At 55.8% G+C, this 70,301-nt stretch overlaps 2 protein-coding genes across 2 annotated transcripts; both read right to left on the bottom strand.

Moving 5' to 3' along the window:
- Positions 1-5,869: 5,869 nt before the first annotated feature.
- On the bottom strand, positions 5,870-19,739 carry IFITM10 (interferon induced transmembrane protein 10). The gene is made up of 2 exons (XM_073005540.1): positions 19,381-19,739; positions 5,870-6,499 (listed from the first exon to the last, which is right to left on the bottom strand). Exons 1-2 carry the CDS (start codon positions 19,621-19,623, stop codon positions 6,350-6,352), a joined length of 393 nt encoding a protein of 130 aa, XP_072861641.1. The 5' UTR covers positions 19,624-19,739; the 3' UTR covers positions 5,870-6,349.
- A 4,750-nt stretch (positions 19,740-24,489) lies between these two features.
- CTSD (cathepsin D) lies at positions 24,490-37,251 on the bottom strand. Its single transcript, XM_073005511.1, has 9 exons — positions 37,049-37,251; positions 34,513-34,672; positions 32,742-32,865; positions 32,200-32,318; positions 30,569-30,801; positions 28,205-28,327; positions 25,790-25,934; positions 25,599-25,697; positions 24,490-25,440 (listed from the first exon to the last, which is right to left on the bottom strand). Exons 1-9 carry the CDS (start codon positions 37,114-37,116, stop codon positions 25,273-25,275), a joined length of 1,239 nt encoding a protein of 412 aa, XP_072861612.1. The 5' UTR covers positions 37,117-37,251; the 3' UTR covers positions 24,490-25,272.
- Between the last annotated feature and the right edge of the window lie 33,050 nt (positions 37,252-70,301).

The following is a 70,301-nucleotide window of genomic DNA, read 5'->3' on the forward strand; positions in this document are numbered from 1 at the left end:
AATTATTTATGAATAAATATAAGGATAGTTTCTCTCACAGATATTACTTGAACCCAAAGATGTGCATAGTTATTTATTTTATTTTCATATGCATATGAAAATATGTCAGTAGACATTTGAGTTATTTCCCATTGGTGGCATTTATGCATAATACTGCAATATATAAAGGACATAAATATTATACAGAAAACTACATCAAGCATAAATGTACAACTTAGTGACTTTTATAAAGCAAATACTCATGCAACCACCACCAGCATCAGCAAACGGAACCTTCCCAGCAACCCAGAAGTTGCCCCACCTGTGCCCAGATTTGTCAAATGCATCGTTTTTCATGATGATCACTCTATTTGTGTCTTGCAGAGAAAATCAGTAACCAAATGGAAGATGTTGGTAATTGTGACTATATTAAAATTGGAAACTTCTGTTTATAAAAAGATGTCATCAAGAGAGTTAGGAGGAAAGCCTCTAAGCGGAAGAAATTATCTGTACTGCGTAGAACCATCAGAGGACGTGGACACGCTGTCCTGAGAGAACCCCTAGAATCACGGAGAAACTGACAGCCTGGTAGGAAAGAAATGGTCAAGACACTGAAACAGGCATTTCACAAAGAGGAAAACCAAATGGCCAGTCAGCCTACAGAAAAGACGTTCAACTTCCTCACCCCTCTGGGAAGCACAAACCAAAACCGCTGTGAGATACTACCACGTGTTCCCTTGAGTGGATTAAAAAAAAAAAAAAAAAAAAAAAAAAAAAGACTGACAGCAGGTGCACTGGGGAGGAAATGAAACGGTGGGAACACACACTGCTGGCGAGGCACAGACACATTGCAGGGCGGGCGTTGCCTGCTGGGGTGGAGGATTGGCAAACCTCATAATTCAGCGATCCCACCACGAAGGATCTGCCCAAGAGACACGGGGACCGGGGGACCCTGGCAGCGTGCACAGGGATGCTCGTAGCAGTGTTGCCCCTAAATGCCAAGATGGAAACCGCCCAAGAGTTTGTTGGTGGTCAAATGGATATGTACGCTGTGGTACATGATGCAATGGATGTCAGGGTGCAACGAAAATTCATAAGCACCCCAGTGAATCCCTGGGGGGTGACTCCGCGCAAAACAACAAGCACAAAAGAGTGCATGGCCCGGTTCCATTCCTAAAAAGCTCCAAAAATCCGGAGCCTGTTTAACAGGTGACAGCGCTGAGGGATGCACTCGTAGGTCGTCAAAATGTACGCAGGAACTTGGGATTGATTGCTGGGTGTGGATCAGTCAGGGTGGGGGTCCCAGCTGGGAAAGAAGGGGGTCGGGTCAGAAGGAGCCCCTGGGGGCTTCTAGGGGTCTGGACAAAGTGCTGTTTCTTGATATTTTATGGCTAAATTGATGGGTGATTGTTTTGTGAAGATTCATCAAGCTGTACATTTAAAAAAAAGTTACTTTTAATTGACTTTGGGCAGTATTCTCTGCATTATATTTCACATTTAAGAAGTTTTTGTTTAAAGAAATCCTTTCTTTCCTATAGGTCACGGACAGCTCACTATTTTTGGCTAAAAGTCATCGTTACTACTTTGAAAAGATTCGATTTTCTCTGGCTGCTTCGAAGGCATTTTCCTCTGTGTCTCTGGTGCTGCACGGTTTGGTTGTGATGTCCTCAGTCAGGGATTTAGTGTTCTATTGTGTGGGCTTCACTGATCTCGAACTAGGGGGTTGATGGAGCTTATCAACTGTGGGCCATTTTCAGATGCTGTTTCCAGTGAGTACGTCTGCCTCTCCCACCATCACAGCCTCTCTGGCCAGTCTCCCAGGAGCACATCTCCCGTCCTGGCTGCCAACCGCCCCTGACCACCCCTGCAAAGCCTCCAGCTCAGCAAGTGGATGTGAAGGGGGGATGGGGAGGAGATTCCTGTCCCTTTTCTGTCTCAGAACAGTTCCCCTCTCCGCTCAGTCCCTGTCAAGGGCAGTTCCTCTCATCCTGAGGTCCAGTGCAATGGAGCTCGCCTCAGTGGGCCCTGTGGTTTGGTGGAGTCAGAGACTTCCCCAGCCCCTTGTGCCCCCATCCATCTGAGCTAGTCAGCTGCATGCTATGGGAGCAGGAGGGCCCCAGGGACCATATATTCCTGGTCTCTAAAGCCCCCATGGCACTGCTGAGCACATGCAATTAGGAAAGAATGTTATGCAGCTTTCCCATGTCTGGAGAACAGGCATCAAGCTCTGCCACCTGCTGGAGTGGGCAGTGGCTTGGTAAGGGCAGGGGAGCCTAGAGAGTTCTAGGCCACTGTGGTCACAGGAAGGGAGGCTGGGGGATGACCCTATCAAGCACATCCTCCCCAGTGCACACACATCCTACACATGCACACAGCCACACACATCACACATACACAATATACACATGCACACATACATGCACACACGTACACACAACACACACATGCACATAGTCACACATGCACATATTCACAATCCACACATGCACACAATCACACACACATGCACACAGTCACATGCAGCACATATACACACATACACAGCCACACACATGTGTACACAACACACACACATGCATAGTCACACACATGCACAGTCACAAACATGCACACACAATACATCCACACACATGCATACACATGTACACACAACACATACACATGCATGCACAGTCACACACATACAATCACACAAAGCACATTTACACACAGGCACACAGGCACATATGCACACACTTGTACACACAACACACACATGCACACAGTCACACACACATGCACACATAGCATGTACATCACATGCAGTCACACACATGCAAACACATGTACAGTCACATACATGCAAACACATATACACATAATATATGCATGCCATTAGTCACACACACATGCAGTCACACACAGCACGTACACACATGCACACAGTCACACATAATCAGTCACACACACATGCACACATACACAGACAAAAGCGCACATGCACACACACTACACACACACATGAACACATGTGCACACAGTCTCACATAAGCACAGTCACACGGACATGCAACACACATGCACAGTCACACACACACACAGATGAACAGTGAGGCTCAGCCTTTACACTCCCCTCAGTCCTGATCCTTTATTTATTCATTTATTTATTTATTTATTTATTGAGACAGGGTCTCGCTCTGTCACCCAGGCTGGAGTGCAGTGGTGCAATCATGGCTCACTGCAGCCTTGAGTTCCTGGGCACAAGCGATCCTCCTGCATCAGCCTCCCAAAGCACTGGGAATATAAGCATGAGTCACTGCGCCCAGCCCCAATCCTTTTAAACGGGGCTGTTGGGCTGGGGTCCCAAGGGTAGTGACCAGGGCAGCATGGGGAGAGGGGAGGGCAGGGAAAGTCACCTGACTCCCAAAAGATACAGAAATACATGGAGGCACGTAGGGAGAAGGACAGAGAGAGAGAGCGAGAGGGAGATTCTTTCTTTCATTCATACAATGTTTATTGAACGTCCAATGTTTGCCAGGCACTGTGCAAAATCCCATAAAAATGAGGCGGGAGGAGTGCAGTGGACAGGGAGCGCCAGCAGGTCAGGCATGAGTACAGACAGGCGGAGACACAGACTTCGAAGCCGGACCCCAGCGCTGGAGCTGACGCCTGCTTGCTTGCCTGCTGAGGGCGAGAATGCACCTGCTATGGGGGCCTGACCTCACCGTGGACACCCACTGCGGGAGCACCAGTCTTCCCCTGGTCCCCAGGGTGTGGAAGCCAGGGGCCTTTGTAGCCCCACATTGCCCGGAGTTGGATACAAACATCCCAAGAGCTAGGGGTGCCTTTACTGGCTGGAAGGTAACTGTTCCATTTCCCCAACATGAACCCAGAAAGCTTCAGCCAGGCACAGGCACATCCCAGGGAAAAGCTGGCTGAGGGCTTCCCTAATGCAGGTGTGTTTCCTCCTGGCCCCTGTCCCAGGCAGCCACCAGCACTGGCATCGAAGGCTTAAGGAAAATAGGGAAAGAAAGCATTTGCCCCTCTACTTTCTTCCCTCCCAGGCATAACATGGACGACACCTGGACACTGGGGTCGGCCTTAGCTGACCTCATGACCCAGGACCCAGGTCTCCCCCAGGTGCCCCAGGAATTAGAAGCTAGGACCCTCTCTCTTCCAAGGCCCAGCAGCCTCTGCCTTCATTTTCCAGCCCAGGCTCATCCAGGAAAGCCTCTGGGTCTAATGGTGAAAGCATCCAAAGTGCCCACAACCGGGCTGCCCACATGCTCGGTGAGGCGTTCAGCCGCCCCTGGCACTTCTGCCACCATCCTCCAAGAGGCCCGATGACAGCTCCATGCAGCTCTGCATCAGCCTCGCAGCCGCCGCCTCCTGCCCGCTCCTCCCACCACTGCCTGGGGTGAAGGGTCAGTGCTCAAGAGTCCCACATGGTCCCCACCCTGTCCCCTCTCTCGACTCAGACCCCCAAGCCCTCCCGTTTTGAGGTCACACACTCCCCTCCCCTCCCCTCTTCCCTGAGCAACCCCTCCACCTCGGCCTGGGCTGCACCCCAGGCCCATAGGCAGGTGTTGGCCACCCTGCCTTCCTTTGCAGGTTTCTGGGTCAAGACTGTGACCTGCCTCTTGCTCACTGCACTCCTGCCACGGTGTGCCCTGTCTCCTGCGTCTGTCCCATCTGCTGCTAACTCAAGGTCCTCCCTTCCGAGGCATCCCACATCCCCGGCCCAGAAGGCTCTTCCCTTCTCTGCTTGGCATCTCAAAGTCAACATCTTCTTCTCCCTGGTTTCCTGCTGTTGGTACACAGCCCTCTCTACCCACTGTGCTGCCCAAGTCAAGGGGCGGGAATCCTCTGGGCTTCTCCCCCAGCTTACCTCCCAAACCAGTCAACCCCACCACCTGCACAGCTGCCAGGCGCCCTGCTGTCCAACCCTCTGCTGCTGGCCCCAGCCCAGGCTCAGCTCCTCCACTTGCATCCACCTCTGTCCACTGGGATCACCTCCAAGCTGGCCTCGCTACCCCGGAGGGCACAATCTTCCCAAAACACGAAGCACACGGCCATGCCCCTTCCCTGGGAAAGTTCGCCTGCCTTCCCATGGAATAACAAGTCCTTCCCACTGCACACCTGAGCTGTGAGATTTCCTGCAGTTTCCCAGACCAGCAGGGTCCCCACAGTGCAAGGCTCTGCACCCATGGCCACTGCCTTGTCTTCTTCATCTTCACCTCCCCGCCTCCTTCGTGTGCCTCGACACCCTGCGCTTTTCCTAGTGCACCCTCATCAGACTTGTCTTCAGGGCTGACCGGCACCCGCATGACTCTGCCTGAGTTCCAAGGGGACAGAGCCCATCCCTGCATCCTGCCTTCCACATTGCAGACTGCACGTGCTGTGGACCGGGATGGCGCGGGTCTCGGCCTTTGAACAGCATCTTCAGTTGATTTTCACAGTGATTGTAGAAGTGAACGGTCATTTTCCTATTTTACAGTTAAGGAGATGGGCACGAGAGAGGTAAAGGGGCCTGCCCGGGTCCCAGAGCCCTCCAGGAGGGACAGGGGTTAGCCAGGGGTCTATCGTCTCTGCCTGCTGCTTCCTTCTGAGTGAATGTGTGGTTTCCTTTGCTCTGATTTGGCCAACGCAGGCAGCTGAGGCTGTGCTCTACCCACTTCTGTCCCCCCAAGAGGCTACCTGACCCTCTAAGCGACTCGAGTTTGGGGTACCTCCACCAAATGCCCACCCCCCCATTCACTGTCTGGCACAGCTGTAATGGAGCAGACTGTCTCCTGCAGTCCGCTGTGACACAGTGCCAGGGGCCCTGACCACCAGGCAGTTCCTGAAGGAGGCTTGCAAAGCTTCCAGACTTTTCCAGGCCCTGCCAGGGACACAAAGTAGAAGGCTGGGCTGGAGCTGCATGGATACTTCATTGAAAGTTCACAGACACCAGGGCTCTGAGCAGGGTCACAGCGTGGAGGAGGCAGGGACAGGGAGCATAGAGTGAGTCGTCCCATCCTAGGACACTTTTGCATAAGCCCTTCCTGCTAGGTGTCAGGTCCAAGGAGCCCCAGGAGCCTGGGAAGGGGCACGTGAAGGCAGGGACACAGACACTGGAAGCCAGGGTGCAGCAGCGAGGGGAGAAGCCCCCAGGCCCCAGACACAGGCAGGGCGGAGGCCAGGAGGCAGAGGGGGTGGGCTGAGGGCCAAGCTCACTGCCCCCTTGCTGTACTCAGCTTCTGATGCCCTTGCTGCCCGGTTCACATTTCAAGGGAGCCCCAGGACAAGAAGCTCTGCCCTGCCCCAACCTCATGGGATCCTGCGTTTCAGGGACCATGAGAATAAACATGTCTCAGTGCTTGTCTCCGCCAGAGGACGTGCCTGGCAGGCCTTAGTAGTCGGTGAGGGGGTACCGCAGGAAGATGAAGACGAGGATGATGCAGGAGGCTGCCAGGGCAGAGCTGGTGATGTTGAACAGCCGGGCCGTCTTTGCATCCTCCACGGCTCCATTCAGGTCATTGAGAAGCTTCTTGTCTCGCACCTGAAGCCGGGAGGACGAGAGGAAACAGGCAGTCAGCCAGGGAGCAGGGCCCCGGAGCAGCCAGGAGCCCAGCAGGGCCAGTGCCGCAGCACTCAGCACAGTATCAGTGTCTTGTTTCCGAGAGCTGACGAATGAACTATGGTTCTGGAGGAAGATGTCTCTGCCCTGGGGTACCAGACACTGATGAACTTAGGGGCACAGGGGCATCATGTCTGAAACCTTCTCTCAACCCTGTACTGGTTTATAAAGTAGGTAAGATGTATTTATGTAGAGAGAGAGAAGCAAATATGGTAAAATGTTAACATTTGGGACATCTGGGTGAAGGATATAAAGAAATTCTTTTCCTTTTTGCAAGTTTTAAATGATCAAAATAAAAGAAGTTGGCCTCAGAGAGAATATGATTGGAGGATGGGGTGACACAACTCTCTCCTAATTTGACTGGTTCTGCTTAGTTTAAAATTAACTGGGATGCCCTGAGGACGAGCGTTGTGCATTGGCAGGAGAGACAGCAGTCTCCAGGGCCCTTGGGGAGGGATATTAAGGTGAAGGGAGTGGGCTGGCACTCAGGAAGTCCTGGGGAGGCAGTGGACTGAGCTGGACTCACTTCCAAGAAGTGACCTTCATTCAGAATGAGTTATAGGGCCCTCCCTCCTCAGCACTCTTTCTTTCTATCACATTCACAGACATGTGCGTGAGTTTGCTGTAAGAAGAAACCAGGATGAGGAAGGGAAAGAGAATGGAAAGAGAGTAAGAGAGGAAGAGGCAAAAAGTCTTTGCCTTAGTAGATTGGGGCTGGGCTGAAAGAAGGAAGGTGGGTAGATAGATACTGGGACTGACTAATGCCTGGATCCCTCAGTGCACAGATTAGGCAGATGGACAGGAGACCCAGGTCAGAAGAGTGGACGGACAGAGGATAGATGGGTGGTCAGGGCAATGGGTGCATAACTGAGTTGAAGAAAGGAAGCATGAATGGTTTGGCCTGTGGGTGGATGGATGGAAGAGGCAGAATAGTAGAAGGGAAAAAGGGAGAGGAGAGAAAAAAGAGGATAGAGGGAGTGGGGAAGGGAAAGAGAGAACGCAATTCAGTGGAGTGGAATGGAATGAAGTGGAGTAAATGCAGTGAAGTGCAATAGAGTGGAGCGGATGGAGTGGATAGATAGAGTGGAGTGAGGTGGAGTGAAGTGGAGTGGATGGATGGAGTGGATGGAGTGGAGAAGATGAAGTGGAGTGGATGGAGTGAATGGAGTGGAGTGAATGGAGTGAATGGAGTGGAGTGGATAAAATGGATGGAGTGGAGAGGATGGAATGGATGGAGTGGAGAGGATGGAATGGATGGAGTGGAGAGGATGGAATGGATGGAGTGGAATGCATGGAATGGATGGAGTGGAGTCGGTGGAATGGATGGAATGGATGGAGTGGAGTGGATGGAATGGATGGAGTGGATGGAATGGAGTGAGTGGAATGGATGAACTGGAGTTAATGGACTGGATGGAGTGGATGGAATGGATGGAGTGGATGGAATGGATGGAGTGGATAAGGTGGATGGAGTGGAGTGAATGGAATGGATGGAGTGGATGGAGGGGAGTGGGTTGAAAGATGGAGTGGAGTCAATGGAGTGGGGCTGGAATAAAAGTTGGAGAGAGAAGGGAAGGGAGGGAACAAGGACAAATGAGCAAATAGATGACTTTGAAGATAAATTGCACAGAATGTGCTATCAAAATGGAGAGATCAACGATGTGAAGAAGCAGGTATTGAGGAATCAGGGTAGGGAAGGAGGCAGGAAGAAAGTCTATGCTCTCATCGGGTTCTCATGCTAGTGGTTTTGGAGGAATCTGAGATATGATTGAAATTTGTATTCCTTTCTAGGGACTGAATGTGTCACCCACTTATTGAGGTCTTATTTGATGCCTTTGTTAAAATAAAGTTGTATAACTTTCTCCAGAAAGAGCTATTACATCTTTTGTTAGACATAGTCAATTTATTTTGTTTTTTATTATTATGTAAAAGTATATTTTAAAATCGTATGTCTAACTGATTTTGTATCCAGCTAAACTATCATATTGTACTAATTGACCACATGTTCTTAATAATAAATCATATCTACAGCAAATACCAGTAGTTCTATTTCCTCCTTGCAGTCTATTCCTAGACAGCACAGCATAGAGGTTAAAGCACAGATGCAGAAACACTGACTGGATTTCAATCCTGATTCTGTGGGTCACAGAGTGTGCAGCCTTAGGCAAGCTAACAACTCACTCTTCTGCTCCTCATTTCCTCATCTGTGACATGAAGATGACAACAGCGCTGCCTCCCAAGGTTGTGGGAAAGGCTTAATGAATTGATGGATGTGAAACTCCACCACAGACCCTGGGCCAAAGTAAGCTCCTCTCATGGAGGCAAAGAAGATCCCAGAGTGATCCCAGTCGGCAGCAATGAGGACAAGCAGTTGAGTCTCATTTTTGACCTCAACGTACCAGGAAGGATAATGCTCATCTTATCATTAGAGGTCTATGATTGCATTAGAATTTCTATAAGATAAACATATTTTTTCCTTCTCTAATTCATTAACAAGGTAGATTATAATTCATTGATTTTCTTATACCAAGACAACTCTGAATTCCTAAAACAAACTTTTGGTCATGATTTCTTTGTTGGATACTTGGAGTGAGGAATAATGTGGCAGAGGGAGGGTGAAACACTGGGTGTCAAAAGCGGATGGAGTGGCGGGCAGGAGGCTGAGGCAGCTGGGGTATTGGGTGCATGGAAAATGGCGGCCATAGCTAAAGAAGATAGGGAAGAGGAGGGCGGGGAAGTGATCCCAGAAAGGTGGGTGGATGGAGCTGAGGGGTTATATGGATGGAGACTGGGTGTATGGGACAGAGAAATGGAGGTAGAAACTTGTGCTGGGTAGGGAGGAGGGCTGGACAGATATAAGAATGTATGCTGGATGAGTGGGACAGGCAGACAGCTCGAACACAATACTTCTTGATGTACAATGGGGCTACAGTCCAATAAATCCATCATAAGTTTAAAGTGTCGTAATTGAACGTTTCATACGCATTTTCGTATGATGCGTTTTTCACAAGCCTGGTAAACTGAGGAGCGTACTGAGTGCCTATGGGTTTCCTGCCATTGTGAAGTTGAAAAATCATATGTCAAACCATCATAAGGTGGGGACCGTCTGTACATGCTGGATGGGGGAACAGGACTATAGACGAACATATGAATGTATGTCCAAATGGACAGATGGATATGCAAATGTATGCCACATGGGTGGGGCAGCTGGGTAAGTGGGTAAGTGCATGGCTGCTGGATGGGAGGTGACGTGTGGATATGTGAGAGCATGTTCAGTGGGCAGGACGGGCAAATAGATGAATACACGAGAATGTGTGCTCATGTGTTCATGGTGGCTTGGACCAGGGCAGTGGCAGTGAAGGTGGAGAGACCCGGCCAACTTCTGGACATGTGTTGAAGGTGGAGCTGACAGCGTTTGCTGGGATCAGGTTTGCAGTGTGATAAAAAGAATGGAGGCCGGGCGCGGTGGCTCACACCTGTAATCCCAGCACTTTGGGAGGCCGAGGCGGGTGGATCATGAAGTCAGGCGTTCAAGACCAGCCTGGCCAAGATGGTGAAACCCGTCTCTACTAAAAATACAAAAAAATTTGCCGGACACGGTGGCAGGCGCCTGTAATCCCAGCTGCTCAGGAGGCTGAGGCAGGAAAATCGCTTGAACTTGGAGGGCGGAGGTTGCAGTGAGCTGAGATCATGTCACCGCACTCCAGCCTGGGTGACAGGGTGAGATTCCGTCTCAAAAAAAAAAAAAAAAAAAAAAAAAAGACAGGAACTTCAAGTGATTTCAATGAATGGACAGGTGGCTACAGGAATACAGGAACGGATGCCAGACTGGAGGGGCAGGTGCACAGATGGGTTTCTGAATGCCCGCTGGATGGCTGGAGCAGGTCCATGGCTGGATATAGTAATGGACACTGGATGGCTGGGACGAATCCATGAGCTGAATCGGTGGAACAGGTAGATAAATGAATTTATGATATGTTTTGGATGGGTAAGACTGGTGGATAATAGGAAGGAGGGTTGTTGATAAATATAGCATAGACCACTGGATGGTAGATGGGTAGACAGATTCATTAATCAATCAATCCATCAATCATCAATCAATATTTACTTAGTGCCTGCTCTGAGTAGTTGCTATTCTAGGTCCTGCTTATATTACAAGGAATAAAACAGAGTCTCTGTCCTCATGTAGCTTACATTGTAGGGAGAAGATACAGAAAATAAACACAATAAATAAGTAAAACATGTAATGTGCTCAGTGTGCTAAAAAGAAACCCGAAGAGGCTCAAGGGAACAGAGAGTGCTGTAGGAGGTGCGAGTCTAGCTCGGTGGCCAGGAAAGACCTTGTGGGGTGGGAGATATTTGAGGAAAGACCAGAATAATGTGACAGACTCGGCCATGTGTTCATCCACAGGGAGGCACGTCCTGGGTGCATAGAGCTCTATGTGCAGGGCCCGGTGCTTCTGAGGACTAGGTGCAGAGTAGGGGTAGCAGATCACAGAGAGAAGGGGAGGACATACGGTCAGAGGAGACCATCCAGGAGCATGGTGCAGGCTCTGAGGGTGCTTTTTAGTCATTTAGAGCCGGAAAGATGAACGTGATATGACATATGTGAACCAGGCAGTGCTGGCTGCTGTGCTAAGAACAGATGGTGGGGACCGGGTGCGATGGCTCACGCCTGTAATCCCAGCACTTTAGGAGGCCAAGGCAGGCGGATCACGAAGTCAGGAGTTCGAGACCAGCCTGACCAACATGGTGAAACCCCGTCTCTACTAAAAATACAAACATTAGCCTGGTGTGGTAGGGTGTACCTGTAATCCCAGCTACTCGGGAGGCTGAGGAAGGAGAATCGCTTGAACACAGGAGGTGGAGGTTGCAGTGAGCCGATGTCACGCCACTGCACTCCAGCCTGGGCAATAGAGCAAGACTCCATCTCAAAAAAAAAAAAGAAGGGATAGCTGAACAGGCAGAGAGAGGTGGATTGAATGGTCCAGGGGAGGGTGAGGGTGGCTTGGACAGGGCAACAGTGGTGAAGGTAGTGAGACTTGGCCAGCTCCTGGACATGCATGGAAGGTGGAGCTGATGGTGGTTGCTGGGATCACGTGTAGAGTGTGATAAAAAGCGTGGAACTTGACATGATCTCAAGGTTTTTGGGGTTTGATCAACTGAACAGGGAGCTGTAGAAGGCTGCAAAAGGAAGATTCATTTAGCAGTTCAATTTCTGACATGTCAAGTTAGGGATGCCCTTTAGACACGCAGCAGATATTTGGCATAGCACTTTGTGCGAGTCTGGAGTTCAGAGAGGAGGTCTAGGGCAGAGATATAAATTTGAGAGGCATCAGCAGAAAGATGGTATTTAAAACGGATATAGTTTGAACATCTGTCCCCGCCGAATCTATGTTGCAGCGATCCCCAGTGGTGGAGAGGGCCTGGTGGGAGGTGTTTGGGTTATGCATGCAGGTCTCATGGCTTGATGCCATCCTCGCCATAGTGAGTGAATTCCTGAGAGCTGGTTGCTTAAAAGTGTGAGGCGCCTCCCCGTTATCTCTCCCTTGCTCCCACTCTCGCCACGTGAGATGCCTGCTCCCACTCTGCCCTCCACCATGACTGGAAGCCTCCTGAGGCTTCCCCAGAAGCAGATACCAGCACCATGCTGCCTGTACAGCCTGCCAAATTAAACCTCTTTTCCTATAAATTACTCGCTCTCAGGTGTTTCTTTACAGCTGTGCAAGAATGGCCTAATACTAAAGCCATGGTACTGGATGGGGCGCCAAGGGAGTGAACGTGAAGGAAGGAGAGGATGGAAGGCTAAGCCCTGGAGATCCACAGTGTCAGAAGGTTAGGGAGCCAAAAGCAATTAAGAAAGGGGCTCGAGGCCGGGCGCGGTGGCTCAAGCCTGTAATCCCAGCACTTTGGGAGGCCGAGACGGGCGGATCACGAGGTCAGGAGATCGAGACCATCCTGGCTAACACGGTGAAACCCCGTCTCTACTAAAAAATACAAAAAACTAGCCAGGCGTGGTGGCGGCGCCTGTAGTCCCAGCTACTCGGGAGGCTGAGGCAGGAGAATGGCGTAAACCCGGGAGGCGGAGCTTGCAGTGAGCTGAGATCCGGCCACTGCACTCCACCCTGGGCGACAGAGCCAGACTCCGTCTCAAAAAAAAAAAAAAAAAAAAAAAAAAGAAAGGGGCTCGAGAAGAGTGGGCCAAGAAGCAGGGAAAGCAAAGGGGGCGCAAGGGTGCTAGATGGCAGAATGGGCTGAGAAGCATAAGCAGAGGTGGGACATAGAGGATGGGGCAGCCATGTGGGTGCAGGGGCAATGGATGGTGCTGGGTGGGTAGAGGAGAGGGAGGAGGAGAGTGGGAGAGAGAACAGGCTGATGGCTGGGAGTTGGGTGAGTCCATCGAAGCAAGGAAGGAAGGAAAATGGAAGGACATTCTGATGATGAATTGAGGGCTAGGTGGTCAGGCAGTTCTTCTATGACTGTGAATATTGACGGATGACAGATGGGTGAATGTGTGAAGGAAAAAGAATAGGGATGGGCAGATGGGTACAGAGAGGAACCGGCTCTGGCTATAGAGATGGACGGGACAGGTCACTGGAGGAACAGGGGAGAGGAAACACAAGGAAGGGATGACATGAAAGTGGATGAAAGGGCAATGTTATGGTCTAATGTTCATGTCCCCCAAATTCCTGTATGAAATCCTAACCCCTAAAGTGATGGTAGGAGTTGGGGCTCTTGAGAGGATTAGGTCATGCATGGGATTGGCACCCTTATAAAAGGGGCCCCAGAGAAGCCCTAGGATTTACTGGCAAATAAGGACACAGAAGTTGACAGCCTGCAACCCAGAAGAGGGTCCTGATCAGAACCTGACCATGCTGGCACCCTGGTCTCAGACTTCCAGCCTCCAGAACAGTGAGAAGTAAATACCCAGAGTTTATAAACCACCTATCCTATGATAATTCGTTACAGCAGGCTGGACAGGCTCATGCCACTCAACTTGGAGGCACATGAATGGGAGACATGAATAAAGCAAAGGAAGGAAAGGCGGGATGGATGTGGCTGGAAGGTCAGATGGGCAATGGACGAGAGGAAACAAAGACAGAATGGAAATTTTATGGCTGAATGATTAGCTATATTGGTAAAGCAGGTAGGCGGATGGTAGAAAGAATGAAGGGGGTGGAAGGGGAGAATGCGTGGCTGAAAAGTGGGGCAAAAGTAAGGAAAAGAAAAAAAATGAGAGGGAAAAGAAGAACGTGAGAAATTGATGCATGAACAGTGAGAGACAGGGTGGATGAGGAGGGAGGGAATAGAGAAAGTGACAGTGTCTGGATTGCGCTGACAGATGGGGTGAGCTGAGGCACGCTGAGTATGAAGAAGGCACACAGTGAATGGGTGAGTGTGACTCAGTTTGGGGAGCAGCAGGAGGAAGGCTGGGTGGATGGCTTGAAGGGTGAATAAATGTGTTGCCATGTGAGGTCACAGCCATATGAGGTCACAGGATGGAGGGATGATTGGGTCTACTGACAGGTAGGGCTGGGAAGGAAAGTGGGCAATTACTAAGAAAGTGAGGCTAGATGAATAGTTTAGTGGGCTGATGCAGAAGGTTGGTGGGGACAGGATGGGAGAGCAGGGCAGGGAGGGGAGCCTGAATGATCACGTGTGAACACAGGTGGATGGAAGTTTGGGTGGCTCTTTGGAGGAGTTGAAAGGAATGTGGGAGGATGGATTGAATATAAGTTTGGATGAATGGTCAGAGGGAGGATGGACAGATGGATGGACAGATGATGGATGGATGGGCAGATGGAGGATAGATGGATGAACAGATGGAGGATGGATGGGTAGATGGATAGATGGATGGATGGTGGATGGATGAATGGAGGATAGATGGAGGATGGATGGATGAACAGATAGAGGATGGATGGACAAACGGATGGATGGATGAAAGGTAAATGGATGGATGGATGGAGGGTGGATGGATGGGTGGATGGAGGATGGACAGATGGAGGATGGATGGATGGAAGATGGATGAAAGATGGATGGATGGATGGATGGAGGGTGGATGGACAAATGGATGGATGGATGAAAGATAAATGGATGGATGGATGGAGGGTGGATGGAGGGTGGATGGATGGGTGGATGGAGGATGGACAGATGGAGGATGGATGGATGGAAGATGGATGAATGATAGATGGATGGGGGATGGGAAAGATCAATGTGTGATGCTGATATTCAGAAAGGAGTGAGTGGGCGAGTGTGTACATCGAAAACCCAAGGCAGAACCCACCCACCTAACCTGTTCTTTCTGATCGCCCTGTCACTGGAAGGTCTCACAGCCTCCTGGGCTCACATCTAGCAGCTGCTGTGTCCTGGCCACACCCGTTCCTCCTCTCCCACCCCCATCCTCAGCTCACAAGTTCTTCCACCTGGACCACCACACTGGGACTTGAACCCTCTGCCTCGAGGCTTGACTTGTCCCCTTCCTCTACACTGGTTGCAGATTTCATGGCACTGATCATATCCTTCTCTTCCATGTCTCCTACAGATGAGAGCCCAGCCCCTCACAAGGTTTTCAAACCCCTCACTGCACTGCCTCAGGCACTCTTCCAGGACTGTCTTCTATTTCCCAACGAGGACAAGGGCCTTGCCAACCCCCTCGACTGCCCCACCTACGTGTCTTAGTTTATGCCCTTTCCCCCACCTGAAACACCTTTCCCCTCACCAAGCTTCAAGGCCCGGTGAAATTGCTGCCTCCTCCTAGAAGTCTTCCAGCCTCACCCCAAACTGGGAATGAAATATTCCTTTTCTGAAACACTGTGGTGCTTCTTCCGTCTCATGTGTCCTCTGTCCACCAACATGAACACTCAGGTACATACACAAAGCACATATGCACACACCCTCACACACTTGTGTATACACATTTACACGTGCCATGCACTCTCGTGTGATTACACACACATGTACACACACTCAGGTACATACACACAGCACACATGCACAGACCCTCACACACTTGTGCACACACATTTACACGTGCCATGCACACTCACGTGTGATTACACACACATGCACACTCAGGTACACACATCACGCAAGCACGCACACCCTCACCATTAGGTCAACATGTCTTGATCCATTGTTGGCCAGCTCTACCTTGAGCACAGGTTGGCTGGGGTGAACAGATGTGGCTGGGGCAGGACTGTCTCTGGAGGCTTTGCAGAAGAGAGACCTAGATCTCACAAAAGCTCTCCAGGCTGAGGATGTGCATATGCAGACCGGGCTGTGCACCTCGCTCATGTCACATTTGCCGAGTGACCGGGGGCGGGGAACTGCTGAGGCCAGAAGGGTTAAAAACGCAGCTTGGATGCTGAGATGAGACGTTTGATCATCATCCAGCTGACCGCGGGAGCCAGTGGTCATCAGGAGGCAGTGTGTGGAGGCGGCATGAATGGAGAATTGACTTTCTATATCTCTGCCTTCCCCGGACACCAGGCTGTGCAAAATAAGGCTCCAATCTCCGCGCTGCAGATCCAGCCTGCGTTGAGCTGAATTGGCCCATGTGGGTGGGGGGTGGATGGATGGCTCGATGGGTGGATGGACACGTGGGGGCAGGCAAGGACACGCTGTCTATTTCGTACCACTGCATGCGGGCCTCCGCCCTGCTCACGTGTGCTGGCTTGAATGTTGTTTTGTTTCTATTTGTTTTGGGAACAGATGAGGGAACAGGGGCTCAGTGAGGCAAGATGGCTTGTCTGTCCCAAGAGCTCAGATTTTAGCCAAGACCTTCTGACCCCAAGTCCGCCCTGTGCCCTTGGTGTAGGGTGCAGAACAGGAGACCTGCAGCTGCGTGGCCAGAGGGATGCATTCCCAGGAGTGGGGTCCACAGCCAGCCAGTTCCGTCCTCCCTTCTGCCCAGGATAGAGGCAACTCACCTCGCACCCACTCCCAAGTATGCCCCAAAGCCTCTCTGCCCTGGCTACTCCCAACCCCCGCAGGAAGGACACGGGAGAAGCAGGCCTGGGAGGAGGTGTAATGAGCAGTCCCTGCCCCTCAGAAGGGCCAAGCTCACACCACCCCCAACCCCTGCAGAAACCCGGCACCACCCAGAAGTCTCTGACCTACCTACACCCGAGCCAGATGGGCCTGCCCCATGCCAGCCGGCCAGCCACAGCCTGGGCCAAGCGGGAGGAGGGACGGCTTCCGGACAGGAGCCCAGGCAGCCAGACCCATGTCCGCAGGCTGTTGGCAGGGCACAGAGAGGGGAGGCAGAGCTCCACCAGCTGCAGCTTCAGCCCCGCAACACCGGAGCTCTCTGCTCAGGATGGGTCTGGGGAGCCACAGCTGGAGCTGGTCGGAGGCATGACCCTCAGTTCCAGGGGTCCCTTTCCTTTGTTGCTTCTACACACACACACACACGCACACACGTGTGTGTGCATGCAGAAACACACACTCACCACACACGCACACATGCTCTCACGCACTTGTACACACACATTTATATGTGCCATGCACACTCACGTGTGATTACACACACATGCACACTCAGGTGCATACACACATCACACATGCACACACACTCTCACACACTTGTACACACACATTTACATGCACCACACACGTATGATTACAAACATGCACACTGAGGTACATACACAAAGCACATATGCACACATCCTCACACACGTGTGTGTACACATTTACACGTGCCATGCACATTCATGCAATTACACACACATGCACACACAGGTACATACACACAGCACACATGCACACACCCTCACATACTTGTGCACACACATTTACATGTGCCATGCACACTCACGTGTGATTACACACACATGCACACTCAGGTACACATATGCATGCGTGCACACCCTCACACACTTGTGCACACACATTTACACGTGCCATGCACACACATGTGTGATTACACACGTGCACACTCAACTACATACAGACAGTACATATGCACACACCCTCACACACTTGTGTACACACATTTACACGTGCCATGCACACTCATGTGATTACACACACGGACACACAGGCACATACAGCACACATGCACACATCCTCACACACTTGTGCACACACATTTACACATGCCATGCACACTCACGTGTAATACACACATGCACACACTCAGGAACACACATTACACATGAACATACCCTTGCTCATTGTACACACACATGTGATTACACACACATGCACACACTTAGGAACACATATTACACATGAACATACCCTTGCACATTGTGCACACACATTTACACACACCATGCACACACATGCAATTACACAGGTACATACACACACACCACATATGTACACACGCCCTCACACACTTGGGCACACACATTTACACACACCATGTGCACTCACATGATTACACACACATGCACACATATGCATGCACGTGTGCACACACACAAATACACTCATGCCTACACACATACACATGCACACACACAAAATAAATGTACACATTCATGCACACAATGCATCCACATGCACACATACAATTACACTCACAGTACACGCCCATTTATGCAATTACACTTGAGTACATGCATACACTGGCACGTGCTGGCTCACACACAGGCCCCTGTGTCAGAGCCCAGGGATGGGTCGGCACGCCCGAGGTTGAAGGTGCCCGTGCCAGTGGGCAATGCCGGGGGTTGGCAATGATGATGAGTCAGGAGCAGGACCCGAAAGCCGACGGCAGTTGCGATGCCGGCCGGGGTGGGGCTCCAGCTCAAGGATGGAGCAGAGGCGAAGCTGGCCGGGCGTCCTTTCCCCCAGCCAGCTTCTGCCCAGCCTCTTCCCTCCCCACATCCCCCGTCTTCTCCCCCACCCGGCAGGGCAGCTGCACTGGTGGAGTACATCTGGCCTTGGCCACTCAAGTCTGGGCTGGGGAAATGTGATGATTAGGCTAAACGTGAGCCAAGCCCTTCCTTCCGGTGCCTCGGGGTGGGGAGGAGGGCACCGGGGCCAGCCCTCGCCCTCACGCTCCTTTCCCCAGGAAGGGCTCCAGCACCAGACACATTTACACAGGGCTGCCCCCCTCACTGTGAGCCCATCACAGCCTCCCTCCCACCACCTCCATCCCTGTCGCTCCACCTTGACCTCAGGGGGACTGGGTCATGTCTGCCCAGCACCTGCTCTGCTACCAGTCAGCTCTTCTCGCAGCACTGAGGTGATTCTGGAAGTCATGCCCTCTCAGGGTGGGGGCTGGGGAGGTGTAGAACCTGTTTACACCCCTCTTCCCTGAGCTGTCCTGGCCACCCAGGACTGGTCTCCACGCATGGCCTGGCAGAGCTGTGTAAGCACCTGCCCTTGGGCTCCGGGTGAGGAGCTGGATAAGAAGGTGGCCGCTCTTCCTTTCCACAAGGGTAGGATTCCAAGCCCTCTTCAGCCCCATGCTGGCCCTATCCCTGTACACGGAGGAGTGGCTGTTGCCCAGGTCTATGTCCCATGTCCCCTGAGCCCGAGCACTGACCCCCTTGGCCCGCCCCCAGCCCCTCCTGCAGGTTCCGCTGTGCTGGCTGAGCAGAAAGCCAGGCTCTGATGGCTCAGGAGAGGGAAGGGCAGATCCCTGCCCGCCCAGACCTAGCCACTACCTCAACCTCTCTGGGACCCGCGATCAGGACCCCTCGCTGTCCTTTGAACCCTTGGCCCCTCAACTGCACCTGCTCTACCCGTGTGCTCCCCTGAGAGGGAGAGGGGCTGAGCTCGCCAGCCAGGGACCGTCCTGCCGGCACCACCTCTCCAGCCCGCCCTTGCCCCCTGCCGCCACCCGGACTCACTTTGAGGGAGTAGGCCAAGGCGATGAAGCCCAGGCAGCAGAAGTTGAGGTAGACGAAGTTGAAGATGGACCATAGGTAATAGTCGTTCACCTCGGTGGTGTCCGGGTAGACCTCGATGACGGTCGTGGGGTTGGTCATCGTCTTCTTCTCGGCTAGGTGCTTGCAGGCCGGGGGCGCGCCGGTGGCCCGCACGCTGTCGGTCTTGCTGCTCTTGGACTCCATGGGGAACAGTGTGGGCGCCATCGGGGGAGAGGCCGAGGGCTCAGGGGCAGGGGCCGCTGGAGCCTGCAGGGCGGGGGGCTTGGACACGCAAGCGAAGCAGCCCTTGGGCGAACCTGCCGGGGGCCTCGGGATCCAGAAGGCCCCGTCCAGGGGGACTCGGGCTTCCTGGGCGCCGTCCGTGGTGCTGGCCGGGGCTCCCAGCGGGGCTGGGCACTGGCCGGGGCCCTGGGCCTGGAGAGGAGAGAGTGAGAGCGAGCTGGGCCCGGCCCACCGGCCAGCACCCACCCTCACGCCCGGCGGCCCTGAGAACAGCCCCAGTGGAGACGGAAATCTCTGCGGGGGCCGCCAGCTGCCAGCCTGCCACCTGCCTCCCCCACCCGCCCCGGGGCCTCGGCGGCCACAGACGATGCCAAAGCCCTTCGCAGCAGCCTTGGCAGGGACCTGGGGCTTTCATCACTTTGCCATCTGCGCACAAACACTCACCCACTGACACACACAACAGCACCCCCCCAGAAGCACACCGACGCTGAGACTGACACTGTTGCAAAACACAGAGTGCCCCAGCACCCCAAACAACCCCGCACACATGGGGCGCCGGACCCACAGCCACGCTGCCTCAGCCGCCAACCGGCAGAGCGAGCAGAGCGGCCAAAGCACCTGTCCACGGCGCCCGCGGACACCCGATACCGCCACGGGCACCGCCACGGACTCCACCGCGGGATCTCCAGACCCCGGGCGCACCCGCGGGCGCGCTCAGAGCCACTGAGGAGTAAACAGCTCCCCACACAAGGCGACGCAGGCTTAGCCACGAGCGCTGAGAACCGGCACAAGTGCGGGGTCTCCAACTCGTGCGCACCGCCCCCCACCTCCAACGTGGGGACCCCAAGCGCGCACACTTGCCCGGAGCCACGCACCCCCGGGCCATACACAGACGCACAATGACAGGCTGCGAAACGAACACTTCTCCAACGCGGCACCAAGTCGCTCGCACCCTGCGCCACCCCGCGTGCCCAGCGCCCGTGCAGCGCGCGCCGGGGGGTCTGCGGCCGAGGCTCTGCGGCCCCCAGCCCGACCCGGGTCTGCCGCAACCGCTCGGACTGCGCCTCCTCACCTACAAACGACTCCTCGGCGCGCAGCCGGACCCCCTGCGCCTCGGTGCGCGCGTCCTTCCGCCGTCCCGCGGGCCGCTGTCTGTCCACTGATCCGCGTCCCAGCGGCCCAACCTTGAGGGGGTGGGGAGCGTGCGGGGCTCGGCGGCGGCGCTGCTGCCTCCCCAGCCGCCTGTGCTCCCTCCGCAGCGCCAGACCGGCCGCGCGGCTGCAGCCCAGAACCTGACTCACGGCGGCGGTGGCGGCGGGCGCAGCCACCTCCCCGCCTCCCGCCTCCTCCTGCCGGGAGGGTGGGGGCTGCGGGCCCCGCCGGAAGCCGCGACCCCGGGGAGTTGCAAGGTCCTGCAGGGATGGGACCCCTACAGCGCCCGACCAGGGTGCCGGCGCTACCTCCATCTCCCCGGACCCACTGTGTCTTCCTCCCCACCCCACCCGGCCGCATCCCTCTCGCGGAGCCCCCAGCCCCGTGAAAGACTAGCGGCTCCCGGAACCTCTCTATCTGCCTCTATTAACGCTCTCCCCATCGCGCTCCACCCCAGCGCCTGGGCCCTGCTGCCTCAAGGGACCCCCGCCCCTGGGTCCTACCCTTCTGGCCTGTTGACTCTCAGTTCCAGCGGCTCAGTTCCCTCCTAAGGAAGCTCCAGTCCCCTCCTGAAGAAGCTCCAGTCCCCTGAGCCCCAGCAGGCCTTTTACCTGAGTGCCTATCTCTGCCCGTCCTATCCCTAACCAAGTCACCAAGGCCCCCAAGGCCACCCTCCAGTCCCTTCCCTCCTTAGCCCACCAAGTCCAGGCCCTCCGACAAGTTTCAGAGCCCCCTACTCTGTTCCTTCCTGGCTGAGCCCACTTCTGCCCATCGGAGCTCCTGCCCCCTTTCCTGGAGTCTGACTTCACCCAGCCAGGGCCCACTCCAGTTCACTCCCAGAGTCTGGGAGCATGCGGCCTCTCCTGCACAGACCCCAGGTCACACTCCCTCTGCCCGCAGGGCAAAGTGTCCCATTCCGAGCTCTGGTCCCATGCTGAGGTCCTGGCTGCTAAGGACACTTGTCTCCCTGAAGGCTGGTCCACTCACCTGCCCACAGCCTCTCTGCGATCCCTACCAGCCCTTCTGGGCCTGGTCCCCTGAGGCTTCTTTGTTCCCTGTGAATCACTTTTTCTAACCAATGCTGGTCCTCCCAGCCTCAGCCGCCTCCACTACCCCACCACATCCTCGCTCTCACGGTACGCTTGGCCCCAACTGATCTTCCATCCCCATAACAGTCCCCATGAGTCCCTCCCCAAAGAGAAAACTCTGGCCCTGCCTCCCTGCCTCCCTCCGAGTCCCCCACTTCACCACACAGGTGCCCTAAACTGGGTCCTCTTCACCAACCTCCAGCTCCCACTGAGCCCCGACCCTCTCCAAAGTCCCCGGAAGCTGAGGGTGCATGGCGGCCCCCGTTTCCCTCCCTCATCTCTCTCCAAGCCCTGTCTTCCCGTGAAACTCCTTTCTCCTCTGCCTCTCTAAATTGGCCTCCTGTGTCTCCGCAACCCTCTTTCCTGTCTGGAAGGCCAGTCCTGCTTGGGGTCCTTCTGTCCGCCTGTGCCTGAACCCCAGGTCATCTCTGAACCCTTTCTCTCCCCAAACCTCTGTTCTGAAACCTGATCCCCTGGAAAAGCCCAGCCCTCTGCAAGCCCCTCCCCTTTCCAGCCTAGTCTCCACCCCTCATGCCTGGGCTGACCCCTGGCATAGCGTTATCCACAGCATGCCAGGAACCCACAGCACAGGGCTGATCTTAAATGATGCTGATAAACCCTAGTGAGCAGGAGAGGTCATCAAGCATGAGGGGCCTCCTCCTCATCTCCTTGGGCACCCTGGCCATGCTCTCCCTGGAGCCCACAGGCCATGGGTGGATGGGGTCTGCCAGAGAACCAGGGTTCCGTTCTCCCTCCCCAACTCCCTCCTCCTTTCCAAGGGCCTGGCCCAGGGAAAACTGGACCTGGTGTCCTCAGGTGGGGCCTGATCTTGGGGGCCTCCCAGGCTGCGTGTGGCCTGTGTGCCATGCCCCCATGTCTCCCCAGCATCTGAACTGGGCCTACCTGACCAGCCACCACCTTCTGGGAGACACTGGCCTGCCACACAGCCTCTCCCCAGTGCTGTCCCAGTCTGCCCTGAAGGCCTCAAGCAGTGAGGAGGCCTCCACAGGAGGAGGAGAGGGTTGCCTGGGCCCGAGGGGCCAGGGCCTGCCCAGGGTCACTGGGTAGGTGACAGGGGAGCCAGGGCCTGCTCCCGGCCTCAGGCCACCTTGGGGCTGCCTCTCTCTGAGGCCAGGAAACACCACTGAGAGGGAGCCAAGGGTCACAGAGGTCACAGGGCAGAGCCAGGGCTCAGCCAAACTCAGCACAGCCAGCATTCATGTGACTGTACTGGGCTCCCCAAGGGCCTGGGCTCCAGCATACTCTCTGCTAGGGGTTTCTGGTTACAACCATGTCTAGACAGGAGGGACTCCAGGGTCCAATCACCAGCTAGAAAACCAGAGGAGCCTGGGGTCAGACTCCAGGGCCCCGAAAATCCTGCTGGGCGGGAGGGAGCCCTCAGAGCAACCCCAGGGCAGCAACCGTGAAGATGGGAGCTGGACGGAGCTGACAGGCTGCAGAGGGAGGGAGATGGGGAGAGTGGGACAGGGCGGGGACAACAGGGCACGGTTGCCTCCTTGCACCTCTCTGCCCCCCCCGGGCCTCAGTGCACAAAGCATCTGACGACGGGACATTTGTCTCCCCAGAAGCTCTGCCGGGCTCTGCTCGGATTCCAGGAATGCCAAACGTTAGGCATGTGTTTCCAGGCCTCCGTACCACCTCGGGTAAACGTTCTTGCTCCAGGTGTCTGCCATGGTGTGACTCTGGGATGCAAGCCCTGGAACCCCCTTGGGAGGAAGGCCAAGGCAACCACCACCCTCAGGCGGAGGCATCAGGATAATGGCAAATGTCACATTCGCCTCATCTTCTAACCTGTTGGGGTGGGGCTCCAAGTGACTCCAGAGCTACTGAGCCCAAAAGGAACTGCGCTTACCACCACATGCCCACAAACTCCTACTTAGCCCTTAAAACCCCATGGGCTGCTACCACTGCATCCAGGCAACGCTCCCAATCCCTCCCCTCCCAGCGGAACAAGCACACTGCCTTCATCAGCCTGGGCATCCGTGACTGTGGCAACTGTGGCTGGAGGGGACTTCTGAGTCTAATCCCTGCAACCAGCAACCCTGGGCAGGCTTGACTGGCGCCAGCTCGGCTCACTGCGCACAAAGCTGCTTCTAGGGCCTGGGAAGCAAGAAGGCCCAGATAGGCCAGCCACCCATGCCACCTGGGGCCATTTCTTTCCCAGGATGAGAGGGCTACGGAGGGTGACTGGGAGGCCTGCTCTGATGGTCCCTGAGAGTGGAAACATCCTCTGTTCAAGTGCCATGGCTGCCTGGCTGGGCCACTTCCCTGAAATCACTCCTCAAGGCTGGCACTCATACTGGACACCCTGTCGGCCCCACCCTGCAGCCACAGCCAAGGCCACATGCTGCCGGCCACTGCTCCAGACCTGGGAACAAGTCAGTCCCCACTGGCCAACCAGGCTGGACAGCTGGCCACGGCCCTGGAGCCCATGGGCTGGGAAGGGCAGGGGGCCATAGGCCCAGGGCACCCCAAATGCTTGTCCTGGTGCTGCCCTGATTCAGCTGCCGTGCTGGCTTCGCACTACCCACCCCCCTCCCCATCCCAAGTTGGAGCCACCCCCTGCCAAGCAGAGCACATCAGCACAGAGGGGAGGCCAACAACTGTATTTCCACATCAGCTTGGGCTCTCGGTCGCCCAAGGGGAGGACAGCAGAAGTCAGCTGCAGAGGAAGGCTGACCCCAGCCCCTAGTCCCAGCCCCACCTCCAGGCCAATGCATGCCCCAGGGATGGGCTCAGTCCCAGGATCACCGCGCAGGGTCCAGAAGGTGGGTTTTATCCCCTCTCACTCCTTCCAGCTCATCCTCAGGCCTCCACTGGCCTCATCCACAATGGGCCAGGACACTGGACAGGTAGGGGTGGCAGAGCCCAGCTGGGCCCAAACTCCGCATAGGGGCCCTCGGGTAGGGCAGGTTTCCAAGGGAGGGTCCGGGAGGACGGCCTGGTGTGGGGTGGGGGCTCAGCCCAGTGGGCGCTGGTAGGGCTGGGGAGCGGACTCCCTGGAGATGAAGGGAGCCCCAGGATACACAAGCTCGGCTGCCAAGCTTGGGCGGGGTCTTCCAAGTGTATGGAACAGATCTGTGCTCCAGATCAGCTCTACCCCCACCAAACAGACGGACAGACGGACAGGTGGAGAGACAGACAGGTGGACAGGTAGGTAGGTAGGTGGCGTTTCTGAACCCAGGGAGGGGAAAACCACAGAACAAAACAGCAGGTCTGGCTTGGGCCGCCAGCTTCCAGGGCGCCCAGGGCAGTGGGCGGGCAAGTGTGTGAGTGTGTGTGACTACGTGTGGGAGGTGCCGGGGGGCCAGGGGCCTCCTCCTCTGGGACTCTCCTCTGTTTCTGTGCTGGCACGCCGACGGCTTGGGAACTAGAGGTGGGCAGCCTCGGCGAAGCCCACCCTGTTGTTGTCGCGGTCAAACACAGTGTAGTAGCGGCCGATGAAGACGTCGCCCAGGATCCAGAGTGGCCCGCTGGGTGGCGGGATGTCCATGCCCATGAAGCCGCTTAGGCAGAGGGTCTTCCCGGCCTGCGACACCTGGGACGGTCCTGGTGGTCAGCACCCAGGCCTGGCACCAGCCGCCCCCCAACCTGTTGCCGGCTCACCTGGGGCATGGGCCCCCCACCCACTCACCTTGAGCGTGTGCCCCCACCGCCTGCTCCCCTGGGGCATGTGCCCCCTCTCCACCTGCTCACCTTGAGCGTGTAGTCCTCTGGGGACAGCTTGTAGCCTTTGCCTCCCAGCTTCAGCGTGATCGCGGGCAGGGTGGACACCTTCTCACAGGGGATCATGTACTAAGAGGGGTCACAGTGGTGTCAGGGTGGTAGTGGAGGCCTTGGGGCTCCCCCTACCAGCCCCAGCCCCAGCCCCGGTCCCTGGAGCTCACCTCACCCTGGATCAGCGGCACGGCCCCGATAGCCTTCTGCAGCTCGCGCACCTCATCCACGGGGCCCACCATGAGGGAGGTGCCTGTGTCCACAATGGCCTCACAGCCCTCCTTGCACAGGGTCAGCCCGCTGGCCACCTCCACCCTGCAGGGAGTCAGGGCGTGAGGCCCCTGCCTGGACTGGAGTGTGCTCTGGGGGCCCAGTGCCCCCACCGGGAGCCCCTCTCCCATACCCCTCCCCTGGCTGGGTTGCACTCTCCTCCTCTCAGGGCTCCTGGATGCACAGGGGACCGTGACTCCTCCAGGGCGAAGGGTGGGAGAGGAGACCCAGAGTGGTAGAGGGGATGATGGTGATGGGCATGGAGGGGATGGATGGATGGAGGGGATGGAGGGGCATGGAGGGATGGAGGGATGGACAGATGGAGGGGATGGAGGGTCATGAAGAGTCACAGAGGAATAAGGGGATGAAGGGCATAGAGGGATGGACAGATAGACGGATGGAAGGGATGGTGGGTCATGGAGAGTCACAGAGGCATGGAGGGGATGGAGGAATGGGAGGGATGGGAGGGATGGAGGGGATGGAGGGGATGGAGGGGATGGAGGGGATGGAGGGGATGGGGGGGATGGAGGGGATGGAGGGGATGGAGGGGATGGAGGGGATGGAGGGGATAGAGGGGATGGGGGGATAGAGGGGATGGGGGGATGGAGGGATGGAGGGATGGAGGGCATGGAGGGATGGAGGGATGGAGGGGATGGAGGGGATGGAGGGATGGAGGGATGGAGGGGATGGAGGGGATGGAGGGGATAGAGGGGATGGGGGGATAGAGGGGATGGGTGGATGGAGGGATGGAGGGATGGAGGGCATGGAGGGATGGAGGGATGGAGGGATGGAGGGGATGAGGGGATGGAGGGATGGAGGGGATGGAGGGGATGGAGGGGATAGAGGGGATGGGGGGATAGAGGGGATGGGGGGATGGAGGGATGGAGGGATGGAGGGCATGGAGGGATGGAGGGATGGAGGGGATGGAGGGGATGGAGGGGATGGAGGGGATGGAGGGGATGGAGGGATGGGAGGGATGGGAGGGATGGAGGGGATGGAGGGGATGGGGGGATAGAGGGGATGGGGGGATAGAGGGGATGGGGGGATGGAGGGATGGAGGGATGGAGGGCATGGAGGGATGGAGGGATGGAGGGGATGGAGGGGATGGGGGGGATGGAGGGGATGGGGGGGATGGAGGGGATGGAGGGGATGGAGGGGATGGGGGGATGGGGGGGATGGAGGGGATGGAGGGGATGGGGGGATGGAGGGGATGGAGGGGATGGGGGGATGGAGGGGATGGAGGGGATGGAGGGATGGAGGGATGGAGGGGATGGAGGGGATGGGGGGGATGGAGGGGATGGGGGGATGGAGGGGATGGGGGGATGGAGGGGATGGAGGGATGGAGGGATGGAGGGATGGAGGGATGGAGGGGATGGAGGGGATGGAGGGGATGGGGGGATGGAGGGGATGGGGGGATGGAGGGGATGGAGGGGATGGAGGGATGGAGGGATGGGAGGGATGGGGGGGATGGAGGGGATGGAGGGGATGGGGGGGATGGGGGGGATGGAGGGGATGGGGGGATGGGGGGATGGAGGGGATGGAGGGGATGGAGGGGATGGAGGGGATGGAGGGATGGAGGGATGGAGGGATGGAGGGGATGGAGGGGATGGGGCGGATGGAGGGGATGGGGGGGATGGGGGGATGGAGGGGATGGGGGGATGGGGGGGATGGAGGGGATGGAGGGGATGGGGGGATGGAGGGGATGGAGGGGATGGGGGGATGGAGGGGATGGAGGGGATGGAGGGATGGAGGGATGGAGGGATGGAGGGGATGGAGGGGATGGGGGGGATGGAGGGGATGGGGGGATGGAGGGGATGGGGGGATGGAGGGGATGGGGGGATGGAGGGATGGAGGGATGGAGGGGATGGAGGGGATGGAGGGGATGGGGGGGATGGGGGGATGGAGGGGATGGGGGGATGGAGGGGATGGAGGGGATGGAGGGATGGGAGGGATGGGAGGGATGGGAGGGATGGAGGGGATGGAGGGGATGGAGGGGATGGGGGGATGGAGGGGATGGGGGGATGGGGGGATGGAGGGGATGGAGGGGATGGAGGGGATGGAGGGGATGGAGGGATGGAGGGATGGAGGGATGGAGGGATGGAGGGATGGAGGGATGGAGGGATGGAGGGGATGGAGGGGATGGAGGGGATGGGGGCATGGAGGGGCATGAAGGGCTGGTCCGACCCCATCTCTTTCTTGCCCAGCTCCACCACTCCCCACAGGCACCCCCACCTGCAGAACCTGGTTCCTCCAGGGTCCCTGCATGCCGCTCCCACCCACAGAACCCAGGGGAGCGGACTGCAGCCACTACTCACTGGTCCAGGTGGACCTGCCAGTAGGCCTTGCGGGTGACGTTCAGGTAGGACAGAGAACCCCTGTAATACTTGGAGTCCGTGCCGCCCAGCATCAGCTCACCCCCGGGCTGTGCAGTTGGGTCCCTAGGAGGAAAGGAAGGGAGGAGTCAGCTGCCATTGCACCCCCCAAGCACAGGAGGGCCAGGTCAGGAGTAACGGGGTGAATGTGGCAATCGGGGAGAGCTTCCTGAAGGAGGGGCTTTCTGGACCTGCAGAGATGGAAAGGCCCAGAAGGCAGGAGGAGGGACGGACTCCCTTCTTCCTGGGGTGGGGCTGCTCTGCGTGGGCCCAGCCTGCCCCAGAAGAGGTTTTCCTCAACCCTCAGGTTCTCCTGGTCTGCTCAGGAGCCAAGGTTCAGCCAGACATCAGGGTCAAGGCTGGGGGCAGACAAGGAAGTGAATGCCAGGAGCCCAATGGGGAGGACCCTGTCCGTCTGTCTAGAAGAAAAACCAAAGAAGGCTTCTAGGAGGGGGTGATGGCACAATCTGGGAAGCTGGGATGGCTGGTTCCGGCCTCAGGGCCTCTGCACTGGCTGCTCCTGGGAACAGCCTCCAGCTGCATTCCCGAGCCACGCCCACTCATCTCCCCTCATCCAGACCACCGATGGCCAAGGTGCTTCTGGGCAGGAGCGCACTGCACTTCCCAGGACCTGCAGCCCGTGTCGCCTGGGTTCGTTTCCAAACATGACTCAAGTACAAGCTTTCAACGCAGCAAATCTTGCCAGTCCCGTTAGAGAAGCTCTCTGTGTCGGTGGTCCTGCCATCCCGCCAGGGCATCTGCAGCTAAGCTGGCCACCATCCCGCTGCCCGTCACTCGAGGCAGCACCAGGCCTGACCCAGTCCTCCCAGCACTGCTCAGGGCCTCCGCCCTCCTCCAGCCTCCTCCGCCTTTGCTTCCTGTCAACACCTCTGCAATCCCAAGTGTAGAAACCCGATCAGTGCCTTCCACCCCTCCTCTCCTCGCCAAACACGCTTTCAGAAGCCCTCAGACCCTCCCTCCTGCCTGGCTTCACTTCCTGCCCAAGCCGCTGCCTTGAGACTACAGCTGGGCACTCAGTCTGTGTGTCCCTCCCCCCACCTGGCACTCACCCTGTGTGCCCCTCCCCCACATGGACATTCATGCCTGTGTGCCCCTCCCCCCACCTGGATACTCATACCTGTGTCCGCCTCCCCGACCTGGGCACTCAGGCTGTGTGCCCTCCTCCCCCATGTGGGCACTCATGCCTGTGTGCCCTCTTGCCCTCAGGGGACCCCTCTTCACCTCGCTGCCTCCCCTGTGCCCCAAGGCTCCTGGGGAAATGGCCCAGCCGGTTCACCTGTGTCCTGGCCTCCAGTGAGCAGCTCAGCCCAGGGTGTTGCTAAGGAGTATTCACTGCCCAGGCAACGGACAGAGTAAAGAGGCCAGGCCAGCCCCACGGCCGGAATTCTGCCAGCAGTGCCCCAAGGTCAGGTGTCAGGCCCAGAGACTCCAAGTGCCAAGCGAGCCACATGAGGTGAACCTGCCCCTGTCAGCCTTGGAGAGCATGGGGCAGTGACCAGGCACAGCTCAGGGCAGGAGGCCGCCGGCTGACACGCTGCCCACCCCCAGAGCAAAAGCCCCCAACCCCCAGTCACCCCTCTTATGTGGAACCCTCCACTCAGGTCTGCCCGAGAAGAGGAAACTAACTAAGGCCGAGGCCCCCTTCCCAAGGTGGCCTGACCATGGCTCACCCATGCTGAAGCAGTGGCAGCAGGTGGGGACCCTGGGGGAGAACCTTTTTCCCAGAAGGAAGGGCCCCCCTATGCTCCTCCTAGAGGGCAGCCAGCACCTGCTGGGGACACCCACAGAGCTGCTCGCTGCGTGGTGCCGGGGACCCGCACCCACCCAAGTCACCTCCCCAGGGACTCCCAGGCCCCTGGGCACCATGACCCCTCTCCACCATCAGCAACCCCGGGACCAGGACCACACATGCCCATCACTAGGTCCAGGGACCAACGGGCCAACTGAACCAAGAGGAACCGCCATGACCCCCGAACTGGGTCTGTTCTCATAGGAGGGAGGCCCAGCTGCCAAGGTCCCAGGACCCACAGCCTGGCCTGAGCTCCTCCCACTGGGAGACCCCGGCCAAACAGCTTTCTCTGCGATCCGCTTACTCCTCTGCAGGAGGGTGGCCAACCCCTGCCTCCTGGACACCCTGAGGTCAGAGGTCAGGAGCTTTGGCCACAGCAGCAGGGAGGGGGCGGCACTGAGTGGGGGTGCCTGGGAGGCTCCCAGCCCAGCCCCGCCCTGCCTCCCAGCAATGCTGAGCGAGGAGAGCAGGAGGGGAGAGGGAACCCACGCGCCCACCTGTTCAGGTAGAAGGAGAAGATGTTCTGGTCCACCAGCTTCTGCTGCATCAGGTTGTCGAAGACGGGCAGCACGTTGTTGACGGAGATGCGGGGGTAGGCCATGCCCAGGATGCCGTCGAACTTGGCTGCGATGAAGGTGATGCCTGGCTGCTTGATGGCCTCCCCGAAGACCTGCCTCTCCACTTTGACACCGCCCAGGGCAGCGGTTAATGACGTTGACTTGCAGGGCACCTGCAGGCCAGGGCAGCGTCAGTGGGTCGCAGACAGGCTGAGCCCTACACCCCTCTCTGAGCATGAGGCTGCGCTACAAAACCCAGCTCAATGGATGCCCCTCATCTCACACACGATGGGGCCCAGAGGGCCCAGCAGAAAGGGCTGGAAACGGTGAGCTGAATACAGCGGGGGATGGGGACACGTCTTTGTGGGAGACTTTGGGCCTTGGTTTTAAGGAGATGGGAACCAGGCAGGAGCACAGACGGGGAGACCCCTTGCCCCGCTCCCTGCTCTGACCTCTTGTTCCCACCACCACCAACAGGCAGGTCCTGCTCCTGCTCCTGCCCTCAGCCTTGGGAACAAGAGACAACCTGGGCCAGGAGCCCGAGAGACGGGGAACCCGCCGACCCCAACCCAGACTCACAGCCGTGCTGCCCCCATCCCCCTCTCTGACTGTCCCCTCCCCCAGCCCTGGATGAGGCTGCAGAAAGAGAACAGGCCAGAGCAGGATGTGGGAAGGGAACGACAGCTTGAGGCTGACATGGGGCGGAGGAGGCGGAAGAGGGCAGACGGGGCAATTTCCCGTTCAGGCTGAGCAGGGCCCAGAGGAGAGGGCTCTGAGGAGCCCCCTGTACAGACCTGGACTCCAGCCCAGCAGGGACTGTTAGGAGCAGGTCCAGCTGGAGGAAGGGGCCCTCTTCCCAGGTCCCTTGGCCTGCGGGGGGGCTCTGCTGCCCTCCTGGCCTGCTCCAGAGCTGGGGGCTGTGTCACCGTCCCACTACTCCTGAACCCCTTGCGGCCTGGCCCACCCCGAGCAGACAGCTCCGAGGTGAGAATTCACTGAGGCCCAGGCAGGGTGACAAGGGCCAGCTCGCCCTCTCCTTGGGCAGGGAGCAGCTCTGCACAGGGCCCTGAGGATGGTGGAGCGCAGGCGGGGCCCCCAACAGCCACTGCTGCTCCCCCTCCCTTACCCTCCCAGGCTCCTGCAGGTGACTCTCTGCCAGCAGTCCCCACAGCGGGTTCCTGGCAATCCTCCCAACCCCAAGCCTCCCCAACCCCTTGGCCTGCTTCAAGGACCCTGTGCAGCCCCAGGCCCAGCCCTCAACACCTGCTGGCACCTCAAACCCAATGTGCCAAAAAAAGCCCAATCAATCTGCCCTGTCCTCCCTCCCACTCACTGTGGCCCGACCCCAGGGACCCCTGCCCCTGTAGCCCTCAGGTTCGAGGCTGTCCCTCCAGCCTTCACGTGACCAGGCCATTCCCAGGCCCCTCCTCATCCTGCTGACCGCTCCGGCCACCTGAGGGCTGGGGCCGGCCTGGGACCACCGCGCCCTCCCTTTCAACCACATACCCACGGTGGGTGAACCCCACACCCTGGCACCCTCGAGTCCTGGGAAAGGCCCTAGAGGGACTCACCGACACGGTGTCCTGGCTCAGGTATCCGGAGAGGCTGCCCGAGCCGTAGTGGATGGCAAATGAGGTGCCATTCTTCACGTAGGTGCTGGACTTGTCGCTGTTGTATTTGCGGTGGAGCCCTGCCCCGGGCGAGAAGAGGGCCCGCCGGTCATCCCGCAGCCCACGCCATGGCCACGGCCCTCCCACCCCCCTGCAGTCTACCATGGAGCCCGCTCCCCCCAAGCTGCCTCCCCAGGGTGGGATTTGGAGGGGATCCGAGGCCCACCATCGTGCCAGAGCCCCAGGACTGTAGGCTGTGACCCCGGGCCTCCCTCCCAGCCACAGCTGGCTCCCTCCACGGCCACCCCAGTCCCAGCGCTGCTGAGAGCAAGACCACAGCTGGTGGTTCACCCAGAAAGCCAGTGCCTGGAGCGGGGTGGAGGGCCGGCCTGGCTCATGGGGCCAAGAGGCGGGAGAAGTGCATTGCCCAAGTGATTCCTGAGGCAGCCCTGTGGCGACATCCCAAAAGGGCCTGGGAGACGGGGCCGGGGTGCGTGACTCACAGCAAGCGATGTCCAGCAGTTTGCAGTGGATGGAGGGGACCCACAGATTGGAGGAGCCCGTGTCGAAGACGACCGTGAAGCACTGGGGAGGCGTCCCGATGCCGATCTCCCCGTAGTACTGGGCCTGGCAGGGGACAGGGTCCGTCAGGGATGGGGAGGGGGCCCTCTCTCCCCACCGAGCCTCAGAAGGCCCGGCTGTCCCCAGAGCCCAACCCTGAAGCCTGAAGGCCCATGCTGGAGGGATGAGCATCATGGGGCCCACAGCTGCCAACAGCCACTGACTCCAACCGGCTCAGCCTGCAGGGAAGATGGGCCAGGTCCCCAGCCCTCGGTCCTAACGCCCACAGGTGCTTGGGGTCTCCAGATCTCTGGGTTCTGCCACCTACCCCTGCTCGACACATGGTGAGGCTGAGGACTTCCCCACGGAAAAGACAAGGCCAGAGGTCAATCCAGGGTGGGGACAGATGTGGCCCTCGGCCTGAGCCCCAGGTACAGGAAGGGCCTGCCTGGAAGACTCCCCTGGTGGCCTGGGGTCCAGGGCCTGAGATGGGAAGTGACTTCCTCCCCAGGTTGGGACCGTATCAGGGTCTGATTCTGGGTATCTCAGTGCCTGCCCTGCTCTCCAGGGTGAACCCCAAGCCTGGAGGGCTTCCAGGCAGAGGGGTTCAGCTGGTCAAGGGGAGAAGGTAAGCCTTAGTCACTGCCTGCCCAGCAACCCTTCCTTAATGGCCCAGGGCCTCAGTTTTCCCATGTGTACACAGGGATAGCAGGGACAGGTGGGGGTGCTGACTCAGGGATCAGGCAAGTACAAGGGGTCCCACGCCCACTGAGCATCTCAGGAGGCAGAGAGTAAGAGGTTCCTGGAGTTTGGGGTCGCCTGGGCGCCCGCTTCCCCCAGGAATAGAGCCTGGGCCACCGTCAGCCACCAGATTCCTGGCACCAGCCCAGCCCGATGTTTCTCTGACCGCCTGGCTTCACAGAGCAGCAGCAGCTGCTGACTCATGGCCCCACAGAAGTGACCACTGGCGGGGGGACACTCAGCAAATCTCCATGTGTGCGTGTGCATGTGTGTGCATCGCCGTGCTCTCGCGCTAGGGCGATCAGGAACTGGCCGGTCGGGACCAGGCACACGGCACCCGGTTCCCCCCAGGCCCCCTCCCCCCAACCCGCCCAGTCACATGCCTATGAGTCTTGGGCTTCCTGTCACAGCCAGGACTCGGGCCAAGCAGGACAGAGGGCAAGGCCCCCCCCACAGTGGGCCAGAGCCCCGAGGCTGGACAGCAGGCCCTGGCCTCGAACTGACCCCAAAGAGCTGGGACAAGGCTGACCAAGCCCCAGCTTGCTAGGTGGCTTCCAGAGTGCTCCCCTTTGGATCCTGCTTCCCCCTGAAGCAGTCGTGGGCACAGGAGGGGCTGCTGCCAGAGGAAGAAGATGGGGACGGGCTGGAGAGGGGCCACGAGTCACCATAGGCCTCCTGGCAGGACAGCAATAAAAGACAGGCTCCAGGGCAGCCGGCCACACCCAGGCAGACCCAATGACTGCCCCCCGGGCGAGCTGGCACTGAGGCCCGAGATCCTACAACCACAGGGGCCAGTGGCAGGAGGTTCCAGAATGGGGAAGACAGGAGTGTGGCTGAGCCTGGATGCCACCCTGGCCAAGTGAGTCACTCAAACTGTGCCGCTGAGAGCAGGAGGCGGGAGTGTCCCCACAGTCCCAGGGAGCTCTCCTGAGAGCGGCTCCGCTCCCAGCAGGGCTAAGACCCCATACTCACATCCATGTAGTTCTTCAGCACCTCGGGAATGGGCCCCTCGGTCACGGCCGGCATCGCCTGGGAGTACTTCGAGATGGGGCCTTTGGCAATCAGGTCCTCCACAGGGCCCCCCATCTCCGACATGGTCCGGCGGATGGACGTGAACTTGTGCAGCGGGATCCTGTCAACCAGGGGTCGGGGCATATCAGGGAGGTCCTCCCGCCTGCCGGCGGACGCCGCTAACACTGCACATCCATCTGGAGGCCCCTGGGGAATCTCGAAGTCACCACAGCCAAAACCAAACTCCTGCCTGTCACCTGGAAACTGCTGGTCCACCTCCCCTATCAGTGAATGGCAACCCATCGCCCCCCCGAGGTTGCACAGGCCACAGCCCTAGGAAGTGGCCACCCACCACCCACCTCGGCCCCACACACCCAACCTGGGGGCCAGTGTGCCCACCCCTCCTCTCCTCAGCCATTCTAGAGGCTCCAAAGCCCCCAAGGGCCTCCAGTCCTCCCTCTGCACCTGCTCTGGTCTCCTCCAGGATGGTGGCCAGCATGGCTGCTCAGGGTGCTGGCGGGCACCTGTCACTCCTGCCCAAAGTGCTCTGAGGTAGCCCACTGTACCCAGCCCCATCACACCTGCTCTCCACCCAGAGACCAGCACGAAGGTGGCCCCACCTCCAGGCTGGCACTGGCAGCTCTGCCTGACCTCCTAGGTGGCCTCCTCTGGCCATGAGATGGGCCCTCCACGCCACCTCCAGAAGCCCTCCTTGACTACCTATCCTCCTCCACATGGACCCTGTGGCTGTCCAGTACCCTCATCCCACACCTGTTCCTGTGCATTGGCCCTTCTCCTCACTCCATGCGGCTCCACGAGGTCCAGGACTGCACCCGGGGCCTTAGAGGCTTCTGTACTCCCCCACCCACCACCCTGCCTCCTCCGACAGCTGCACTCAGGGCACCCCTCCAGAGCCCCGTCACCCAGCACACCGCCCGCCAGGGTGCAGGAGGGAGCTCCAGACTGAGGTCAGGGGTCCTGAGTTCTATACACAGGAAGTAAATAACAGAGAGGGGGTCCCTGCCCCTTCCCCAGGGCCACTGGCCTTCCCCTTGGTGTGAACCAACTCCTTGTTCCAAAGAAGCTCCCCTGGGCTTTTCATCACCTGGAGAAAACCTATCCCCTGCCCCAGGGACTTGAGAGTCCAAGGTCATAGCCCGCTTTTCCTGGCACATCAAGGGTGTGGTCCAGGAAGATGAGATTATTGCCTAAAAGCTGATGGGCTGGAAGAGCCCCAGGTTCTGTCCTGGGGGAGGGACATGCTCTCCAGGGACCCAGGAAGCAGGTGTAATAGTATCAGTTGCACAAGAGCTGGAATCAGGTGAGGGCTTGCATTCAGCGACCCTGCCCTCCAAGAAGCCCCAGGATCCTTTCCCCACTGCTGTGTCTGCCCTCCTTGGAGAGGGGAGGCCTGTGGATAGGCTTGCAAGGTCAAGGCAGGCTCAGGCTTGTGGCTGCTCCCCCACAACGACTTTAATTGGGGTTACCCGCCCCCGGGCCGTTCCCCATAGCCTTTGGTGAGGCTCAGTCCTACCCAGCCCACTGCTCCTGCTGGCCCAGCCAGCTCCAGCCTCTGCAGCCTTCTGACCTCACCCACCTGCCCAGGGGCAGTGGACCCATCTCAGGTCCCAGGTCTCCCACAAAGGCCCAGAGCAAGGGTGGGGCAGGTGCCCAATGGGATGGGTCAGCATACCCCTCCTGGGAATGCAGGCTGCCTTGCAAGGGCTGGGGAGGGGAGTCAAGGAAGCCGACTGCAGCGCGGCCCTCCTCTGCCCAGCGGGTCAGGTATGTCGGTGGCCCAGTCAGGTATATCCAGGCCCAGTCGGTGGCCTCACCTGGCACAGTGGCTCGGCCTGAGGAGCGTGTGGGCCTCACTGCAGCACAGCCCCAGGCCCGGGGTGGGTGAGCTGGCCCACTCCCTATGCCTCCTCCTCTCCCAGGGACATGGGAACTCCTAGGGTCTGGAGGGGCCTCCCAGCCCAGGGCCTGTGATAAGAGCTGCAGGAGCAGACTTTTAAGGCCCCCAGTTCACAGGTGATAAAGGGGTCCCTAAGGAAATGGACTCGCCCAGACTCGGGGGCTCTGGGGACTGCACCTAGGTCTCCAGCAAAAAGGGGGCTCAACGCAGACCCCCAATTCCAGCTGCCCCGAATGAGCACTACCTCCCCCAGCCCCGCCCCATCTCCAGGGAGGCTGCGGTCAGTCTGCAGTCCTCACGCCTCCCCCTGGCCCCTCAAGGTACACCTCAGGGTGGCATGGGGAGAGGCGTCTGGCACCTCTGCCCCAGGTCCCCTGCACCTCCGGAGCCCGGAGCCCGGCGCCCGGTAGGCAGGTGGGCCGTGCAGGAGACCGCGGAGGGCGGCACCGGTGCATTCCAGCGCGGGGGGCGCAAGGGGCTCGTGGGGTCCCCAGGGGAGCGCGGAAGTCACCACAGGCCCCGGGACCTCGGGGCCGCGACCCCTGACAGTTCCCTGAGCCCCGGACCCTGAGGCTTCACCTGATGAGCGCGGCGGCAGGCGCAGCCAGGATGCAGAGGGCGAGCAGCAGAAGGCTGGGGGGATGCATGGCGGCGGCCACCGGGTCGGAGCGGGGCGCCGAGGCCGCGCGCTTATAGCCGGGATGACGGCGCAGTTGGGCCGGATCAGCTGACCCGCGTGTTTGCACCCGGGCTGGTCACGTGGGCGAGGCTGGCGTGCGCCGGGCGGGGCCTGGGCGGGGCGACCTCAGCGCACGCGCACAGCGCCGAGGAGTGCGCCCGCCACGCCCACCGCCCGCGGGGTCAGCCCGGCTCAGCTTCTGGGGTCTGGAGGATTCCCGTTTCGGCCTGGCAGGGGTCGTGGGGCGGCCCAGCCTGGAGGGCCCCGCGGGGTGACCCCTGTCCCGGCCGCCGCGGCCGTCCCCGCGTCTAGGCCTACGCGGGGCGCTGCGCCCTGGGCTCCTGCACCCGCTCCCCCCAGCGCCCCCTCGCCCCCTCCGAGACGCTCCCAGACCTCCTGCGTGGAAGCCTCTTGCAAACCAAGGTTAAATTCAAAGTCCCCAGCCCACCGAATGGACCCTCCGCTCCTCCTCAGGGCTTCCAGAGAAACCTAGAAAACCAGCTCAGGCCCTGCGGCAAAGGGGGTCGGCTCCGCCCTCTCCCTCTGGGCGCTGTGCTTAGACTTAGGCCTCACCGATGGCTCCGTAGCCTCCAGATCCCTAATTCCAACCTCACCCTGGCACAGCCTCACGTGGCAGACATCTGGCCCGAAGGCAGGCAAAGTATTCCATCCCAAAATATATTCCTTTCACAGGTTTTTATATGGCCCTGTACAGCTGTCTCTTGAGGGGGAGAAATTCACATTTTCTAGAGAAGCTCCTTCCCTAGGAGGTCGGGCACTTTTTAGCCACTCACGTCAGCTCTTTGTTTTGGTTTTTTTTTTTTTTTTTTCGAGACACAGTCTGGCTCTGTGGCCCAGGCTGGAGTGCAGTGGCACGATCTCGGCTCACTGCAACCTGTGTCTCCTGGGTTCAAGCGATTCTCCTGCCTCAGCCTCCCGAGTAACTGGGATTACAGGCGTATGCTACCACACCTGGCTAACATATATATATATAGTATTTTTAGTAGAGATGGTGTTTCACTATGTTGGCCAGGCTGGTTTCGAGCTCCTGACCTCAGGTGATCTGCCTGCCTCAGCCTTCCAAAGTGTTGGGATTACAGGCGTGAGTAATCCCACTTCAACTCTTTAGGCAAAACTTAACTCTTTCAACCACTTGCCAATCAGGAAATCTTTGAACCCCTATGACCTGGAAGCCGCCCCTGCCAACCCTGTTTCCAGGCTGATCCAGTGTGTACCTCACATGTGTCGATTTATGGTTTTGGACTGTAACATCTGTCTCTGTAAAATCTGTAAAACCAGGCCGGGCATGGTGACTGTTGCTTATAATCCCAGCATATTCGGGGGCCAAGGTGGGAGCATCGCTTGGGCCGAAGAGCTTGAGATCAGCCTGGGCAACATGACGAGACCCTGCCTCTACAGAAAAAAATGGAAAATTTTTAAAAAAAAGTACAAAACCAAGTTGTTACCCACCCACCTTGCTCACATATCTCGGGACCTGCTGAGGTGGTTTCGCAGGTCATAGTCCTCACATTTGCTCGGAATAAATCTCTTCAAATATTTTACAGTGTTTGGCTTTTTTTTTGTCAACACTCCCTATACCCAGGTACCCAGATGGGCTTCATCCTTACTCTCCAAGTGTCCCCTGCCCAAGTGCCCACTCCCCACTTCCTCAGAGCAGCACCTCACTGGGCCCTGCCCTGGCCACCCTGGGCCCTCCTCCTTTGGCCCAGACTTGCCTGTCTCCAATGTGGCACCATCCCTGGAACCCCGTCTTCAACCTGGCACCATCCCTGGAGGCCCATCTCCAACGTGGTACCGTCTCTGGAGGCCCTGACCTCAAAGCTGAGCAGTGGAACCAGGTCAGAAAGTGGGTCTCCCAACACTGAGCCTGCGGAGGCCATGGTGACAGCTGCCCCAGGACTTCACCATTCTTGTGTACCCTGGTTCTGCATGGCATGGGGGACTGAATTAGGCCTGTTGGAGGGGAGGGCCCAGTCATTCCCCAGATACTCTGGAGCACGGAGCCAGGCGGGAGACGGGGCCCTGTAAGTAGGAAAGGGATACTGGGACAAATCATTTTAGATAGGTCCAAGTCACACAGGAAACGGAGCCAGGGGATGTGCTAAACAGCGACCTCCACAGGAAGGCCCTTCCAAGAAGGTGGCATCTGAGCCTGGACCCAAATGAAGGATGCTTCCCCAGGCTCTCACCCAGGGTGCATTTTCTCCTCCCAGCTCCCTGCGAGGTAGACGGGCCCCACTCCGCTTTACAGAGACAGCAGGGTTCTGTGGTTCTCAGTGGGCGGGATTGGAATTCCCACCTTTTCTGTAACCAAATATATCAGGACCCTGGCCCTTGCAGAACCTCCCCCAAGCAGGGTCTACCTGATGGCCACAAATGAGTGGCTGCCCCCTCAGCCCCGCCTTCCCACCCATTTAGAGCCCTTCATCTGAGGGGTTTCTAAGCCTGAACACAGAAGCCCAAGCAGGCAGACACCCTTGCCCTCAGAAGCCGCCCAGCTGGTGGGGGGCCACGGCCAGCCTGGACCTGGCACCTGGGGTTATCACCTGCTTTCCAGCGGACTGGGATCTTGGAGATGTCAGCCGACCCCAGGTGGACTGGACTCCAGCAAAGGGTGAAAAATGGTCGCAGCTAGTGTCCCCTGAGCCGCCCTGCTGGGTCCCTGGGCCCAGCGGTGGATGAAGCGTTTGGTGTTCAGGATACTGAGACGCGCACCTGTGAGGACGCATGCTAACAGAGCGTGGCCTATGCTCCGCCCAGAGGCCCCGGTGAGCCAGCGAGGCTGCAAGCCAACGGGCAGTGCGGATGGCCAGTGGGGCCAGAGGCACGACATGGTGGCGAGCTGTGGGGTGTATGGGCCGGTGCTAGCCAGGCTAAGAGCCTTGGACCAACCCCTGGACAATGGGGCACTGCTGAGCAAGGACCCTCTGGGGGCCCCAAGGGTGGAGAGGCCCCATCCCACTGCAGAGACCATCTGTTAATATTACAGAGGGGGCATTCTGCCTGGGCCCCCTCGGCTTCCCAGCTCCTGGAGCAGAGTCTGGCACGTGGTAGGTGCCCAGTAATTATGTGTGAGATGAATGCCTGGGTGTTCAGGGTCCCTGAAGGACTGACCCACCAGGCAGGGTGGGACCCTGCAGGCATACTGGGTGAAGGTCAAGGGAGTGGCTTCTAATCCTCTTGCCTCTGGCTCACCCAGGCAGACACTCACAATCTGGGCCTCACCTCTGTCCCTGGAGAGTCAAGGTTGGGCTAATGGTCTCTGGAGCCCTTGCCTGCCCCTGCTAGGAGCTGAGGGTGCAGAAGTGACCCCTGACCTCCTTGTCTGGCTCAATTCCCCAGACTTCTGCACCTGCCAGGCCAATTCAGGAGACCCTCTTCCCACCAGGCCTGCCTTCAGGGCTCCTGGGCCAGTGGGCGCCTGAGTGTGTCCAGGCACTGCCTCTGGCAGAGTACAGGGGACAGGTCACTTTTTCATCTTTCACACCCTCACACTGACCACATGCAGGGACATGGGCTCCATCTGTGGGGTGCTCCGCCCACCTGGAGAGACGAGGCAGGAGGTGGGGGCTGGGTCCAGGCTCCATCTTGGCCTCTGCCATCGCAGCCCATTGAGCTTCCCACCACGGAGGGGCCCCAAGCTTCTCTCTGGGAAGCCAACCACAGGACGGGGGTCATGGCTTCTCCAGCTGCCTCCTGGCTGTTTGGAGAGTCAGGGAATCACAGGATGGCAAAGTGCCTGAGAGGGAAGGGGCAGAGAAGGGAGTCAGACCTGCTGGGTGCCCACTGCGTGCTGACACTTCCTAACAGGGGCAGGCAAGGGTTGGAGGCTATCAGCCCAACACTGCCTCTCCAGGGGGAGTGCTGAGTCCCAGACTGGGAAGGGTCTGCCTGGGTGGGTCAGTCCCTTGGGGGCCCTGAGCACCTGCTCATTCATTCAACATGTGAGTCTTGGGCATCTACCAAGAGCAGGCGCTGCTCTAGGAAATCGAGAAAACAACAGAGAAATTCCCGCCCTCTCACCGTTCATATCTAGACAGGGGTGGGGATGGGGAGGTGTGTGGAGGGGCAGACATTAAAATGAAGTGAGGGGGGGCCCACACAGGGCTTGGAGAGTGGAACATACCAAAGAGGAGTCTGCTGCAGGGCACAGGGAGGGGCAGATGAGGGCCCTGCAGGAAGAGAAGCCTCTTCTAATCAGACCTTTTTTGAGATGGAATTTCATTCTGTTGCCCAGGCTGGAGTGCAGTGGCGTGATCTCCACTTACTGCAACCTCCACCTCCCAGATTCAAGCAATTTTCCAGCCTCAGCATCCAGAGTAGCTGGGATTACAGGCACATACCACCATGCCCGGCTAATTTTTGTATTTTTAGTAGAGATGGGGTTTTGCCATGTTGGCCAGGCTGATCTTGAACTCCTGACCTCAGGTGATCTGCCCACCTTGGGCTCCCAAAGTGCTGGGATTACAGGCATGAGCCACCCTGCCAGGCCCTCTAATCAGACTTGAAGGAGGTGATGAACCAAAGGCCTGGTCAGGAGCCACTGACAGTAGAACAGGAGAGTAGAGGCCATGAGGCAAAGGGAGCCAGACTGGAGGCGGGGAGGAGAGGAAGCTGTCTGAGGTCAGAGAGAGGCAGTAAGAAGAGGTGAGACTCTGGATGCACTTTTGAGGTAGGGCCAGAGAATTTCCAGGTGGATAATTCGAAACCACCTTTGCAAAATTATGGCTGAGACAGTGAAAGAGCTCTAACTTAATCAACTCCTTCTTGCTTCTAATTTCAAGCCGTCCTTGTTCATTCCTGGGTGTAGGCTGAACTATCTTTGAGAGGAATTTAGTTTATAGTTTAAACAAAGACGTTAACAGCCCTTTCCCAAAGCAGACCTCCTTCTTGCCTGGGAACTAGATTGCCTTTGTAGGATTCACGTTAGCCACACGATTAGAAATTATGGTTTAGGAGTCATGCAGCTGGAGGCTACAAGATTCTGACCCTCCCTAAACTGCTCCTAAGATCAGTGCTCAAGATACTTTGCAGACCCTGCACTTGATGGATCAGCTGGCACCACCCGGATCAATAAACTGGCTCATCTGATCTTGTGGCCCCCACCCAGGAACTGACTCAGCGCAAGAAGACATCTTCAACTCTGTGATTTCATCCCTGACCGATCAGCACTCCTGCCTCACTGGCTTCCCCGTACCCGCCAAGTTGTCCTTAGAAACTCTGCTTCCTGAATGCTTGAGGAGACTGATTTGAGTAATAATAAAACTCCAGTCTCCGCACAGCTGACTCTGTGTGAATTACTCTATTGCAATTCCCCTCTCTTGATGAGTGGGCTCTGTCTAGGCAGCAGGCAAGGTGAACCCCTTGGGCGGTTACAGATTGGACCGATAGTGTGTGATAGAGGGGCCAATACTGACATTCCACGGCCTACCCAAAACCCTGGAAGGATGGCCTTATTGGCTGAGATGGGAACAGATGCAGGAGGAAGAGGCTTGGGGAGGAAGGCCGGGAACTCCGTTTTGGATGCTTCAGGTTGAGACAAAGCGTGTGGGGCGAGCGGGTGATTCTGCTGCACGGCAGCAGTGATTCGAGTTGTGAGTCCGGGGAGAGGTCCGGGCTGAGATGGACATGAGATAGTCATCAGTGCCATGGGTTGTGATGATAAGATTGGATGGCACCAGGCTGAGTGTAGCTAGAGAATAGAAGAGGTCTAGGCACTGAGCCCAGGGGCCTCCCAACTTTAAGAGGTTAGAGGATTGAAGCTGGGTGCGGCGGCTCATGCCTGTAATCCCAGCACTTTTGGAGGCCAAAGCGGGCAGATCACTTGAGGTCAGGAGTTCGTGCCCAGCCTGGCCAACATGGTGAAACCCTGTCTCTACTAAAAATACAAAAATTAGCTGGGTGTGGTGGCAGGTGCCTGTAATCCCACCTACTCGGGATGCTGAGGCAGGAGAATCGCTTGAGCCTGGGAGGTGGAGGTTGCAGTGAGTTGAGATCATCTGCACATCAGGTAACAGAGCAAGACTCCATCTCAAAAAAAAAAAAAAAAGAAGAAGAAGAAGAAGAAGAGGTTAGAGGATTGAGCAGGCACCAGCAAAGGAGATAAGGAACCATATGGAGGCAGGAGAGGCCAAGAGAGTGGGGCCTGTAGAGCTGGCTGAAGAAAGTGGTTCAAGGAGGGAGTGGCTGCTGTGTTAAGTGGCTCTGCTGTTGGGCCTGTGGAAGATGAGCATTCACCACTACATTTCACAATTTAACCTTGACAAGACCTGTTTTAGTGATGTGGTGGCGGTGAAGTTTAAGAGAGAATGATTATCATATTCAGTCATCAGGACAGTGTGGTATTGACACAAAGATAGATGGGTGGACAGGAAGGAAGAGTCTCAGGTACACAGTGTCAAGGCGACACGGAAATGCAGTGGGGGAAAGGGTGATCTTTTCAGGCAATGGAATGGAAAGGTCTCGATCCCTCCCTCACATCATACACAACACTCAATTTTAGATCCGTTAGGGATGTGATGCAAATGGTAAATCCTTTAGGGAGGAAAAAGGCAAAGAAGGCCATCTTCGTGATCTTGAAATCAGCAAAGGTTTGTCATTTAAATAGAACACACACAGAAAAACACCAAAGAGAATGGAAAGAAAACTCACACATTGGGAGAAAAGATTTGCAAAACATATTTGATAAAGGACTTGTATCCAAAATAGTCAAAGAACTCTCAAAGCTTAACAAAAGAAAATAAACAACCCAATTTAAAAAATGAGCAAATCGCCTGCTCAGACACCTCACCAAAGAAAAAATGCAGCTGGCAAATAAGCACACGAAAAGATGCTCAACATCATACGTCATTAGGGAACTGCAGGTTAAAACAACAGTGAGACACCTCCACATACCTATAAGAATGGCCCAAATCCAAAACACTGACAACGCCAAATGCTGGGGTGGATGTGCAGCAACAGGAAGTCTCATGCGTTGCTGGTGGAACTGCAAAATGGTGCAGCCACTTCGGGAGACAGTTTGGCAGTTTGTTTCAAGGCTTAATGTACTTTCGCCATACCATCCAGCAACTGTCCGCCTCGATATTTACCTAAATGAGTTGAAAACTTATGTTCGCACCAAAACCCACACAGGAATGTTTACAGCAGTTTTATTCACTGTCACTAAAAACTGGAAGCAACAAAGATGTCCTTCTGGAGATGAGTGGACAGACAAACTGTGGTCTATCCAGACATCAGAATATTATTTAGCACTAGAAGGAAACGAGCAGGCCAGGGATTGGACTCAAGTGGGCAATCCCAGCACTTTGGGAGGTTGAGGTGGGTGGATAGCTTGAGCCCAGGGATTCGACACCAGCCTGGGCAACATGGTGAAACCCCATCTCTATAAAAAATACAAAAATCAGCCCAGCTGGTGGAGGGAGCTTGTAGTCTCAGCTACTGGAGAGGCTGAGGTGGGAGGATTGCTTCATCCTGGGAGGTGGAAGTTGCAATGAGCTAAGATTGCACCACTGCGCTGCAGCCTGGGCAACAGAGAGAGACCCAGTGTTTCAAAAAAAAAAAAAAAAGCTACAAGCCAGGAAAATCCATAGAGGAACCTAAGTGCATATTGCTAAGTGAAAGAAGCCAGTCGGTAAAGGCTACACACGGTCTGATTCCAACTCTATGACATTCCAGAAGAGGAAAAACTATGGAGACAGTGAAAGGATCAGTGGTTGCCAGGGGTTGGGGAGGACACATGAATAGGTGAAGCATAGAACATTTTTAGGGCAGCGAAACGGCCGTGTATGATACTGTAATGGTAGAACAGGACATTATGCATTTGTCAAAACCCATAGGATGTACCACTCCAAGAGCAAACCCTGCTGTAAACGATGAACGTTTGTTAACAGTAACACATCCTTGCATCATTGATCATCATTTATAACAAATGTGCTGCACAAATGCAAGATGTTGATCATGGTGGCAGTGTGTGTGTGTGTGTGCGCGCGTGTGTGTACGTGTATAACTTCTCTTCCTCGGTGGGGAAGGAAGGGGACCAGGGATCCTTCTGCAGCCCTACGGCTTAAGGGACGGCCTGAAGGTCAGACCCCCTGGATGGGGTCAGGCGCTGGGTGTGGAGCAGGGAAGTGGGGAAGGAAGGGGACCAGGGATCCTTCTGCAGCCCTACGACTTAAGGGACGGCCTGAAGGTCAGACTCCCTGGATGGGGTCAGGCGCTGGGTGTGGAGCAGGGAAGTGGTTTCTTCCCCAAGTCTCCCGCCAACCCCAAGAGGTAGGAGGGGGAGCAGCTGAGATGCTGAGTCATCCCTGCTGCAGCCCTGCCCCTCCCTCCTCTTAGGACTGAGTCACCCCACCCTCAGAGCTGGGGCCACCATAACCCTCAAGGGAAAGGGGGCTGTGGCACCCTGGGGCTCCAGCCACAGGCAGCTTTAGTTCAGCAAGAGCAGTTGAGGAGGCCAGGGAGGGAATTAGCTTTCTGTCAGCTGACGTTGGACAGGACTGGGGCTGGTGGGGGAAGGGTGGAGGCGGTGAATGACTGGCACAGTTAAAGCAGGGGGAGGGGCTGCCCAGGCACAGGTGGGGGACGGGGGAGGGGGTGACCAGGCACAGGTGGGGGACGGGGGAGGGGGTGCCCAGGCACAGGTGGGGGACAGGGGGAGGGGGTGCCCAGGCACAGGTGGGGGATGGGGGAGGGGCTGCCCAGGCACAGGTCGGGGCAAGAGGAGAGTGTGCTCAGGCACAGGTGGGGGGAGGGGGAGGGGTGCCCAGGCACAGGTTGGGGAGGGGAAGGGGGTGCTGAGCACACGTGGGGGAGGGGGAGGGGTGCCCAGGCACAGGTTGGGGAGGGGAAGGGGGTGCTGAGCACACATGGGGGAGGGGGAGGGGTGCCCAGGCACAGGTTGGGGAGGGGAAGGGGGTGCTGGGCACATGTGGGGGAGGGAGAGGGAGGTGCCCAGGCACAGCTGTCTGGATTCCCTCCAGGTCCAGAACATGGCATCTTTGGGTGTCTTGTGGGAAGGGACCCAGCTTGGCTGAAGGTGCACTGTGCCTTTAGGATCCCCCCAGTCCCCCACCCTGACCACAGGATGGGATTATCCAGCTCACCCACCCTGGACGCTGCCCCTGACCTTCAGTCTGGCTCTCTGCCCAAGCAGGAGGAGTGGCATGCCGGGCTCACAGTCGCTGGAGGCCTCTGCTGTGTCCTCTTCCAGGAGCCTCAGTCTGGCTCCAGAAATGAGCACCCCCAAGTCCTGAGCTTACTGTGGGGCCAAGTTCTGCACTGGCTGCCTGGGTGTGCGTTTCTGGGCATCCCCTGGGGCTGGACAGGCCTGGGTGCTGTGGAGGAGAGTCAGATGCCAGTTATCAGTGGGGGGTGAACTGGATGACCTTCTTTTTTTTTTTTTTTTTTTGAGATGGAGTCTTGCTCTGTCACCCAGGTGAGAGTGTGCAAGCTCTGCCTCCCGGGTTCCCGCCATTGTCCTGCCTCAGCCACCCGAGTAGCTGGGACTACAGGCGCCTGCCACCATGCTTGGCTAATTTTTTTGTATTTTTAGTAGAGACGGGGTTTCACCGTGTTAGCCAGGATGGTCTCGATCTCCTGACCTCATGATCCACCGGCCTCAGCCTCCGAAAGTGCTGGGATGACAGGTGTGGATGACCTTCGAAGCTGCCTCCTGCTCCCCACCTGTGCACATACACCGCTCAGGCACCTGACCTTCCAGGATCACAAATGTGTAACAGGAAAAAACCCAGAAGCTTTAGGGTCCAGCAGTCTCTGAGGGCTGCAGTCTCAGGACACTGATGAAAAGGAGACCAGGGTCCCAGTGGCCCACAATCCCTCTGGATTAGGGACTCCAGCTCCAAGGATTGAGCCCTGAGCCATGACCTTCCTCCATCATGGCTGCCCTGGGAGAGCCTAGTAGGCACGTGGGGGCCTCGGGAGACCCCAGGAGCCCACAAGTATGGGTGAACCGTGGCAAGTGGAATACCCCAGGAGCCCACAGGTATGGGCGCACCATGGCAGGTGGGAGACCCCAGGAGCCCACAGGTATGGGCACGCCATGGCAGGAGGCCACAGAGCCCACTGGGCTCTGCACCCGGAATAACTGAATACGTGGCTCACTGTCCCTCAAGCTTGGCTGGGGACTTCTCCTTCATGTTTTAACAAAATCCACTGCACCCCTGGGATGCCGGTGGCTGCCACACGCTGGGGACAAACAAGACAGATGCAGACCTGCCTTCATGGGGCACAAGGAGCCAAAGCAAGTGCTCAGCCAATGAGAGACGTAGTTCCAGACTGTGGCGTGTGCTGAGGGGAACGCTGGGGCTGGGCTGCCTCAGAGACAGGGAGGAGGTTGGGGTAGCTACAGCAATGACTGAAGGCCTTCCTCAATGACAGACAGGAGCTAGCCTGAGAAGGGAATAAGCTGGAGGGACCGAGAGGCCCCCATGGCTAGGAAGGTGGGAAAGGAGGTGATGAGGTGAGGTCAAAGGGGTGATGGGGGCCCACCAGCCAGGGGGTGCATCTGGCGCAGGTGTGGCTCAGCCAGGCTGCAGGGAGGCCCAGGGAGGGAGCTTCCCTGCCCTGGCTCACTGGGGAGACAGGCCTGGCACCCAGGAAGGGACGGGAATGGACATGGACTCCTGTGCAAATTCCTGTGATGAAATTTTCTGTGTCAACTTGGCTGGGCCACAGTATCCAGATATTCGCAAACACTCGTCCAGATGTTTCTGTGAAGGTGTTTTTCAGAGGTGATTCCCATTCCCATTTAAATGTGTCGACTTTGAGTAGAGCCGATGATGCACCAGGGTATGGTGGGCCTCAGCCAGTCGGTTGAAGGCCTTAAGAGAAAAAAGACTGAGATCCCTGAGGAGGAAGGAATTCTGCCAGCAACACACTGGGGACTCGCGCTGCAGCATCAGCTCTTCCCTGGGTCTCCAGCCTGCCCTGAGATTTCAGACTTGCAGCCTCCATAATTACACAGACCAACTTTAGAAAATAAATCCCTCTCTCTCCGCCTGTATACATATCACACCCCATTGGTTCTGTCTCTTTGGAGGGCCCCAGCCAGTACAGATGAGCTCGGGGAAGGCATCCCCAAGGGAAGGGTCCTGCCCTGCAGGGGTTTGAAAACCAAGTAGTCATGCTGGACAGGCCCATGGTGCTGGCCTAGCCAGGTGTGTGAAGGGGAGGGCCTCCAGCAGGGAGGCAGCTGAAACGTCTGGTCTGCAGGCTTTGGAGGGAGGGCAGGTGAAGGTTGAGCCCAAGCAATGGTCAACTAGGAAAGGACAGAGAAATGATTGGCCTAAGCGTAGGGTGGTCATTCACCTGCAGTGTGGCCAGGGGCTCCGGGGTCCTCTGGGCTCGAGGGGATGAGCTAAGATTGCAGCATTAAGGATGGGACAAAGAGCAGACAACAGATACTAAGGAGAGGAGGATGGAGAGGGGGATGCAGGGATGGAGAGGGGGATGGAGAGGGGGATGGAGAGGGGATGGAGAGATGGAGAGGGGTTGGAGAGGGGGATGCAGAGGTGGATGGAGAGGGGATGGAGAGGAGGATGGAGAGGGGGATGGAGAGGGGGATGGAGAGGGGATGGAGAGGAGATGGAGAGGAGATGGAGAGGGGTTGGAGAGGGGGATGCAGAGGTGGATGGAGAGGGGATGGAGAGGAGGATGGAGAGGGGATGGAGAGGGGATGAAGAGGGGATGGAAAGGGGATGGAGAGGAGGATGCAGAGGTGGATGGAGAGGGGATGGAGAGGGGAGGCAGAGGGGATGGAGAGGGGATGGAGAGGTGGATGGAGAGGGGATGGAGAGGTGGATGGAGAGGTGGATGGAGAGGGGACGGAGAGGCGGATGGAGAGGTGGATGGAGAGGGGATGGAGAGGCGGATGGAGAGGGGATGGAGAGGCGGATGGAGAGGTGGACGGAAAGGTGGATGGAGAGGGGATGGAGAGGCAGATGGAGAGGTGGATGGAGAGGGGATGGAGAGGCGGATGGAGAGGTGGACGGAAAGGTGGATGGAGAGGGGATGGAGAGGCAGATGGAGAGGTGGATGGAGAGGGGATGGAGAGGGGATGGAGAGGCAGATGGAGAGGTGGATGGAGAGGGGATGGAGAGGCGGATGGAGAGGTGGATGGAGAGGGGATGGAGAGGTGGATGGAGAGGAGATGGAGAGGAGATGGAGAGGAAATGGAGAGGGGTTGGAGAGGGGATGGAGAGGTGGATGGAGAGGAGATGGAGAGGGGATGGAGAGGGGAGGGAGAGGTGGATGGAGAGGAGATGGAGAGGAGATGGAGAGGGAATGGAGAGGGGTTGGAGAGGGGGAAGGAGAGGTGGATGGAGAGGGGATGGAGAGGGGATGGAGAGGTGGGTGGAGAGGTGGATGGAGAGGGGATGGAGAGGTGGATGGAGAGGTGGATGGAGAGATGGATGGAGAGGGGGAAGGAGAGGTGGATGGAGAGGGGATGGAGAGGGGATGGAGAGGTGGATGGAGAGGGGATGGAGAGGGGATGGAGAGGTGGATGGAGAGGAGATAGAGAAGGAATGGAGAGAGGTTGGAGAGGGGGATGGAGAGAGGGGGAAGGCAGCATTTACTTCTTCCCCTCTGCTTCTCCTAGAAATAAGGACGGCAGCCAGGTTCCAGCGCAAGTCCCACAGGAGCAGAGCTGCCCACATACTGGGTGGCTAAAACAACACATAGTCATTCTCTCATAATTCTGGAGGCAGACTCAGTGTCACTGGGCTGAAGTCGAGGTGTCAGCAGGGCTGGTTCCTTCTGGAGGCTCCAAGGGTGAACCTGTTCCTTGGCTTTGCCCATTTCTAGAGGCTGCCTTGGCTGGGCCTTGGCTGGGCCCTACCTACGTCTTCAAAGCCAGCACTCTAACCTGCTTCCATCTTCTCATCGCCTTCTCTGCCTCCTCTCCTGCCTTTCCCTCCAAAGGACCCCTGTGATGACCGGGAGCCCACCCTGATAATCTAGGATAACCTCCCGTCTCGAGGTCTGTTGAGTCACGTTCTCAAAGTCCCCTTGACCTGGTAAGGCCACATCTCACCGATGTCAGGGATGAGGATGTCAACGTCTCTGCAGGAGGTGTTATTTTACCCACAACGCTGCCATTTGTTGAAATGGAGAATGTTGGGTGAGGAAGAGAGGTTCAATTTGGGGCCGAGAGAGTGTGCAGTGCCCACGAACTGAACTCACAAGTGGAGGTCCCCTGGACCTGCAGGGTGAGGCCAGAAGCAAGGCTGGTGGAGTTCAGACGGAGCTCTGGAAGGGACCAACTGGTGATGGCATCTGTGTGAAAACAAAGGCAAGCCAGAGGAGTAAGGACAGGTGGAGGGGCCTGAATCCTGAAGCCCCCTACGCCAGAACTGGAGTGTCTGGCGATGAAGCTTGGGGCAGAGAGAGATACACTGAGAAAGGCTGAGTTAAGGAGCTGGGGTGGGCTGGGTGGGAGGAGTCATTAGGGACTGAGCTGGTGGGATGGGACCGTCAGGACTGAGCTGGTGAGATGGGACCACAGGGGGCTGAGCTGGTGGGATGGGACCACGGGGGGCTGAGCTGGTGAGATGGGACCACGGGGGGCTGAGCTGGTGAGATGGGGCCACTGGGGACTGAGCTGAGTGGAATTGGATCATGGGGGCTGAGCTGGTGAGATGGGACCACAGGGGGCTGAGCTGGTGAGATGGGGCCATTGGGGGCTGAGCTGGTGAGATGGGACCGTCAGGGCTGAGTTGGGTGAGATGGGACAGGGGGCTGAGCTGGTGAGATGGGGCCATTGGGGGCTGAGCTGGTGAGATGGGACCGTCAGGGCTGAGTTGGGTGAGATGGGACCACAGGGGGCTGAGCTGGTGAGATGGGGCCATTGGGGGATGAGCTGGTGAGATGGGACCATCAGGGCTGAGTTGGTGAGATGGGACCACAGGAGGCTGAGCTGGTGGGATGGGACCACAGGGGGCTGAGCTGGTGAGATGGGACCATGGGGGCTGAGTTGGGTGAGATGGGACCACAGGGGGCTGAGCTGGTGGGATGGGACCATGGGGGGCTGAGCTGGTGAGATGGGACCATGGGGGCTGAGTTGGGTGAGATGGGACCACAGGGGGCTGAGCTGGTGGGATGGGACCATGGGGGGCTGAGCTGGTGAGATGGGACCACAGGGGGCTGAGCTGGGTGAGATGGGACCACAGGGGGCTGAGCTGGTGAGATGGGGCCATTGGGGGCTGAGCTGGTGAGATGGGACCACAGGGGGCTGAGCTGGTGAGATGGGGCCATTGGGGGCTGAGTTGGGTGAGATGGGACCACAGGGGGCTGAGCTGGTGAGATGGGGCCACGGGGGGCTGAGCTGGTGAGATGGGGCCATTGGGGGCTGAGTTGGGTGAGATGGGACCACGGGGGGCTGAGCTGGTGGGATGGGACCATCAGGGCTGAGTTGGGTGAGATGGGGCCATTGGAGGCTGAGTTGGGTGAGATGGGGCCATTGGGGGCTGAGCTGGTGAGATGGGGCCATTGGGGGCTGAGTTGGGTGAGATGGGGCCATTGGGGGCTGAGCTGGTGAGATGGGGCCATTGGGGACTGAGCTGAGTGGAATTGGATCATGGGGGCTGAGCTGGTGGGATGGGACCACGGGGGGCTGAGCTGGTGAGATGGGGCCATTGGGGGCTGAGTTGGGTGAGATGGGGCCATTGGGGGCTGAGTTGGTGGGATGGGACCGTCAGGGCTGAGTTAGGTAGGATTAGGACCACAGGGGGCTGAGCTGGTGGGATGGAGCCATCAGGGTGATTTGGGGCCGATGGGGCCTCTGGTGTTGGGTTGGGTGGGATGGGCTGCTCGGTTTAGCTAGGGCGGTCCTGGTGGTTGCTGGTTCTGCCCCAGTTCACACAGACTGGGTTGGCCGGAGATGCTTGTTTCTGGTGTTGGGCTTGTGAGTGTCAGGAAGAGTTGGGCAATGCCTGTGGCTTTCCCCTAGGGGCTCTTAGGGCATCTGAATGTCCCACAGAACAGAGGCATGACTTGTGCCTCAGTAGCTGGAGGGTGTTGGAGCAAGGTGCCCTTTCCTGGCCCCAGGGGCCTCAGGCACTGTCCAAACATCTTCTCTCACCTCCACCCCCAGATGTGGCCAGTGACCACCCTCTAGCCTCACACTGGGCCAGCCATTCTAAAGGGGCCCTGATTTCCCCACCCAGAAGGGGCCCAGGCCATCCTGCCTCCAAGCCTCCTCAGTCCACCCCAAGAAGTCCTTGCAGCAGAGCCACAGGGAGCGGGAAGGGCCACCATATCCCTGCCCCACGTCTCGGTGCAGCCCCCAGGGTAGGGCCACCCTGACCCCGTCATGAACTCATTGTGGGGGTGCGAAGGGAGGGGAGAGCCGGAGCTCCATGGAGCCTGGGCATGGGCTCTTCCTCTCTCCTGGGAGAACCTGTTCTGCTGTGGGCTGATCTGGTCCCAGTCGAGGAAAAGGCCTTATCACCCTCCTGCAGCCCTCGCCTGCCTCCCACCCACAGCCAAAAGGCCTGTTCCCCAGGGTGGGACGGTGGTGGCGGTCAACACTCACCCATTCTCGGGATGCCAGCTCCTCTGTGGTACCCTGCCCCTCCCAGGCAGCTGGATAAACGGGTCTGGGGCTGTGACACCCCCTCTCTTTGGAGCAGTGACTCACATGGGCAGGGAGTGGTGGGCGGGGACAGGTGGCCCCTCTGCTCTGTGAACAATGCCCTGATTCTTCCAGCCTGCATGGGGGTCCTGAGCTGGGGGCAGGGCCCTGCCCAGAGGCAGATGCTGAGGCCTCCCCTTCCAGTCCTGGAGGGATGCCAAGCCTCACAGTGGGTGCTGCGGATACAGAGCCCTCGTCCCTCGAGTCACCGGGCATGATACCCCGCACCTCCCTGCATCATGCTAGCAGGAAGCACGGCTCTGTGACAGACAGAGGACCCCAGGTGTGTGACTTCACGTGGGTTACTTACCTGTCTGAGCCTTAGTCTCCAATCTGTAAAATGGGATGGTGACGTCCGTCCTCAACCTGCCCCTCTCTGTTGGCTCTGGACCGCTTGGCAGCCACACAAGGAAGCCCAGGGCTCTTTGCCCCGCAGGTCATGGAGGACACACAGGTCCTGGGAGAAGCCTGGCAACCAGGCTGGGGAGTTCCTGCAAGGCAGGGAGGACGACTTCCAAGAGGAGGCCAGCCAGAGGGTGCGGAGCCTACTGGGGGAGGCAGGGCCTCGGGGGAAGGGCGCCCGGGCAGGGGCCCCCAACACAAGCAGGGGCAGGGAGGCCAGCACGCCATCCTGCTGGCTTGGTCAGACCGAGGGTGCACAGGTGGAGGTGAACTGCAGCCCTGGAGGCTGGACAGAGAGGTCAAGGGAGGCTGGAAGAGCCTTGAATGCCATGGTAAGGGCATCTGAGTCTGTTCACAGGCAATCAGGTGGGCGCTGCTGGGAGTGTTGGCAAGGAGGCTCCTCTCTCTGGGTCCCACGTGGGACACGCTATAGCCTCTCACTCACTCACCCTACTGAGTTTGCAGGGACTGCGCCCCTGTCTGGGCAACAGTTAACACAGGAGAGTGCAAGCTGGGCAGAGGGAAAGGGGGTTCTCGGGGTCCATGGCTCCCCCTGCTCCTTGTGCGCATAGGCTGGGTCCTCTTGGGAGGACCAGGGCCAGGCAGGAGGCAGCCCTGCCTGTGGCTCTGCGCCGTGCTCCCAAAGTCTCCACAGAGACCTCCCAGCAGGGTCCTGTCTGTAGAGTGCAGGCCCTTTCCTGCCCCGGGGACGGAGTTGCCGCAGCAGGGAGATGAAGCCCCCCCTTTCTTGGTCCATTTGCTGCTCCATTTGCCAAGGGTTTGTGCCGCACGTTCTGTGGCCTACGTGATGTGGATGCTGTGACGAGCAGAACAGACAGAAATCCCTGCCCTCCAGGAGCGAATAGTAGGGGATGGGGGACATGGGGGACATAGTAACAAACACAGGGGTGGTGACTGGAAGAGCAGTAAAGGGGAAGGGCGGGGCCGCTGCTGGGGATGCCTGGGGTACGGGTAAGGACACAGAGGCAGGGAGGAAGCCAGCCTCCTGCCCAGCGGGCACAAATGCCCCAGGCCAGGGGTGCAGGCGGGCAGGCACTGGAGTGCACAGAGGAGGGAGCTGGACCCTGCGGGCTGCACCCTGAGTGTCCTGTGGGGCATCTGCAGGGCTGAGAACAGGAGGGTGAGGACCACCTCAGCAGGCTCTCAGGGCCACTGGTGCTCGTTGAGAGAGGAGTGTGATGGGGCGTGGGAGAAGCAGAGGAGGAAGATGGGGTGGCTGTGTGGGGTGTGGTGGCCAACAAGGCAGGGTGAGGTGGCAGATTTTGCTGGTGGGCTGGATGGGCGGAGGTGGTGGTGATCGGGGGACGTCTCCTAGAAGGGGAGGCTGAGAAAGAGACTGTCTGAAGGGGGCGGTCAGAACTGCCAGGGGTGACTTGCTGTGAGGCCTCAAGTGTGTGGCCGACGGGCAGCAGGATGCAGGTCCAGGAATGTGAGGAGCGCCCTGGCCGAGATGCGCATGGAACTCCGCAGCCCAAGAGGATTTCCAGCCTGGAGGTGGCAGGAAATCGTAAGGGGTCCGGGTGGACACAGAGGCAGCAAGGAAAAGCTGGGGAGGGGACAAAGCCGGAGATAGAGCAGCCAGCGGGGAAAGGAGGATGCCTGTGGAGGTCCCGGGGCCAAGCACGGGAAGGGCTCCCAGAAGCGACCGGGAGACTCGTCCGTGCTCTGATGCCCCAGACACGGCCATGTGCAGCCCTCAGGACCTTGCTGGGGCAGCTCTGAGTGGTTCAGGTTTGAAGGAGGTGGAGAGGAGGTGCCGGGAGCTGGTGTCTGAGGCTGACTCTCTTGGAGGGGCAGGCAAGCGACGGGGTGGCCAGGATGCGCTAGGATGTGCTCGAAGCTGCTGGAAGGATCTGGCAGCGGGAGGAGTAATCCCTGCAGGTGAGAGGGCGGCAGCTGGGACGCTGGGAAAGGTGTTCCCTAATCCAGTGGGGTGCAACAGAGTCAGCACCGGGAGGCAGAGGCGAGGCTGTGGAGGCCACTGAGGGCATCTGCAGCATCCCTGGGCTCTGACCCCAGGCCCCTGGCCTGCAAGAGAAACCCCCGGGAAAGTTCACTCCCTCCCCAAGTGTCATGCACCAGCGACCGCTGAGGCCCAAGTCCAGGTGACCTCTGAGCACATGGTGTGAGGCGCTTCCTGCGGTCTGCAGCCCAGCCGGTGACTTCCTTCCCCTTCTGAATGTGGCTCCCGCGGCCCTGTGCTGGGGTTGTCATGTGAGGCTGGCCTGAAGTCACAGCACCACGCCGCTTCCCCAGCTCTGCAGCCTCTCACCGTGGTCCAGGCAGCCCCTGTTCTCTGCCACAGCCGTCCATCCTGCACACACAGCCCGTGCCTCTCAGCTGGACGGCAGCTCTTCCACGCCCTTTGGCGAGGCCCCATCCATCGGTGCACCTGCCTGGCCTCTGTTGTAGGTTCTGCCCACACAGGCAGTGCCCTCCTGCCTCCTGGGCCTGGCTGAGCCTGTCCTTCCACTGCTGAGATCATGACAAGGGGCGTCCACCCTCAGCCAGGGCGGACCTCTCATCCTAGGGTGCAGACAACATATGGGAGCCCGGTCACAGCTGTTTCACCGCTGGGAGCTGTTACCTCCCGGGAGGCTGTGAGCTGCCCAGGTCCTGAGGGGGTGAGACTGTAGCCGGGGACTCAGGAGGCCAGGGCATGGGAGCTGGGAGGGTGACATTACAGAGCCCAGAGCGTCCATGTGGAGACCGAGGTGAGGTTCCAATGCGGTCCCAGCAGCAAGGAGGGAGAAGATGCTGGGAAGGCAGTGGCCCCGAAGGGTCATCTGCAGATGGCAGCCACCAGCCCCTCACCAGTGCAGTCGGCTTCATGCCCCCAAGCCCTTTCTTACTTGCTGTCTTGTCTCTTCCCCCCAGGCCCTGGGGAGCAGGCAGGGCCTTGATCCCTTGCCCCAGATGATAAAACCCTGATGCTGACAGAGGAGCTTGCACAAGGGACAGTGCAGCACCTCCTGATCTTGCTTTTTTGCTGCCTTTGCAGTTTGGCAAAAGTCACATCCCTGTTGGGGTGATGGGCAGTGTCCCCACTGTTCTCCCACAGTCGTGTGTCCTCCTCCCCTGTGCCCCAGACATAGCCCCAGTGAACACAGCGCTGGGGTCCCCACCGTACACTCCCCCATGGGCAGGACGCCCTTCTAGCCAGCAGGCCCCTCGCCACAGCGGCTCACACTCCGGCCAGGGATGCCCCTCCTGAGCTGCTGTGTCCTCATCTGGGGAAACCCGAGCGCCCCAGGGGTGCCAGCCACACACCACCGCCTACCCTGAAAGAGAAGGCGCTTACTGCAACGCCCAGCAAAGCAGGATTGTCTCTGGACCTCTGAGGGTCTGGCCTGTGGCGAGTGGAGCCAGGCCCCTCACCTCACCAGGGAGCAGGGCAGGAGCCCCCCTTCACCCCATCCTCCTGTCTCTGGACCCCTCAATAGTACCCAGCCTCTGCCCACGGCCCCTCCACGTCTTTCCCTGCCCCTTCCTGCTACCCAATCCTGTGTTCTTTTGCTGGACTGAAAAGGGTCCCCGAAGATGTCTGCGTTCTAATCACCAGGACCTACATGACAAAGGGGACTCCAGATGTGGTTAAGTCAAGGCACATGGGATGGGAGATTGTTCTGGAATGTCTGGACAGGCTGAGGGCAATCACAAGCATCAGGATAGGAGCGGGGGAGGGTCAGAGCCACAGGAGACCAGAAGATGCCACTGCTGAACTTGAAGGCAGAGGAGGGGACTGTGAGCCAGAGAATGCTGGCAGCCTCCAGGAATGGGAGATACAGGGAGAGATGGATTTGCTCTTAGGGGCTCCAGAAGGGAGATGCCCTGCAGGCATCTTGATATTAGCTCCGTGAAAACCGCGTGGGACTTGCGACCTCCCAAACTGCAAGACGATAGATTTGCGTTGTGTTAAGCCACTGTGTTTGTGGTAATCTGCCACAGCAGTTAATCAGTCAGACACTAATACAGCCCTTGTGCCGGGTGACCAGCTGACCTTTGTAAAACCGAAAGTCCTGCAGTCCGGGCACCTCTCAAGCCCAGGAACCGCAGTCAGTCCACGCGTGCAACCCCAGGTGGGCCAGGGCCGCAGTCACTCCACCTGTTCCACTCTTTGTTCCTCTCCTGCCTTAAGCCCCGACTCACTCACGGTCCTCCCCGAGTATCCACCCCATCGCCGGGCAGAACGTCGCGCGGAGAGTGCTGAGGATGGAGCATCCGCTCCACCTTTGACAGAGACAGAAACTTGATCCCACTTCACAGGCAAGAAGACAGAGGCAGGGCAGGTCCAGCAGCCATGAAGTCACGGAGTCAGGATTTTCACCCTGGAGTCTGGTGCTCAAGCCAGAGCTCCCACCCATCCAAGTGACATGGCGGGCAGGCGTCTCCCCTCCCAGCCCAGGGCCCCCAGCCTGCTATGGCCCTCGACCCCCACAGCCCCCATCCCTGGCTGGCCCCTGGTGGTCGCTCAGCTCTCCCAGGCCCCTCTGGCTCCTGTTCTTATCCTCCTTAACTCGGTCACTAAGCAGAGGCCCCAGGTCGAGACGTAGGAGTCCTTGGCCCAGGGCCCAGCCCCACCCGCCCTCCACTGCGGAGGAGGGAACCAAGGTGCCCAGCAGGCATCTCCACAGAGGTTCCACCGCCTCCCCGCTGTCTGGGGGAGGAGATGAGAGTGACCCGTCTCTCCCTTCCCAGCCGCTGGTGAGAGCAGAACTGGGGCTGGTGGCTCTCGTGGCTCCCCCACAGCACCCCACACTCAGGCTGCCTGGCACATCCCTGTCTGAGGCAGGCAACGCAGCCAGAAGCAGCCTCAGTAGTTTCATCCCTGGGCCCAGAGACACAAGCAGCGTCCACCAGGGCCTGAGGGTGGCCCCGCGTCCTGTGCTGCAGGCTCTTGCTGGCCCCACCCATGCTCCACCCCAAATGAACCCCAATTCTCCCAGCTGACCCTCGCTGTCTACCCTGCTCAGGACCTGTCCCCTCGAATGCTGTCCCTCCTCCCCACCCACATCTGCTCCTGCCACCTTCTGTGCATCACAGTCGGCCGCCCAGGGTCAGCAGGGTCCTCCTGGTCCCCAACTCCGATGGGTCCACGGCAGAGTCGTACATGGACTTAGTGACGGACTCAGCTAACTCTCAGAGGTTCGTTCAGAAAAGCAGTAGGCGGATTTGCTTAGAGCTGCCTGAACAGAGACCACAGACTGTGCAGGTTAAACAACAGACATCAATTTTTTTCGTATTCTGGAGGCTGGAGTCTGAGATCAAGGTGTGGGCAGGGCTGGCTCCTCCTGGGGCCTCCTTCTCGCTCTGTCCCCACAGGGCCACCCCTCTGTGTGTGTCTCTGTCCTAATTTCCACTTTTTACAAGGACACCAGGCCTATAGGATTAGGGCCCATCCTGAAGACCTCATTTTAACTTACTCATCTCTGTAAAGACCCATCTCCAAATAAAGCCGCGTTCTGAGGTCCTGGGGATCAGGGCTTCAACACATGAATTCTGGGGGACACGACTGAACCCCTAACAGGGCCTCAGCACCCTCTGCCCGGCTTCCATGCCCACCTCCCGAGGTGCCCGGGCCTCGCAGCAGATTCTCCCTGCACTCACCTGCACCCGGCAGGAGGACTGGCCCCTGTTCTGTGTTGTTTCCGTCGCAGACAGTGATTCAACTCCCTTCTCAACCCAAGCACCAGCCCCTATTCTCCCAGACCCCTTCTCCTGGCAGGTGCCCACCTGGGCCCGCCTTTCCTCTCTCCTCTGCAGGGCTGGGGCCCTTACAGTTTGCTCACCATAGTGTAGGCAGTGGAGGCTCTTGTTTAAAGGCTCGTCTGACCCCGTTCCTCTACCCCAGGACTCTGTGATTTCCAGCGCACTTGGCTACAGGAACAGAGTTCTGGAGCCCAAGGTCCCCTGTGGTCTTGGTCCCCTGCTGACCTTGGTGTCCCCCGCTCACCCCAGGAACTCTTCCCCATGTGGCCTCTGCCCAGCTTGCTGTCTACGGACGCCTCCTCTCAGCACACTGACCGGTACTGTCCCGCAGATCCGGCCCCAGATGCTGCTCCCAGAGAAGCCTCCCCAGCCCCTCAATGAGGCTGGGTCTCCCCGTAGCCCAAATCAACATCTGACACATTTCTTTTGAACCATCTGACCCCATTTTTACTGTTGCTAGCTTATGAACATTCACATGGTTAAAACTGTTTTTTTTGTTTTTGTTTTTGTTTTTTCTGGGAGACAGGGTCTCACTGCATCGCCCAGGGTGGAGCGCAGCGGTGCGATCACAGTTCACTGCAGCCTTAACCTCCTGGGCTCAAGTGATCCTCCCATCTCAGCCTCCTGAGCAGCTGGGATCACAGACATGCACCACCACACTCGGCTAATTTTTAAATGTTTTGTACGGACGGGGTCTCACTGTGTTGTCCAGGTTGGTCTCAAACTCCTGGTCTCGAGCAATCCTCCTGCCTCGGCCTCCCAAAGTGCTAAGATTATAGGTGTAAAAGCCACAGCACTCAGCCTTTTTATCATTTTATTTGAAGTATAACGGAACGCTTAGACCCCGGGGGTTCCATCTGATTATAAAGGGGTTGAAAAGTTTCTATCGCCTAGTGATGTCGTAGGCCTCGTAAGGCTGTAGCACAACGAGCTACCTTCTCTGTGTTGAGATACGCAAATGCTTACCGTTGTGTTCCAGTTGCCTGCGGTATTCAGCTCAGCACCCAGCTGGGGGGCCTGCCACCTAGGAGCAGTGGGCTCAACCGTGCAGCCCGGCTGTGTGGCAGGTCACACCATCTGGGTTTGTGTAAGTGCACTCTGCAATGTTCACACAACCATGAAATTGCCTCAGGACTCATTTTCCCGTGGTTTCCCGGCGAATGACTGGATAACGGATGGACAGTCAACTGCATGTACCTGAAGTGTACGACTCGGCCGGTTTCGAGACCTGTGAGCGCTGACGAAGGCATCTCCGTGGTCGAGATCGCGAACTTCCCTCCACAGCCTCCGCTGTGACCCGTGGACCATCCCTCCCTGTTCCCCCCTCCTCCCCACCCCCATCCCTGTTCCTAGACAGCTACTGTTCTGCTTTTTGTAGACGAGTTTCCATTTCTAGAACGTTGTATAGATGAGGTCAGCCGGCACGTGCTTATTTTTTTTCTGGTTTCTTTCACTCGGCATAATTATTTTGAGAGGTAACCGTGTCACCGCATGTATCAATGTGTTCAGCATAATTATTTTGAGATGTATTCGTGTCATGCATGTGTCAATGTGTTCACTTTCTCCCGGCTACTGTCACAAATTGCCACACACTGAGTGGCTTAAAACAACACAAATCTATTAACCTTACAATTCTGGAGGCCAGAATTCTGAAATGGGTCCCACTAGGCCAAAATGAAGGTGTCAACAGGAATGACTGTGCTTTCTCTGGAGGCTCACATGGAAAATCCACGTCCCCCGCCCCTCCAGCTCCCAAGGCTGCCTTCGTTCCTTGGCTGGCGGCCCACCTCCATCTTCAAAACCAGCGTTGACCAGGCTAGCCCTTCCCACATGCCGGCACTCTGACCTCCTCTTCCGCCTCCCTCTTCCGTTTTTAAGCATCTTGTGATCTCATTGCTGACTCAGATAATCCAGGATAATCTCCCTATTTAAGGCCAGCTGCTTAGCAACCTTAATTCTATCTGCAACCTCAATTCCCCTTCAGCATAAACCTAATGTATTCCCAACTTCCCGGGATTAGGGCATGAACATCTTTTGGGGGACCATTGTTCTGCCTATCACAGTCAATAGCTCCTCAATCATTATTGCAGAATAGTTTTCCATCACGGGCACAATCTGTTTCTCTATCTAACTGTTCATGGCATTTTGGGAGGATTCCAGTTTTTGGCAATTACAAGTGAAGCTGCTGGGAACATGCCCATACAAGTCTGTGTTGACACCTGCTCTTGCTTCTTCTGTGTAAATATCTAGGAGGGGGATTGCTGGGTTGCATGGAAGATATGTGGACTTTTTTTTTCTTTTTTTTTTTGAGATGGAGTCTCATTCTGTCACCCAGGCTAGAGTGCAATGGTGCGATCTTGGCTCACTGCAACCTCTGCCTCCTGAGTTCAAGCGATTATCCTGCCTCAGCCTCCCAAGTAGCTGGGATTAAGGCACCCACCACCATGCCTGGCTAATTTTTGTATTTTAGTAGAGATGGAGTTTCACCATGTTGGTCAAGCTAGTCTTGAACTCCTGACCTCACACGATCCGCCCACCTTGGCCTCCCAAAGTGCTGGGATTACAGGTGTGAGCCACGGCACCTGGCCTGATTTTAGTTATTTTAGATCCTTTGTATTTTGATACACATTTTAAAATCAGCTTGTTCATGCTGGGCGCGGTGGTTCATGCCTGTAATCCCAGCACTTTGGGAGGCCGAGGCGGGCAGATCACAAGGTCAGGAGATGGAGACCATCCTGGCTAACATGGTGAAACCCCGTCTCTACTAAAAATACAAAAAATTAGCCGACCATGGTGGTGGGTGCCTGTACTGTAGTCCCAGCTACTCGGGAGGCTGAGGCAGGAGAATGGCGTGAACCCGGGAGGTGGAGTTTGCAGTGAGCAGAGATCGCACCACTGCACTCCAGCCTGGATGACAGAGCCAGACTCCGTCTCAAAAATAAATAAATAAATAAATAAATAAATAAATAAATAAAATAAAATCAGCTTGTCCATTTCTTAAAAAAAAAAAAAATTGTCTTGAGATTTGGATTGGGTTGATCCTATAGATCAATTTGGGAACAACTGACTTGTTGACAATATTGATTCTATCCATGAACACTGTGTATCTCTCCATTTTCTTAGTATTCTACTTTTGCTTAGTGTATTTAGAGTGTCAGAGTACAGGTCTTGGACATGTTTGTCATTTTTATCCTGAAATATCTATTTTCAATTTTCTTCTAAATGGCCGTTTTAAACATCAATTCCGGGCTGGGCACAGTGGCTCATGCCTGTAATCCCAGCACTTTGGGAAGTCAAGACAGGCCGAGCACCTGAGGTCAAGAGTTCAAGACCAGCCTGGCCAATATGGTGAAACCCCTCCCTACTAAAAATTAAAAAATTAGCTGGGCGTGGTAGAGCACACCCATAATCCCTGCCACTAAGGAGGCTGGGCAGGAGAATTGCTGGAGCCTGGGTGGTGGAGCTTGCAGTGAGCACAGATTGTACCACTGCACTGCCTCGGCCTCCCAAAGTGCTGGGATTACAGGCGTGAACCACTGTGCCCAGCCTGAAATTGATGTGTAAAATGGCCATTTAGAAGAAAATTGAAAATAGATACTTCAGGATAAATTTGACAAGACTCCTTCTCAAAATAAATAAATAAATAAATAAATAATCAACTTCGAATGGTCGTTGCTGTTATACAGAAATACAGTTGATATTCATCCATTGACCTATCCTACAACCGTGCAAACTAATTTATCAGTTTTAGTAACTTTCTCATAGATTGTGTAGGTTTTTCTTCAAAGATGATCATGTCTTTCAAAAATAAAGACACTTGTGCTTCCTTTTCAATCGGGATTAATTTTTGTTTTCTTTGCACTGGCTAGACCCCAGTGAATGATGAATGGAAGCTGTGAGAGCAGACATTCTTGTCTTGTTCCTGATCATAGGAGAAAAACATTCAGTTTTCACCATTAAGGATGATGCTCGCTGTAGGGTTTTCTGTACTTTTATTTTTTTAAATCAGGTTGAGGAAATTTCCTTTTCTTCTCTGTTTGCTGGGAGTTTTGATCAGGAATGGATACTGGACTTTGTGAAAAACTTTTTCTGAACCTGTGGAGATGTTCACAGGCATTTTCTTTTTCAGTCTGTTAATACAGTGAATTAAATTCGTTGAGTTTTAAAACATGATAAAATAACCTGGCATTCCCAGGATAAATCCCACTTGGTCATGAGTATTATCCTTTTTCCATATTTTGGGGTTTGATTTGCTAAACATATGCTTATTTCCCATCTGTCGATCCTCTCTGGGGGTGGAGGACATCTGCTCATACCTTTTGCACTGTCTTAAATGGTTTTTTAAAGTCACTGAATTTTAAGCGTTCTTCGTATATTTTGGATTCAAGGTCGTTATCAGACGTGTGTTTGACCAAAATGTTCTCCCAGTCTGTGCCTTGTGACTCCATTCTCTTAGCAGTGTCTTTTACGCTGCAGAAGTTTATAATTTTAATAAGTCCAACTTATTACATTTTTTTTCGTGGGCCATATTTTCGGTGCTGTATCTAAAAATTTCCTCATCAGCTGGGCATGGTGGTGCATGCCTGTGGTCCTAGCTGCTCGGGAGACTGAGGTGGGAGGATCACTTAAGCTCAGGAGGTTGAGGCTGCAGTGAGCTACCATCACACCACTGCATTCCAGCCTGGGCAACAGGGTGAGACTGGATCTTAAAATGAAACAAAACAAAGAAAGTCATCACCAAACTCAGAGTCAACTAAACTTTATCCTGTGTTATCTTCTAGGAGCTTTATAGTTCTGCTACGCTTTTAGGTCCAGAATCCATTTTAAGCTAATTTTTGTGACGGGAATAAGGTCTATGCCTAGGTTCTTTTGTTCTCCCCATACATCCAGGTGTTCTAGCACCATTTGTTGAAATGATTTTCTTTTTTTTTTTTTTTTTTTTTTTTTTTGAGACAGAGTCTCGCTCTGTCACCCAGGCTGGAGTGCGGTGGCCGGATCTCAGCTCACTGCAAGCTCTGCCTCCCGGGTTTACGCCATTCTCCTGCCTCAGCCTCCCGAGTAGCTGGGACTACAGGCGCCCGCCACCTCGCCCGGCTAGTTTTTTGTAATTTTTAGTAGAGTCGGGGTTTCACCATGTTAGCCAGGATGGTCTCGATCTCCTGATCCACCCGTCTCGGCCTCCCAAAGTGCTGGGATTACAAGCGTGAGTCACCGCGCCCGGCCGAAATGATTTTCTTTTGTCTGTCGAATTGCCTTTACTTCTGTGTCAAATATCAGTGGATTATTATATTTATATGAGCCTGTTACCTCTGTGCTTTCTATTCTGCCCGTTGGTCTATTTTTCTATTCTTTTGCAGATAACACACTGTCTTCGTTACCGTAGCTTTGTAGTACATCCTGAGGTCGTGTAGGCTCAGTCCTCCAACTTTGTTCTTCTTCTTCAATACCGCGTTGGATATTCTGGATCTTTTGTCTTTTTATATAAACTTTAGGATCTGGCTGGGCACAGTCTGGCACTTTATGCTTGCATAGGACCTTTACAACTGTGTATTTCTACTTGCCCCTCCCCAGACTCTGTGTTCTTGTTGCCATACTTTTCACTTACTTCATGTTATAAGCTTCAAATTATGACCAGGTACAGTGGTTCACACCTGTAATACCAACACTTAGGGAAGCCAAGGCAGGTGGATTACTTGATGCCAGGAGTTCAAGACCAGCCTGGGCAACACGGTGAAATCCCGTCTCTACTAAAAATACAAAAATTAACTGACCATAGTGGCACACACCTGTAATCCCAGCTACTTGGGAGGCTGAGGCAGGACAATCACTTGAACCTGGGAGGCGGAAGTTGCAGTGAGTGGAGATCATGTCACTACACTCCAGTCTGGGCAACAGAGTGAGACTCTGAGTCAAAAAAAACCACAAAAGCTTCAAATTACATTCTTATTATTTTTGTTTTAAACAGTCAGTTATCTTTTTAAAAGATCTGAAAAATCTCTTTTCCTTGCCAGTAGCGCTCACGCAAACAGGGTGAATGTGCTTAAAACCCGTCGGACGTTCTGTAAGAAGTATGACAAGCACCAGCCCCACAAAGTGACCCAGTACAAGAAGGGCAAGGATTCTCTGTATGCCCAGGGAAAGCGGCGTTATGACAGCAAGCAGAGTGGCTACGGTGGGCACTCTAAGCCAATTTTCTGGAAAAAGGCTACAACTACAAAGAAAATTGTGCTGGCCGGGCGCGGTGGCTCAAGCCTGTAATCCCAGCACTTTGGGAGGCCGAGACGGGCGGATCACGAGGTCAGGAGATCGAGACCATCCTGGCTAACACGGTGAAACCCCGTCTCTACTAAAAAATACAAAAAAAAAAAAAAAAAAAAAAAGAAGATTGTGCTAAGGCTTGAGTGCATTGAGCCCAACTGCAGATCTGAGAGAATGCTGGCTACTAAAAGATGCAAGCATTTTGAACTGGGAGGAGATAAGACAAGAAAGGGCCAAGTGATCCAATTCTAAGTGTCATCTTTTATTATGAAGACAGTAAAATCTTCAGTTTATGTTCACTTCAAAAAAAAGAAAAAAGAAAAAAGGAAAATCTACCATTTCTGGTATTTGTCATTGCTTTGTGTAGATCAGCTTCCATCTAGTATAATTTTCCTTCTGCTTGACCGATGTCCTTTAAAAAACTTTTTGTGTGTCTGTCTGCTGGTTATGAAAACTTTTAGCTGAAAAAAAAATATTTATTTTACCTTCAAGAAATTTTTTCTGGATATAAAAATTCAAGTTGACAGTTTTTTAATTTTCTTCCAGAACTTTAAAGCTGTTGCTTTACTATATTCTAAACTGTGTTGCTCCTGGTGAGATGCCTGCTGTCATTCTCATTTGGTTTCTCTGTATGTGATGTATCCTTTTTCTACGGATGCTTCTTTCAAAATATTTCCTTTGGCACAGATTGCTGGGTTTAAGCAATTTAATCATGATGTGCCCGCCTGTCGTTTTTTCATGTTTATTGTGCTTGGGGTTCTTTTGAATGTTTGAATCTGTGAGTTTGTAAATTTTATGAAGTTTGAAAACGTTTCAGCTGGCATTTCTTCAAATAATTTCTGCACCCGTCCTTTGGGAACTTTCTATTACACGCATGTTAGCCTGCTTGGAGTGGTCCCGTGGCTCACCGATGCTTTGTTCATTTGTATTTGATGGGATTTTTCTTTTAGTCTTTTTTCTCTCTGTGTTTCTTTTTTTTGTTGTTGTTCTCTCTTGAGATGGAGTCTTACTCTGTTGCCCAGTCTAAAGTGCAGTGGGGCAATCTCGTCTCACTGCAAGCTCTGCCTCCCAGGTTCACTTTATTCTCCTGCCTCAGCCTCCTGAGTAACTGGGATGACAGGCGCCCGCCACCAGGCCTGGCTAAGTTTTTGTATTTTTTAGTAGAGACAGGGTTTCACCATTTTGGCCAGGACGGTTTCCATCTCTTGACCTCATGACCCACCCACCTCGGCCTCCCAAAGTGCTGAGATTACAGGCGTGAACCACCATGCCTGGTCTTTTTTTATTTTTATTTTTTGAGACGGAGTCTCACTCTGTCGCCCAGGCTGGAGTGCAATGATATGATCTCAGCTTACTGCAACCTCCACCTCCTGGGTTCAAGCAATTCTCCTGCCTCAGCCTCCCAGGTAGCTGGGATTACAGGCCTGTGCCACTACACCTGGCTAATTTTCTTTTTTGTACTTTTTTGGTAGAGATGGGATTTCACCATATTGGTCAGACTGGTCTCGAACTCCTGACCTTATGATCCACCTACCTTGGCCTCCCAAAGTGCTGGGATTATAGGCATGAGCCACCGCACCCGGCCTTTCTCTCTGTGTTTCATTTGGCTGGTTAGTTCTCCAATCTGCCATCCAATTCATCTAGTGTGATTTTTGTCTCAGACACTGTAGTTCTTATTTCTAGAAGTCCTTGGGTGTTTTAAGAATATTTTCCTTGTCTCTTTTTAATGTAAGTATCCTTTCTTTTAACATCTTGCACATAAAAAAATATAATTATAATAGCTGTTTTAATATCCTATGTGCAAATTCTTTCTTTTTATCATTTGTGAGTCTGCTTCTATAGATTGATTTTTCTCCTCATGATGGATCATATTTTTGTGCTTCTTTGAATTCCTGTTTATTTCTGATTGGATGCCAGGCATTGTCACTTTTACCTTGCTGGGTGCTGGATACTGTTGTATTCATTTAACCATTCTTAACATTTGTTCTGGGAGGCAGTTATGTTTGGCCCTTCTGGGTATTACTTTTTTTTTCTTTTTTTCTATTTTTATTTTCTTTTTTCCCTCATCTTCTTGGTGATGGCATGGGTCTCGCTTTCAAGCCTTGTCAGGCAGAATAAAAGCAGCATCTAGTCTAGAGCTAATCTTTCTTCTATTAAGGCAAAACCTTTCTGGGTAGTCTTCTCAATACCTTACGAATTGTGCGGTGCTTCCCCTCTGGTGGTGCGTGAGCTCTGAAAATTGTTCCCGTATGTCCTTTTGGGACGTTCCTTCCCAGTTTGGGGTGGTTTCCTCCAGTGCCTGCACTGATCACACCTGGAAGTTTGAAGGGAGCTTCTCCAGGTCTCCGGGATTCTCAATCCCCGTGCTCTCCTCCTTGGTACCTTGCCCTGCCAACCCCAGCTGTCTTTATTTTTTACTTTTTTATTTTTTGAGACAGAGTCTCACTCTGTCGCCCAGGCTGGAGTGCAGTGGTGTGATCTTGTCTCGCTGCAACCTCCACCCCCGCCGGGTTCAAGCGATTCTCCTGCCTCAGGCTCCAGAGTAGCTGGGATTACAGGTGCCCACCACCACGCCCAGCTAATTTTTGTACTTTTAGTAGAGACGGGGTTTTACCATGTTGGCCATGCTGGTCTCCAACTCCTGAGCGCAAATGATCCACCTGCCTCGGCCTCCCAAAGTGCTGGGATTACAGGATTGAGCTGCTGCGCCTGGCTGAGACAGATTGTTAAGGAAAAAAAAAAAAAAAAAAAAGGATGGCACAGAATAATTCTATATTGTGGACTGGGTATGGTGGCTCATGCCTGTAATGCCAACACTTTGGGAGGCCAAGGTGGGAGCATCACTTGAGGTCAGGAGTTCAAGACCAGCCTGGAACACATGGCGAAACCCCATCTCTACTGAAAACACAAAAAATTAGCCAGGCATGGTGGTGAGTGCCTGTAATCCCAGCTACTGGGGAAGCTGAGGCAGGAGAATTGCTTGAGCCTGGGAGGCAGAGGTTGCAGTGAGCCGAGATCACACCACTGCACTCCAGCCTGGCTGACAGAAACTCTGTCTCGAAATAATAATAATTAACAGTAATGTATATTATGATACAATGTGCATGGAAAAGAATTTGAATAATGTATTTTTTCTTTTATGTAAAGGATATCTCAGGATGCACACAAATGATCATGGGACACAGGCCTCTCCAGGGGAGGTAAAGGAGTTCCTACTGTCAGCCTTTTCAGTTTAGGGCCATGTGAGCATATTACTTGTCAAAAGCAATACATTTAATTTTAAACATGTTTAAAGAAAATCCGTTCATAGATCAAAGAAGAAAACACATCTGATCATCTCATGGGCTGCAGAAATTCTCCTGATAAATTCAGTCTTTATTTGTTATTTTTTAAAATGAATATAAGAGCCAACTAGGCATTGCAGGGAACGTCCCCAACCTGGTAACAGCTACGAAAAGTATACAGCAAACACTACACTTAATAGTGAAATATTAAAAGTATTCTTTCAAATCAAGAATATAATAGGAAGCCAGGTGCGGTGTCTCATGCCTATAATTTCAACACTTTGGGAGGCCAAGGTGGGCGGATCATGAGATCAGGAGTTTGAGACCAGCCTGCTCAATACGGTGAAACCCTGTCTCTACTAAAAATACAAAAACAAACCGGGCGTGGTGGCACACGCTTGTAGTTCCAGCTACTTAGGAGGCTGAGGCAGGAGAATCACTTGAACCCAGGAGGCAGAGGTAGCAGTGAGCCAAGATTGCGTCACTGTACTCTGGCCTGGGCAACAAAGTGAGACTCCATCTAAATAAATAAATAAATAAATAAAATATAACAAGAATGCCAAGTGACACCATTTTTCCCCTTCAATATTAGCAAAAAGCCTAGCAACTCCAGAGACTAAATAAATTTAAAAAGGCAAGGGAGAAATAATGTAAGAATGGGAAAGAAAAGAAGAAAATTATCATCACTCTTAGATTTATGACTATTCACCTAGATAACCCAAAGGAATCTACAGAGAGAAAAAAAAAAAGATAATTTAGCTAGGCTCCAAGATAAAAGGTTGCTATTCAACAACAAAAACAAGATGAAGTGCTTTCTCACGTACCAGGAATAACAGAAAATACACTTTATGAATATAGATCCTTTACAATAGTAGTGAAGAAAGATTTATAGGAATACATTTATTTATCTGTGAAGAAAATGATTAAAAACATACTGGAAGGATTTAAAGGAGATGTAAACAAATGGGGAGACACACCATATTCATGACTAAGAAGGCTCCACACTGAAAAGAAGTGAATTCTCTCCAAACTGATATATAACTTCAATCTAATTTTATTCCATATCATGACAGAGTTTTTAATGAAAATAGTTGAGCTGATTCTAAAGTTTATGCCAAAGAGCAATATTGTCCAACAGAACATTTTATTAGTACATATTTTATGTATTCCCTGACGCGAATGGAGCTAGAGATAAAGATAGAGATGAGGGAGAAAGAGAGAGGGGTGGAGAGAGAACAGGCCAGGGGCTTTGTGCTATGAGAAAGCAAGTGTTACTCTGAAACAATTGTTATTAAGAACCTGTATCCAGCCTGGCGAGGTGCCTCATGTCTGTAATCCCAGCACTCTGGGAGGCCGCGATGTCGGGAGTTCGAGACCAGCCTGACCAACATGGAGAAACTCTGTCTCTACTAAAAATACAAAATTAGCCAGGCGTGGTGGCGGGCGCCTGTAGTCCCAGCTACTCAGGAGGCTGAGGCAGGAGAGATGCTTGAACCCGGGAGGCGGAGTTTGCAGTGACCCAAGATCGTACCACTATACTCCGCCTGGGTGAGACTACTTCTCAAAAAAAAAAAAAAGTTTCATTCTTTTGCTTTATCAGTTTTAAAAATAATGAGTTGGCTGGGCGCGCCATGCCTGTAATCCTAGCACTTTGGGAGGCCGAGGCGGGTGGATCCCCTGAGGTCGGGAGTTCAAGACCAGCCTGACCAAAATGGAGAAACTCTGCCTCTACCAAAAATACAGAATTATCCAGGCGTGATGGCACATGCCTGTAGTCCCAGCTACTCGGAAGGCTGAGGCAGGAGA

Source organism: Chlorocebus sabaeus, chromosome 1 (assembly GCF_047675955.1).
Source record: "Chlorocebus sabaeus isolate Y175 chromosome 1, mChlSab1.0.hap1, whole genome shotgun sequence".
Classification (NCBI taxonomy): Eukaryota; Metazoa; Chordata; class Mammalia; order Primates; family Cercopithecidae; genus Chlorocebus; species Chlorocebus sabaeus.

Excerpts from the sequence above, each read along its gene's own strand:
- IFITM10 (XM_073005540.1), bottom strand. The coding sequence starts at position 19,623 with ATGGCGCCCACACTGTTCCCCATGGAGTCCAAGAGCAGCAAGACCGAC. Across the intron at positions 6,500-19,380 it reads CCTTGGCCTACTCCCTCAAA|GTGCGAGACAAGAAGCTTCT; the intron begins GTGAGTCCGGGT and ends TCCCGGCTTCAG.
- CTSD (XM_073005511.1), bottom strand. The coding sequence starts at position 37,116 with ATGCATCCCCCCAGCCTTCTGCTGCTCGCCCTCTGCATCCTGGCTGCG. Across the intron at positions 28,328-30,568 it reads TTCTCCTTCTACCTGAACAG|GGACCCAACTGCACAGCCCG; the intron begins GTGGGCGCGTGG and ends CTTTCCTCCTAG. Across the intron at positions 25,698-25,789 it reads TGCCGCTGATCCAGGGTGAG|TACATGATCCCCTGTGAGAA; the intron begins GTGAGCTCCAGG and ends GACCCCTCTTAG.